The sequence below is a fragment of the Cololabis saira genome, chromosome 19 (assembly GCF_033807715.1).
Source record: "Cololabis saira isolate AMF1-May2022 chromosome 19, fColSai1.1, whole genome shotgun sequence".
Taxonomy (NCBI): Eukaryota; Metazoa; Chordata; class Actinopteri; order Beloniformes; family Belonidae; genus Cololabis; species Cololabis saira.
The window spans coordinates 37,564,703-37,636,791 of NC_084605.1; the positions used below are offsets into that span (position 1 = coordinate 37,564,703).

Genomic DNA, 72,089 nt, shown 5'->3' on the forward strand with positions numbered 1-72,089 from the left:
CCAATTTTATTACAACTAAAATTGATGATTACATCTCTATAAATCAAAATGATATGGAACCAATTTCATCTTCACTGCTGTGGGAATCATTAAAAGCATATTTGCGGGGACAAATTATCTCCTTCTCTGCTCACTTGAATAAGTCCCGGAAAGCCAAATTACAAGAACTCTCTATTAAGATCACAAAATTGGACCAACAACTTGCTACTTGCCCCTCTCCCAGTTTTCTTAAGCAACGTGTCGATTTACAGACTGAATTTGATCTCCTTACCACTAATGACGCAGAGCGACTTCTCTTACGATCACGCTCCGTATATTATGAACATGGAGACAAGGCAAGTCGGCTCATGGCTCATCAGCTACGTCGCCAGGCAGCCTCACGTATGATCCTTCAGATAAAAGATTCATCAGGCTCATTGCATCAGGATCCCACCGCCATTAATTCTGTCTTTCACTCATTTTATTCCTCTTTATATACGTCTGAATCTCCATCTGGCTCCACTGAATTGAATTCATTCTTAGATAGCCTCAACTTTCCTGTTATAGGCTCCGATGCTGCTAAAAATCTTGACTCGCCATTAACGGTAGAAGAAATTAATCTCGCTGTGAGAAGTATGCAAAATAACAAAGCTCCTGGCCCTGATGGATTTCCAGTGGAATTTTTTAAGAAATTTCAGGATAAATTGTCCCCTTTATTGCATGCTGTTTATAAGGAATCACTGGAACATGGCACTCTCCCTCCCACTTTAAGGCAAGCCTCCATAAGTCTCCTCTTAAAAAAAGATAAGGATCCAACTCTCTGCGGCTCATACAGACCTCTTTCGTTAATAAATGTAGATGCTAAGATCCTTGCTAAAGCCTTGGCTTATCGCTTGGAGAACATTGTGCCAACTATTGTCTCAAATGAACAGACAGGATTTGTTAAGGGGCGACAGTTATTCTTTAATGTGCGGACACTTTTAAATATTATTCACTCTAAAACTATCACCACAACACCTGAAGTCGTAATCTCAGTCGATGCTGAAAAGGCATTTGATAGGATTGAATGGGACTATTTATTTACTGTACTGAAGAAGTTTGGGCTGGGGAATGGGTTCATTTCTTTGATTCGTCTCCTTTACACGTCTCCACAAGCAAGCGTTTCCACTAATGGCATTCAGTCCAATTTTTTTACTCTAGCCCGTGGCACCAGACAGGGGTGTCCCCTCTCTCCCCTATTATTCGCACTAGCTATAGAGCCCCTGTCAATCTTTCTGAGGTCCTCCCCCACTTTTACTGGGATCTCCCGATTGGGAACAGAATATAAGCTGTCACTTTACGCTGATGACTTACTGTTATATGTCTCGGATCCTGTCCTCTCCATTCCTTCAATTTTATCTGCTTTCCAGAGATTCGGGTCTTTCTCAGGCTATAAAGTGAACGTATCTAAAAGTGAATGCTATCCCATTAATGACTCAGCAACACAGCTCGTACAGTCAGATATCCCTTTTAAGATTAGTCCTTCCGGCTTTAGGTATCTTGGGATCAACGTAACCAGAACGTTAAGCTCTCTTTTTTCTGCTAATCTCTCACCTTTAATGTCTACAATTAAATCTGACCTCCATAGATGGAAAAGCTTACCTCTTTCATTAATTGGAAGAATTAACGCAGTTAAAATGAATATTTTGCCCAAATTTCTATTTCTGTTCCATTGTCTTCCACTTTTCTTACCAAAACACTTTTTTAAAATAATTGATCAAACTATTTCTGACTTCTTATGGTGTGGGAAGGCTCCTAGAATCCGCAAATCCACACTTCAGAGATGTAAATTCAATGGCGGACTGGCACTTCCCAATTTCCAACTGTATTATTGGGCAGCACATATTCAAAAAATTTCATTTTGGTTCAAATCGGTGAATATGCCATGGTGTAAATTGGAGGCACAGTCATGCATTTCATCCTCTTTACCTGCTCTACTTACCTCATCTATTCCATCCAACCTCTCTGTCTTTACAAATAATCAAGTGGTTCACTCCACACTTAAAATTTGGTATCAATTTAGGAAACACTTCAAATTTAAGTCAGCATCTACTTTAGCTCCATTACTGAACAATCATTTATTTCGACCTCCGCTTACAGATTCAACCTTTCTCATATGGCATAATAAGGGCCTGAAAAGTTTTGGAGATCTTTACAAGGATGGTATCTTTCGCAGCTTTGCAGATCTCTCAGGTGAATTTAATCTCCCGCCTTCTCATCTCTTTCGATACTTTCAGATTAGACACTGCGCTAAAGCTTTGTTTCCAGTTTTTCCATCCTCTCCGCCGACTCTACAGTGGGAGGGGCTTTTAAACCATGATCCACTTCAAAAATCACTGATCTCTAAGGTTTACGATGACCTTCTGTCTTTCGATCTCTCTCCAGTTATTAAAGTTAGGGCTGCCTGGGAAGATGAACTGGATCTAAATTTGGAGGATGACTGGTGGGACGCTGCTCTTAAAAAAATTTACACAAGTTCATCCTGCGCTCGTCTTACACTTATACAGTTTAAAGTACTGTTTAGAGTCCACTTTTCTAAAGCTCGACTCTCACAGATCTATCCCAGTGTCACTGACAAATGCGACAAATGTCATGCCTCGTCCTGCAATTTAACCCATATGTTTTACTCTTGCCCACTACTTTCTCGCTTTTGGTCGAATTATTTTGACACCATGTCAAAAATACTCTCGGTGAATATAAAAGTCTCCCCCCATGTTGCCATATTCGGGCTCCCAGAGGACCATGGCCGGTTTACTTCAAACCAAAAAGACATTTTGGCTTTTACTTCCTTACTGGCAAGACGCCACCTTCTTCTCCACTGGAAGTCGACTAAGGCTCCTTCTAGTACCCAGTGGCTCAACGACACCATGTTTTTTCTGAAGCTGGAAAAGATTAAATATTCACTGAAGGGTAGTTGCAACAAATTTTATAATAAGTGGCTTCCCTTTCTTACATTCTTCCACTCTCTCCAGTCCCTGCCTCCTGATTGACGGATCCCCCCCCTCCCTCTCTTCTCTCATTCCTTTCTTTCTTCCTCCTTTTTATTTATCTTTTTATTTACTTTTCTTTTGTTTTTGGGTTTTTTTTTCTTTTTTTTCCCCCCCCTTTTTATTCTATTTTTTTAATTCATACTGTTTAGCTTAAATACTTAAATATTACTTGTATATAAGAATATAATAATTTTCGTGTATTTGTCATTGTTTTGTGTGGATTTTTTGTTCTGTTCCTAATTCCAAAAAAAAAAAAAAGGAGGTAGACTGTATATCTTTTTTTTGTTTATTCCTGTTCAACTGTGCCTTACCCCCTAATAAAAATATCAAAACAAAAAAAAAAGTAAATTTCTTTATAAATTTGGTGCTTGCAAATGTCTAACTTTTCTATGATCACATTTTTCAGATATGTGAATCATTTAAAAACTTGATGTGCACTTTTAGCAATCTCAGTGGGGAAATGAGGCTTTTCTTCACACGCAACACAATGTTCTACCGGAGTTTATGCTCTCAAAAATACTTTTACTGGGGGTAAACTACATACTGACCCTTGATGAGAATGGTGTATGTCAGGTTATGGACACTCAAAACTCCAACTTTATTTTAATTAACATTTATAGAATCATCTATCTCCAGTCCAGGAGTTCCCGGCCCCCCCTGGTCCCTGTAGACGGCCTGGCCAGGCCAAAGTACCCCGGGGGACCTGAGGTCTCTGTGGGTCCCCCTGGGGGTCTGGGTCCGCCTGGGGCACCTGGGGGGTCCGTTTCCCAGGCCGGGGTCCAGTCCAGGAGGTCCCGGCCCCCCCTGGTCCCTGTAGACGGCCTGGGCAAGCCCAAGTACCCCCAGGGACCTGAGGTCTCTGTGGGGGAACCAGGGGGACCCAGATCCCCCCTGGGGGATCTGGGTCCCCCTGGGGATCTGGGTCCCCCTGGGGATCTGGGTCCCCCTGGGGCAGAGGTGGAAAAAGTACAAAAATATTGTACTTAAGTAAAAGTACAAATTTTCTGCTTGAAAATTACTTAAGTAAAAGTAAAAAGTACCCATTAAAAACATTACTTAAGTAAAAGTATAAAAGTACCTCAACTTAAATATAATAATGTACCAAAAGTACATGGTGTAAAATGTACTTAAGTATAAAAGTACAAAGTACAAAGTACAAATTACAATGAAAAGGATTGCAAAGAAATGAAGAATCCAAGAATTAGCTTACAACTCTAAATAATGGTGATATTATTCTGACCCCTTTAGCGTTTGTTTCCATTACCCCATTTTAATTTCTCCCTTTGCTCATCACTGCTGCTGTTCCCCATTGGCCCCGCTGACAGGTCCACCCCCAGCCTGTAGTATGCAGTGACAACATTAAGCAACCCCAGCTGATGAGACTTTTGAACTTTTAAATGCCAAAACCACCTTAGAAGGGTGGAATCAAAGAATGGTGTGCATGGACACGCGTCGGCTGCCGCTCAAGGCTGATTTATGGTTCCGCGCAGTGCCGATCCTGGCTCCCAGGGGGCCCTAAGCAGGAATCGTGGCCGCCGGCTTCACCGGCGGCCACGGCGATTTGGGCCGATTTGGACTGATTTTGGCCAGTGTTTTTGCAGGGTTTCTCTCACCACATGCTCTGCCTCACCATCACTCACATCTGACTCACTTGTATCTGGCTGTGGCTGTTTTGTGGCTTTAGTCACAAACTTAAGCATAGCTCCTGGAAATTATAGATACAAAAAGAGAGCGACAAACAAACAATAAGATGAACTGTTATAAATCCACACACACACACACACACACACACACACACACACACACACACACACACACACACACACACACACACACACACACACACACGCACACACACACACACACACACACACACACACACACACACGGCATAGTAACAGAATGCAAGCTAATTTTATGCAAATTTGAAATTTATAATATAATATATAATAATATATAATATTATTATATATATATATATTATATTATTATATATTAGCTAGGTTAATCCAAGTATAAAAATATCCGCCTAGGATAAAAACTGTATATGGCCCACTGGGATAGGTACCCCGAGGCTCTGGTCATAGTCATACAGATACAACTAACAAAGTTACAGCAAAACGACAAAAAATCATGCTGTAGATTGTGCATGACTTTCTTGTGTACAACACTGGCAAGTTCACCACAACAATGGGGAATTCCACCCATTTTCATTCATACCTCCATGGTGTCCCCCCACAGATTGGAGGTATGTCACTGTTTTATTATTATTTCCACAATTCAACTTCCAAAGTTCCACACCACCACACAACATCATTCTCTAAGCCAATATCTACCGTATATTAATTACATGATGACATAGTAAAATATAAAAAAATTGTGGAATTCCTCTTTAAAAACAAAAACACGACATTGACGTTACTAGTCTGCAACACTGCAAGTTGCATGGAAGTCACGTTGGCTGGTTACCTGACTGTTGTTGACGCAGCTCATCATTCCGTTGCTTCTTTTTCTTTTTTTCGCACCCTGAAGGATATATCCTTTTCATTTTGCAGTCTGCAGTGTTGGTGTTACTGTTACTACTGTAACTCTGAACTAGGTTTTCTTTTTAGCGCCGGCTCGGTCGCCGGCTCGTAAACATAAACAAACAGCTGCTGGCTGCTGCACCGTGCACGCATGAGATTGAACGTCAAGTTACGTTTTTGGATTCACAACGCACCACTGCGCAAATACCGTAGCAGCAGCTGTGGCGAGGGGTCTGTCTGTAGTACTCAGATAGTGGGAGGACGTTCTTTGCCTAAACTCCGCAAATTCGCTCAGGCAATTGGGGGCCCCTGGCCGTCGGGGGCCTTACGCAATGTGCGTACTCTGCGTATAGGAAGGGGCGGGGCTGGTTCCGCGTTACACCAACGCAGGGCCCGTACCCTACGCGGAACCATAATTCAGGCTTCAGTCCTCATCGGCATAGACATCATATAGAACACTATGTGTATATATGTTCTATATGATGTCTATGCTCATCGGTACTCGACGCGACGGCGGTTCCTCCGGGCTTCCGGCCCGCCTCTGCGGCGCAACTCTCCCGGGAGCTGCGGCTCCTTCTCGGTATATTCACACGCCCCCCTTCCTTCCCGTCCGCCTTATGGTTCTGCGTTAAATCGACGCACACCTTACGCCGTAGGCTACGGCGTAGGGTGTGCGTCGCCGCGTACCCTACGCCGTAGCTCTGCGCCGGTGTAACGCGGAACCATAAATCAGACCCCGCTGTGCTGTTCTTTAATTTGTAGCGAGTAACGACGTGTCCAATTTTAAATATAGCGGATTAAAAGTACGATTTTTTCCTTGAAAATGTAATGAAGTAAAAGTAAAAGTACAGAAAAATGAAAGCATCAATAAAAGTACAAAGTCTCAAAAATCTTACTTAAGTACAATAACGAAGTACTTGTACTTCGTTACTTTACACCACTGGAAATTACTGTGTGCATATTACGGTTGTTTGTTCATTTGGTGGCGCCGTTTCGTCAGTTACTCACGTTTTTAAACACCGGGATCACCTTCCGGTCTAATTGCACATGGCTTAAAGAGGGTCCCGCCATCTTGAAATACCACAGAGGCCCCGCCATCTTTAAATACCACAGCCATCTTTGGCAGCCATGTTTGAACTGTAGATGTCCGTTGATATCATGGTATTGCTTTGACTTCTTTTTCATTCCATGCATTTAAGTTTCATTTTTATTGATTGTTGTTTTTCTTGTTAGTTAATGGTTTTTTGTTTATCGTAGTGTGCCATCAGGATTTATTTGGGTGTTGCGTTTACCATCTTTTTGATACCCATATGTAAATAAATTCTGATTGATTTTTAATGAGTGGTTTGTGTTGTTTCATACAATTTTGGTCACAATGATTGTTTTGACAGAGTCAGCGCTCGAACTGCACGCCTTCAATTGTTATTCTGTAAGTGATAGTAAGATTTACTGTTCTGCAGAATAATCCTAATCTCTGAGACTGATTTTCTGCTGTTAAAAGTTATCATTTCCCTGGATTAAGGCCCAGGGTGGTGCCCCATACGAGAATTATTATCATTTTGATAAATAGTCGACTTTATTAATTATTAATAATTCTTGAAAAAAATATTAATAACCTTCGATAACTGGACAGCCAAGCTAACCTGTGTTGCACAACACAAATTAATGTTATTTTTGGACAAATGCAAGAATCCACTGTGTTCATTCGTGCACCATGTAAGTTGAAAAACACATTTTGAATTTAATCTTGAAATGGGAAGTATGAACATATTTACATATTTAAAGCAGACACTAAGAGTTAAAAGAATGTGTAAATTTGTATTAGTTAAACTAGCTAAGGATAGTTCTAGTTTTGATTATGTTTGATATTTTTTTGTTTTAACATGTAGCATTAAGTTAAAACAATGAGTGATTGAAACTTTTATTGTGCTGATAATGTGTAATGACTTTTTGTTATAACTCACAGTATCAAGTTGAGACAGCAAGTGGTTAAAAGTTAAATCAACTTTGATAACTTAAAAAACAATGTTGAGACAACTAGAATGTTGTAGTACAATCAACTTCATTAACTTAAGTTACTGAGTTGAAACAAATGTAAAACTTAAGTTATGCTAACTTGCATTCTTAAGGCAGCAGGTGGACTTTCGGATTTCAAGTTTAACTGACTTGAAATGTTTTACGGTGTACTTCTGATCTATATCCGACCTTAGCAAAGCCGTTATGACAGTTTTCCTCAGTTTTAAAGTAGGAAGGCTGATCCAGCACAGCATTGTGATGAAAACATGCAAAGGATGAGTTTGACCTGAGGTTGAATGATTCAGGGCAAAATCATGAATCAGCCACCTTTCTTTGATGCTGGAGGAATACAAATAATTATTAAAAAAAGGAATAAAGAAACACTTCTGTTTTTATCTGCTGATGTTGTGGTCATCACTGACATTTCTGTTAAGTCACAGCTGCCCACAACAGCACACGTTTCATCATCTGATTCATTATCTGATAAGTCATGAAAAAAACACAACCCAACAACAGGTTTCCTTAGAAACATCCGTGTGTCAACATCAAAACACATTTGAACAAGGTAGGCTGTGACTGGAAACTCCCTTCCTAGAGTTTAACCCAGGGGTCGGCAACCCAAAATGTTTTAGAGCCATATTGGACCAAAAACACAAAAAACAAATATGTCTGGAGCCGCAAAAAATTAAAAGCCTATGCCTTAGAATGAAGGCTGCGTGCATGCTGCATGTTTCTATATTAGTTACTGGGGGAAGATTTTTTTTTTTCATTATGCACTTCGAGAAAAAAGTTGAAATGTTGAGAAAAAAGTTGAAATGTCGAGGAAATAGTCAAAATTTTGTGAACAAAATCAAAATGTTGAGAAAAAAGTGGAAATGTCGAGAGAAAAGTCAAAATTTAAAAAAAAAAAAAAATCGAAATGTTGAGATTAAAAAAGGAAAAAAGGAGAAAAAAAGGTGAAACATTTTTGAAAAAGCTCCAGGGAGCCACTAGGGCGGCTATATCTATCTATCTATCTATCTATCTGTCTATCTATCTATCTATCTATCTATCCATCCATATGTTTATATCATATATTAATTCATATATGTGAATTGTTTATTTTTACGTAGATATGGTTAAGTCTAAATACTTTACATTCATGCATATACTGTATATATATAGCTACCTATACTAGTGTGCCAACCATTAATTGTGATATAATACACAACACACAATATCTAAAGAGATGATATGTGGGACGATTATATATTCAAATAGATGTTTATGCACTGGTCTTTGAAAACAGCACAATTTTTTAGCTCTTCACATATTAATGTGTATATATACTAGTTGACTGCATGTATACCACTTTATATTGGTACTAAAATATGTATGGTGCAGTTAAAGATACATGTATTGTACAGTATATGTCATTTTTATGTAATTGATATAAATACTGGCCCTCCTTCTGTATCAATAACAGCGTTTTTTCCATGAGTGTGATTCAACACGGACAAGAACTACTATCCTTCCTGAAAAGGTTTCATTTCCCTGTGACACCAACTTAAACGACATGTTTACAATTCCATGGCCGACACTTTTAAGCGCTGGCCTTCTAACAAATGTAGAAACTATATTTAGGTATATCCTCTCTTAAAATATGCAGGAAATGTAACTTCCCTTTTGAGGCCCTGACTGACACCTGTGTGCGGAGTAAGCAGCCCGTCAGCTTTAGACAGCGGAGCTGCAGCAGACTCCAGGGGCCATGGATGAGTGGAGAACATGAACACAATTAGCTTTCCAGCCATTTCAGTTTCAAAGAAAAGAAAAGAAGTTCATTCCAGGTTACATTCTATCCTCTAAACTTACAGGGAATTTCTGCAGGAAACCAGACCAAATGTTGATATTAGCAAAGACAGCAGTTCGACCCATGAGCTGGGAATTAATATTATTTTCAGAACAAGCCCTTTCAATTCAAGCTGTAGGGGGTAAAAGAAATACATAAATACAGACACTGTAAAGCACAAAGACATGTTTTATTGTTCAAAAGGTCACAGGCTCTTGACTCACAAGGCAGCAGAGAAGTTTAACCGAGTCATACAGGAAACTGAGTGTTAGATATCAGGTCCTCTTCTTCTGTCGAGTTTAAAGACAGACCATCATGAACACACCGAGAGTCTTGTAAACAGTTTTACAAAAATGCACCTTGTGTTCCCAGAGACTGGATTTTTAAACAAGTTCTGAAACGTAAGTCTTCTTTACTGTGGTGCAAACTTCGGCTTATATAATCAAATGTTAGTTTCATTAACACAGCCAACATTCTTGACCAGCCAAGTCAGTACAATGAATTATTTCCTTTGTAAAAGTTCCTGTGGTATCCTTCTTGCAGCGTTGAGGACATCTGTGATGTTGACTTTATCTCCAAACTCCATCTCTCTGTGTTCCAGAAGTATTCCCTACAAAACAAAACAAACACTTTACATGTCCAAATCTGAGTTTTATTTATTGTTGGAGTTTATGCTTCCCAATTTGTAAATTGTTCCACCTGCTCTCCTCGGCCGATGACGAAGACACCGCCAAGAACGAATCCCTCTCCCAAAACGTTTCCCATGAAGCCTTTCCTGAAGGCCCTCAGGCCGCTCAGCCACACCCCGACGCGCAGGAACCCCAGAAACCCCATCCGTCGCTCACGAGGCCCATAAAAGCCCCTCTGCAAACACACCAAACTGAAGTCAGTCATGCAGACCCAGTACTGGAGTTGAGGGGGGATGAGGGGGGATGAGGGGGGATGAGGGGGGATGGCATCCCCCCCTGAAATAAAAACGGTCCAAATCATCCCCCCCTGAAATAAAAACGGTCCAAATCATCCCCCCTGAAATAAAAACGGTCCAAATAATCCCCCCTGAAATAAAAACGGTCCAAATCATCCCCCCTGTAAAACTGCCATCCCCCCTTTCCATCCCTTATGTCATTTCATCAATGAATGTGGTTTTACTGCTATTTCAACATTTAGAGTCATCACCAGAAAAATAACTTATTTGACAATTTTCACTTGAAATAAGTAGAAAAATCTGCCAGTGGGACAAGATTTCTCTTCTCATTACAATCAAAAAAAATCTTGTTCCACTGGCAGATTTCTGTACTTATTTCAAGTGAAAATCTACTTGAAACAGGTGAAAATTGTTGTTTTTTCCAGTGATGAGTCTTGTTTTAAGTGTAATGAGATTTTTTTTTACTAAAATGAGACATTTTAACTAGAAATAAGACAAATATTCTTGTTAAGATTGTGAGTTTTTGCAGTGATCCATGTTACTTATCCTGTGAAGGACAGAGTCATATTGATAAGTTCAGAAAAGTGTTTTTTATTGTTGTGTTTTGATGTATTTGATGTAAGCCCAGTGGATATTTAAAGCTTACAGAAGGCTGCATTTAACTGCTGCTATGTCATTCCTGCAGTATTTCTGCAGGTGTTTTGGTCACTGCTATTATTTGTAATATATTATATTATTTGTAATCAGCACAAATGATCTGTCCCCATATGATAAAATCCACCATCCCCCCTGATTTTGTTTTACAACTCCAGTACTGTGCAGACCTAAACTGATTCTTCACAGACACTGAATGACTTCAGTGTCTGAGACTGAAGCGTAAAATTTATTTTTTAACTTACTTTTGGGGCAACGTGGCCTAAGAAAGAGTCAATTCATTACAGGAAAATATGTTTTAAATAAAAGTTCACCTTTTCATCCAGGAAAATCTCCCCCTTGAAGTGTGGCCTGAAGTTGAGGACCTCGGTGCCGACGTCCTCCTTCACCACGGCGTACAGGGGGACGCCCAGCCGGTCCAGCTGGGGCTTCAGAGAGGACAGCTCTGCAGCCTCCTGCAGCAGGAAACCAAGGAAAGTCAAGTCTCCCACTTACTTCTTCAAGTGGGACGTTTTATATGCAATGCTGTTCTCAGTCCTTAAGGTTTTATGTTCTGGCCTATACAGTATTGTTACATTTGCCATTTCTGACATGTAAAGTTACATTTTAGATGGAGCACTGTCAGTTAGATACAGGACTGTCTCAGAAAATTAGAATATTGTGATAAAGTTCTTTATTTTCTGTAATGCAATTAAAAAAAACAAAAATGTCATACATTCTGGACTCATTACAAATCAACAGAAATATTGCAAGCCTTTTATTATTTTAACATTGCTGATTATGGTTTACAGTTTAAGATTAAGATTCCCAGAATATTCTAATTTTTTGAGATAGGATATTTGAGTTTTCTTAATCTGTAAGCCATGATCAGCAATATTAAAATAATAAAAGGCTTGCAATATTTCAGTTGATTTGTAATGAATCCAGAATGAATGACATTTTTGCATTACAGAAAATAAAGGACTTTATCACAATATTCATATTTTCTGAGACAGTCCTGTATATTAATTCTTACTCGAGCCACGTATAGTCTGCAGCTGAACACTGCTGAAGGTAGCATTTATCAGTCAAGAGTCCAGCTCAAAGGTGGATTTTGAGTCAAGGACTCATCATTATCAACAGGAGATGGAAAGTAGCCCACGATTTCAGGCTTGTGACACTATAGTGTTTGAGGAGATGCAACATTAATAAAGTGATCCATGTTCATTTGTAAGCACATCAAGACGGTCACTGTGAAGCACTCAAATCATGTCTGATATGCATCTGTGTGATCAAATAAGGGTTCTGACTAATTTACAACCTAATAGTTCACTTAAAAATACATATTACAGAATAAGACACCCCAAAGAGGTAGAAACAACCCTGACTTTATTTAGTGCTGCATCACTTTCCACTCAAAGTAAATTAGACTTTGACCTTATTTGGGGACCCTTTTTGGATTTTTTGCCTTTATTGGACTAATGATCTGAATCATCGACTATATTAATGAATGTGTTGACACAGGACTTGATTATTTAATTTATTATTAATTTTTGTTCCAGTATTGATAGACATATGTCAAATAATTTTGAATGATGTAATCTATTGACCATATGAGGGAGGGAAGGGGAGAGGGTGTGCTGTTGTTTTTTATTTTTATTATTATTATTATTATTATTATTATTATTATTATGGTTTAATTAATGTTATGAAAAGTTAAAAAAAGGGGGGAAAATATTGATAATTATATTGTTATTGTAAATCTTATTTCTTTCTTTTTTTTTTTTTAAGCCCTCAATAAAGACATCTATACAAAAAAAAAAAAGTAAATGATTCCATCAAAACGTCACCTCTCTGCACAGGAATCACCCAGGACGCCGCACTGCCATGATGACAGCTCCAGACCTTTCCCAGAGAGACTTGGCTTTAAAAGATTTCATTTCTGAGGAAAGAAACGGGGTGAGAGGGCGAGAGTTGCGCAAGAGATTAAATGCATCACAAGGTCCATTTGCACAATGGCTCTTTTCAACACTTGCTGTACGCACACACTCACTAATAAACACTTGTATTATTATGGGGCCAGCTGGGATTTACCTCCAGTCATCGTTTTGAGCTCCGTCTCCTCCAGGTGTGTCATCGTGGCTTTGAGCGGCTGCGTGAGAAACGGATCCGTGAAGAAGTTGAGCACGGCCGTGATCAGGCCGCCCAGGGCGGCCACGGCGTCCCCCGGGAGTCCCATCAGCACCTCTGGTTCCTCTGGTGTCTGACCCGCAACTCTCTGCTCAGCAGCTGCTCAGCAGCCCCCACCGCGCAGCCGCAGACCAGCCCTCTCCCGGACCAGACCATGTATGGAGCCAAATCAGGGCCAAAAGTTTTGCTAATTTGAAAATAAAATTTGAACCTGAAATTTTTTTTTTACAGTTTCAGTTTTATTTTTTTCAGTATCAGATCTTTTTTTCAGTTTCAAATCTTTTTATTTCAGTTTCAAATCTTTTTTTCAGTTTCAAATCTTTTTTTTTCAGTTTCACGTCTTTTTTTTTCAGTTTCACATCTTTTTTTTTCAGTTTCACTTCTTTTTTTTTCAGTTACAAATTTTTTTTTCAGGTTCAGACTTTTGGCCCGGATCTGGCGTGGGGGGCGTGGCATCAACTGAGAGGGGCGTGGCATCATGAGTGACAGCAGAACAGAGAAGGTTGGGGACGTTCCTCACTCATGTTGCCTTCAGGAAACGTAGGTTGCAGAAGTTATCAGTAGAAGTATGAATCAACACTGTATATACACCATATTCACGTGATTGGCAATGGAAATAACTGATATTAGTGACACATTTCTGTTTGAAAGGCTGTTTTAGACCGTACTTGGCACCAATCGCAGTATAAAAGCAATAAACTATGCCAGACTGTACAGTTCAACAGCCACACTTTAAAGTTTGACATTTCCCACTTCTACATACTACCAAGTACGGTCTAAAACAGCTTTTTAAACAGAAATGTGTCACTAGTATCCGTTTTTTCCACTGCAAATCACGTGAATACGGTGTATATACAGTGTTGATTCATTCTTCTACTGATAACTTCTGAAACCTACGATTCCTGAAGGCAACATGAGTGAGGAACGTCCCCCGCCTTCTCTGTTCTGCTGTCACTCATGATGCCACGCCCCTCTCAGTTGATGCCACGCCCCCCACGCCAGATCCGGGCCAAAAGTCTGAACCTGAAAAAAAAATTTGTAACTGAAAAAAAAAGAAGTGAAACTGAAAAAAAAAGATGTGAAACTGAAAAAAAAGACGTGAAACTGAAAAAAAAAGATTTGAAACTGAAAAAAAGATTTGAAACTGAAATAAAAAGATTTGAAACTGAAAAAAAGATCTGATACTGAAAAAAATAAAACTGAAACTGTAAAAAAAAAATTTCAGGTTCAAATTTTATTTTCAAATTAGCAAAACTTTTGGCCCTGATTTGGCTCCATAACCATGGACCAGACCCGCTGGTCTGAGAGAGAGAGAGAAAAGTTAAGATTTGATTTATGGCTCCGCGTTAAATCGACGGCGTACCCTACGGCGTAGGGTCTGCGTTGGTGTAACGCAGAACCATAAATCATCCTTCACGCAGCAAATCTGCTCTTCCAGTTCAAAGGTCTCCGTGACTGGAAAGTGCCGCGTCACAACAGGCCTGTTGCAGCCTTTCCTTACAAAACTATTCACACTCTTTGAATAACAATTCACAATGCCAGTCTTCTATCTCTTTCTCTTTTTTTAATATCGACTAAAACTCCTTTAATCTCACTCAGCTATGACTTTAACACACTTTAATGAGTAGCCTAGACTCCAGCACTAAGGGTTTTTAATTCAATTCAATTTTATTTTATTTATATAGCGTCTAATACAACAGATGTCTCTAGGTGCTTTCCAGAGACCCAGAACATGAACATGAACATAAACCCCCGAGCAATTATATAACCAATGGCAGGTAAAAACTCCCCTAGTGGGAGAAAAACCTTAAGCCAAACAGTGGCAAGAAAAACTCCTCTTTAGGAGGAAGAAACCTGGACCAGGACCTGGATCATAAGGAGAAACCTGGACCAGGACCTGGATCATAAGGGGGGAAGAAACCTGGACCTGGACCAGGACCATAAGGGGGGTAGAAACCTGGACCAGGACCAGGATCATAAGGGGGGTAGAAACCTGGGCCAGGACCAGGATCATAAGGGGGGTAGAAACCTGGGCCAGGACCAGGATCATAAGGGGAGACCCTTATGATTAGTAGAATTTTAGAGTAGGATGCCTTAGTTCATTTTAAATGAACCCTTGTTATTAGGCTCACTTGAGATTAGAAATAGCCAAAAGCAAAGACACAGACTGAAGTTGCAAACAAAGGATTTAATGAGTAACTCAATCCAGGTGTTGTGAATTGTTTTATTATTAGGGATTTAAACGGATAATTCCTGTTTACTTAGAGCTGTTAAATGTTAAAATGTTGTTAGAAGTTAAAATGTGTAAGATGCACTATTTACATTATTTACAGTTTATTTACATTTAGTATTTACAGTAAAGTGAACATGAACGTTAAATGGATTGTACTGAAAATACGCTATTTCCGGTTTTGCTTTTATGTTGAAGTCTACAGGAAATGGTCTACGTGTGTTAACCATGGATGTATTATAGAAACTGGATCGGAGACTAAAAATGGCCGCCCATTCATTTCAATGCATTCTGCTCAGGCCCCCAGTCTCGCGCTCAGCAGGCACGCCGATTTTTTCCAGTGGTCAGCCGCGGTACTGCAACAAAAAATCCCATGGGGCCCAGAAAGCTTTTTTCCCATAGACCGCAATAGTAAAAGAGAAGCCTCTAAAACTGTTCACAGGACACCTCCAGCTGTAATCACCGGCAATTACTAATCTTTGTATTCTATATTTTTAAGTCATGGACTTTATATCCGTCAAAAATGTTTTATAACGGCCAGAAAAGTCAAAGAAAAGTCTCTTTCTGGGCGTGACGTCACGGCTTTGTCCGTGCACTCGCAAAGCGCGGTCATGTGTGTGTCTCGGGAACGAGCATGGCTGAAACTAAGCCGTTCGGCGGAATAATCACTCAGAAAAGTGGAAAACACGGCTCAAAGGTGTGTTTTTGTTTGGTCACATCGATTTAGTTTAACTTTATGATAGTTAAAGTCTGTTATTAGTCTCTTGTCAGCTTTCGTTTTTAACCCTCTGATGCACAACATGGGTCAAAAGTGACCCGACTGAGATTTTATGTTCTTTATATTTGTAATGGATAAGTTTTATCTTTTGGTCTTCCAGGTATTCCTCTGCAGAGCATGCGTTTCATGCGCCGGCATAGGAAGGTCAACCTACATCTGGAGCTGCTGATCCAGTTTTACTCTGCACTTGCCTGATTGTCTGGTTTGGTTCAGCCACCAAACAGGACAGACACAGTGTATGTATGTGTATGTATATGTATATATATATATATATATATATATATATACACACACACATGTATGTATGTATGTATGTATATATATACACACACACACTTGTGTGACTTGTGTAATTTATTTGCTTTGTTTTTGTTTGTTCTTCCCCCCCAAGTTCTACGCTTACAGTGTTGGGGGTAACGCGTTACAAAAGTAACGCAATTACAGTAATGTATTACTATTTGCTGTAACGCAGTAATATAACGCATTACTAATAAATTTTCGGTAATATTTTACTCGTTACAATCTAAGTAACGCGCGTTACAACGCATTTTAACCCGTTTAGCTGTTGTTTTTTAAAGAATTCACCAACACCGCGTCCGCGAGTTGGGAACGCGGCGCGGCGGAACGTAGCGCCGCTGGACACTGTTTGTGTGGGGACTGTTCAGGGAGCAGAGCCGGCAGGGAAAAGTCAACAGTGCGGCGTGTCCGCGTGTAACTTAAATCTACCATGGTCTCAGCGTTAGGGCTTGGCCAAGTGAGGCTTTATGAATATATGGGCTTTATACATTTATTAAATATATATGAGCGCGGAGTCGGCGAGGAGCTGCACGAGCCGGGCTCACAGTCAGTCGCGCTGTGAGAGCGGATTTATGGTTCCGCGTTAAATCGACGCAGAGCTTTCGCCGTAGGGTACGCAGTAGTTCGCGTAACCCACGGCGTATGGCCTGCGTTGGTGTAACGCGGAACCATAAATCAGCCTTAAACCACACCTGCAGCCCATCAGGAGGAGAGGTTAAAACAGCTGCGAGTTGTTGATTTCTGGTTCGTTTTGTTAACTCTGAGAGCTTTATTGGTTTGTTTGTTAGCTTGCTGGTGTTTTTTTTCTCTCTGGGAGTTATTTATGAAGAAGTTCTGAGTTCCGTGTGAGCAGTATTCGAGTTGAGGGGGGATGAGGGGTGATGTGATGGCACCCCCCCCGAAATAAAAACGGTCCAAATTACCCCCCCCCCTGAAATAAAAACAGTCCAAATCATCTCTCCTGAAATAAAAACGGTCCAAATCATCCCCCCTGAAATAAAAACAGTCCAAATCATCTCCCCTGAAATAAAAACGGTCCAAATCATCCCCCCTAAAATAAAAACAGTCCAAATCATCCCCCCTAAAATAAAAACGGTCCAAATCATCCCCCCCTGAAATAAAAACGGTCCAAATCATCCCCCTAAAATAAAAACGGTCCAAATCATCCCCCCTAAAATAAAAACGGTCCAAATCATCCCCCCTAAAATAAAAACGGTCCAAATCATCTCCCCTGAAATAAAAACGGTCCAAATCATCCCCCCTGAAATAAAAACAGTCCAAATCATCCCCCCCCTGAAATAAAAACGGTCCAAATCATCCCCCCTGAAATAAAAACGGTCCAAATCATCCCTGAAATAAAAACGGTCCAAATCCCCCCCCCTGTAAAACTGCCATCCCTCCTTTCCATCCCTTATGTCATTTCATCAATGAATGTGGTTTTACTGCTATTTCAACATTTAGAGTCATCACCAGAAAAATAACACCAGAAAAATAACTTATTTGACAATTTTCACCTGTTTCACGTAAATTTTCACTTGAAATAAGTAGAAAAATCTGCCAGTGGGACAAGATTTATCTTTTTTTGCTATTTTGTTGAAAGTAACTCAAAAGTAATACACAAGTAGTGTAACGCATTACAATTCAGATATAGTAATATTGTAATGTAACTAATTACTTTCAAATGACAGTAACTAGTAATATATAATGTATTATATTTTGGATGTAACTTGCCCAACACTGTACGCTTAACCCATAACCCATTGTATTTGCTTAATACAAATCTGATATTTGCTGTATTTGTATCTGTATTTGCTTAATACAAATACAAAAATGTATTTAAATGAAAGAAATACTCATCAAGGAGTTGTTTGTGTTGATATTTAAAAGAATGACTAGATATGCTTTTAAGAAACACTTGCAAGCGGTCTCTTAATTTTTTTTTCCATGACAAAAGACATTGGGTTTATAATAAAACCTCAGTAAACGAGGGGGAGCTGCTCTGATCAGTGTTGAGCAGCAGCTGAGCAGGAGACCCTCTGTCATTCATAGAGCTGGAGCTGCGCGCTATGGCACAGAGCTCAGGTGGGACGCTCAGGTCACACTCGGTCTAAACGCCCTGACCAGGGGGATCACATACGGAGTGAAGGCAGCGGTGACCACTCTCAGAATCAGAATAAGAACTGTTTTTATTGCCAAGAGCAGTAAAGGTCAGTTTACAGCACAAGGAACTTGTCTTGATGTAAGGTGCAAACATAAAGGTACCGGTAAAAAAAATACTTTAAAGAGAAGTATAAAAATAGAATTAAGAATTAAAATAAAATACCTCCCCCCCGCATAAATACACATAAAATAATAGAACAAAGAGGCTAAGTTATCGTGAAAAATGTTGTAGTGCGGTGACTGCCAATAGATTTGGGGTTATTTAGGGGGAGCTGGGCCATTGTTCAACAGGCTGACTGCAGAGGGGAAGACAGACACTACTTGTGGCGTGAAGTCCTGGGCCCTCATTTATCAACCATGCGTATGCACAGATCTGTGCGTAAAGCGTGCGTACGAGCATTCCCACGCAAAGTATGGTATTTATCAACATGTATCTGTGCGCAGAAACACGTGTAAATATACGCACAGCTCCGACCATGCGTACACACAAAACCTAGTGGTAGAACAGTGAAACTACAAAAAGAACCCATTAAAAGAGTCTCAAACTTTACATGTGAAGTTTGAGATCGCTGAACTGTGACTGAACGGGGAACATGTGCACATGTTCCCCGTTTCCTCCAATTTCTCCATAAGTAATTCAGACATTTTGAATAATTGGTGTGAAAAGCTATAAAAGACAGCTTTGGCAGGACGACCTGAAAAGAAAATACAAGTACCATGGCTTATCTTGCACTGTTGGAGGATTTAGAGACCGTGCGCTCCGCAAAAACACGCTCCGCAGAGAGCGCTTTTTCAAAAAGCGCACTGATCTGTTGATCAGTGAGAGCACGGAGCGGCTTCTCAGCAGGTACCGCTTCCCCAAAAAAGTTCTGATGGATCTATGCTGTGATTTACAACTCCATCCCAGTCACATCCAGCTCCTGCGGGATGTTTGTCCACCGGAACATTTCAGAGAGAGATTGGAGACATGCGGCATTTCGCAGCAAAATCATGCCGGCAGTGTTGGATGCAATAATTTCTCTGGCCCTAATTTACACCCAGTTTCCATACACACATCACCAACAAGCCCAAATTAAACGAGGATTTCACGCCATCGCCGGATTCCCAAACATAATTGGAGCTATAGATTGCACCCACATTGCCATAAAAGCACCATCACACAATGAATTTAGTTACGTGAACATGAAAGGATTTCATTCAATCAATGCACAAATAATCTGCGATGCAACTATGTCTCTGTTGCCCGTCGTTGCCCGGTGGCCTGGAGGAACGCAACACTCCTTTTATTCTGCAGAACAGCTCGGTTGTTTGCACCTGTTTGCAGAGATGGGAGGCTACAGCCGATCACCCGCTCAGCAGAGTGAAAGCATGCTGCAGTTTGGTTTTGTCTCTGGCTGTAGCTGCAGCACACACACCACACTGTCAACACATTGCATTGCCAATTTGCACCAAACAGAAATGTTTAATAGCAAGAATAATAATGGTTTGTCATTCTTGTACTTAAACATTTCCGTTGTAGCCAACGGTGTATGGTTTGTGAAAATAAGATATCAGGCAGGAATAACACTTAATGTGAGCCCAGAAGCTGTAAAAGAATCAGAGAAAATGCAAAGTTAATTACGCCTAACATTCGGACTGCACGATCATTAATAGACAAAAAGATTTACCCAAAGGTATATAGATAAATAGCATATGACAGCTTGTGTTATTGTGGGGAATCCCATGTGTTTTTTTGTTTTTATAAAGATGACTCGTTTTATCCTTACTCAAAAAAAAATTAAACTCCACAAATTAACCACATTTAAACATAATATTTGACATATTTAAACATAATACTTGACAAAACTTGTAATACAAAATATATTTGTCTTAATGTAAGTAATAAACTTGGGAAGTTTCATGGTGATACCTGCTATTTACATTTTTACCCTATTTTAGCCTATTAACCTGGGGTGTCTCATCTTAAATAAAAATGACTCGTTTTATCTTTAATTAAAAAAAACACACAAATGAACCATGTATAGTCTATAACCATGACTTTGAGAACAGCATCGGTTGATTTGCCCTATAAATCCCTAATTTCATTGTGTACATACATCTATCATTACCGGTCTGAAGGACTCATGAGCGCGCAGCGCTTGTCCAGAGCGCGCAGCGCTCGTTCACATTGCCCCGGGGCATGATGGGAGGCCCCAGAGCATCATGGGAGGTGACTCAACTGCGCATGCTCTATGGGCCCGTGTACCAGGAAGTAAACCAGGAAGTCAGAAATTTTTTCGGCGGATGCGCTGGGTGAGCAAACTCCATTGAAATGAATGGGCGGCCATTTTCGATCCTGTATCCAGTTATATAATACATCCATGATTCTGCTCAGCCAGCGCATAAGCCGAAAAAATCTCTGACTTCCGGGTTTACTTCCGCATACAGCGGCCCATAGAGCATGCGCAGTTGAGTCACCTCCCATGATGCTCTGGGGCCTCCCATCATGCCCCGGGGCAATGACGCGAGTATTAATATAATATGTATTAATATAATATCTTAATTAATGTATATTATTACATGTATAGCATTACATATATTATTAATGTATTAATATAATATAATTATATAATATATATTAATATAAAACATCCGTGGAATGCACGGACACGGCTGTGACGTCAGCCGTGACGTCACGCCCAGAAAGAGACTTTTCTTTTACTTTTCTGGCCGTTATAAAACATTTTTGACGGATATAAAGTCCATGACTTAAAAATATAGAATACAAAGATTAGTAATTGCCGGGGATTACAGCTGGAGGTGTCCTGTGAACAGTTTTAGAGGCTTCTCTTTTACTATTGCGGTCTATGGGAAAAAAGCTTTCTGGGCCGCATGGGATTTTTGGTTGCAGTACCGCGGTTGGCCACTGGAAAAAATCGGCGCGCCTTCTGACTGCCAGACCCGGGGGCTGGTGTTAACCCTTAGCTTTAGACTCTGACAGCTGAGGATGTCGGAGAAAGATCGGTTTTCTCCCGTTTTTTTTGTAAGCAACTTGTTTTGAGGAGAATAAATGTCCGATTTTAAAGCCACACGTTCTGGTCATTTAGAAGAAGCTTCTGCTCCACAACACCAGGGGAGGTGGACGGAGCGGTGGAGCGGGGAGACACTGGCTTGACTGGAGGGAGCCTGGAACATAAGGAAAGAACAGTTAGGACCAAAAATAGCAGATCTACAAAACCTCACACCCCAGAGCCTAAACTTTCTGCTGCAGGTACTTGCCACAGTAGTCAACGTCTAAGCGCCGGGTGTCGTCTCTCAGCAGCTTATGTAGGCAGCCCTTGATTGTGATGGTGGAGCAGCTGTGGCTGATTGGAATCAGCCACAGCTGTGCTGGCTGCTGGCTGAGGGGCTCGTGGTGGCACAACACTTGTAGTGTCTGGATGACCTCACATTCACTGCTGAATCACATTTAATGTCTAACATGTGGATTTAAAACACTGTAAAAGCTTCAGAAGCCAGCAGGGCCCCAGTGTGAAACCTACATTTGTGAAAGAACTTTTTGAAGAAGAGTTTTTGAATATAAGTTTCTTGGAGTATTAATCGACCATAAATTAAACTGGAAATTCCACATTAATCATGTCAAAAAGAAAATGTCCAAAACAATTGCAATAGTTTATAGATCCAAAGAACTTTTAAATAAAAAAATCACATTGGCCCGGTTTCCCAGATCAGTTAAGTAGCTCTTAACAGCGAAAGACTTCTTTCACAGGCTCCTTAAGATGGTTTGAAAGAAGTCTTTCGCTGTTAAGAACTACTTAACTGATCTGGGAAACCGGGCCATTACCTGCTATATTGTTCCCTTATAGTCCCATACATGACATATTGTGTGGAAGTGTGGGGAAACACCTATAAAACCAATCTCATGCCCATATTTTTACTACAAAAAAGAGTAGTACGTATAATTATGGGAGCAGAGTACCTGGCGCCAACCAATGCTTTATTTATTCATTTAAATACATTAAAATTCTGGGATATAGTTAACCTTCAAACCTTATTGTTTATATATAAAGCACATCATAATCTCCTCCCAAGATGTTCTCAGAGGCCGTTCCAAATCCACAAGAGTAAATATGAACTAAGGAACACAGGTATGTTTAAGAAGGCATGGGGAAGAACCAAAAGTAAAGAAAACTGTGTTTCCGTGAAAGGTGTCAAATTGTGGAATTGCTGTGATAAGGTGGGATAGGCTCCAGCAGACCCCCGTGACCCCGCAAGGGATAAAGCGGGTAAGATAATGAATGAATGAATGAATGAATGCTGTGATAAGGATTTAAGAATGTGTACCTCAATTTCTGTTTTCAAAAAAATGTTTAAATATAAAACGATAAACAGTTATAAAGAAATCTGTTAATTATGTTGGTATAGCCTATTATAGATTAACATGAAAATAGCACCACTATATACCCCTTTTTGCATTATTGGTTTTACTATTTTTATATAATATAATGCAATGACAGTTTCTCTTTGTTTTCTTTTTATACATTTCTTTTCTTATTTGTGTATTATCATCCACCGAATGATAATACACTGCACAGGATAGGCTATAATAAGCCCTTGGCTTCAGCCTACTCCTTTTCGGACATTTCTATTTACCTTTTATTTTATTTGTGAAACGAACATGTAAATGTTTCAATGTATTCTGTCCGAAATAAACCATTCATTCATTCATTCATTCAAAGAAACACACAGAGCAGATTATTTTTTAGCAGATATTTAGACGTAAGAAATTAGTTTCACCATATTCTCTTATAATAAACAATATATATGTTTATTTGTTTCAAGTTTTCCTCACGCTAATAATATGGACAAGAATACTGAAACAGGACAAAGAGGGGGATCTTTTTTTTTCCCATCTGCTTCTTTTTAATCTTTCCTAAAATGCAAAACATAACTTTCTTTCAACGTTTTTGTAAATACAAACTACAAAAATACACTTGAGATCAAGGCCTTTACTCTTGGATAACATTTTTTTATGGGAATGTTATCAGTCCATCAGTTGGCCTTTAGGATCTGGTATCAGTCTTCCGGAGGCTTTTCCACTTCCCTTTGTCGGGTCTCTTGCTCTGCCCCCCCTCCCTCTGCAGCCGGGTCACTCTCGGCCGGAGATGAATCGTCAGAGGTTGCACTCTTCGACTCCTGAGATGAGGCGGGGGTTATATTCCTGCTAACTAAGAACTGAAAAGGAAAAGTCCAGTTTTTTAAAGAAAAATCCTCTGGACTTTAGTAAGTGAACCAAACAATGAGCCCCCTTTTAGACGGAGAGAAGTTGTGTTTTCTACCTGCTCTTGGGTGTCTGTCATGTTTTCTTCTCGTTCTTCATCAGGAAATGTCTTCTCTGGATTGTTGTCCTCACTCTGTGGAGCTGAGGCTAGTTCTTCTTGGGTCAAGTTTTCAGATTTATCGGTTTTATCTTCATCTGCCTGGTTGTGATGAGAAAAAAAGTGGTAGATTAGTAAGTGCACAGAAAAGGAGACAATGTTTTACAGACCTTCAGTCATGGACAACAGTTTTTTACGTGACTCTAAAGTAGGAACGAACTGTCGATGGTGTCACTTGTTTTGTGGCACATCTGTCTCCCGAAGGAAGAGGTCTTGTTGAGCTTGGAACAGTTGCATCTTAAACTCTGCCCATAGCTTTAGTTTCTGTGTGTAACATGCAGACTTTGTACCTTGATGAAACTTGTATGTATTTATTTTCAGATTTGAAGCCAAGCTCTTTATTATAACAATAAACAATTTTATAGTATTATAATAAAACACAAGTTGCGCTAGAAAATATCTCACCCCCTTTTCTTGGTCATCATCTGCAGCTTCTTTTTCATTGATGTTTTCGTCAGTGTGTGACAATTCCCCCAGTTTGTGTTTCTGTTTTGCCCCGCCTATCTTCCATCTGGCCTGATTGTTCACACCTGTGTCTCGTTACCCCCTGTGTATATCTGGTCTTGTCTTTCCCTTGCTCCTTGTGGTTCCGTCCTGTTTCTTTCCTCCATGTGTCCTGCCAAGTTTTTTGGATCCCTGTTTTGTGTTACTTTTGATCCTGCCAAGCAGCGCTTTTGGTTTTTGTTTTTTGTAAAATAAACCCTTTTTTTGCTGAACTCCTGCCTCTCGCTCTCCTGCATCTGGGTCCTCATCCAACCACCCCCTGACAGTTTTCTTCTTGCTCAAGCTTTTCTTCATCCTCTTTCACACTTGGATTTACTTGTCTCCTTTTGTTCCTTAAATCATTAAGTTCAGTTACCCTGTCATTTCCAACACCATAAATCATGCACATTATGTGTGAACTTGGCCCCAAAACCCAAATCAGCCTCTTCTGAGGTAATATCAGGGTAATATCAGGGTAATATCAGGGACCCCCCCCTCGCTCTAGCACATGCATATTTGTGATCTCCTTTCGTCACCTCCTGTTCACCGCCATTTCTCTGCACTTCCGGTTCCTGTCCATGTGTTTCGTCCTGGTTATCCGGATCAGGAGTGCTTGACTTCTCTTTTTCTATAGGTTTGTCATCCTCGCCAGCCTCTGCTGTGGTTGCAGGAGCTCCATCGGACTCATTGGGCTTCGTAGAGAGCTGTTGAGATGTTCATGCTTGTATGCTAAAAGACTTGTCATTTTTCAGTTTTGAGTAATTGTATTATATCGTTGCACCAATGGTAATTCATTTTAAAGACAAACATTTTCAGAAAACACAAACTGAAAACAACCAAACACATGGACTAAATAAATCAAATCATAATTGCTTTCAGCACGAGGGGTTGAAAATAAGTTTTACATGAAATACAGAAATGAGGATCCTGTTTGCACTCAAAGTTAGAGTTAAAGTACAAACTAGTAGTGGCAGAGGGATTTTCTGACACGTAATACTTGTATGAGCCTACCGAGGCCTCTCTGATCCTCTGCTCTTCCTCCTTCAGCTTCTCCTGGTTTAGAGCCTCTTCCCGGGCTTTTGCCTGCTCCTGCTCCTGCTCAGCCAATTTAGCCTTTTTCTGCAATTAAAAAGTGTTTGAAACAACAAAGTCTGAGTGTGACTGATATAGGGACATTTTTACTTTTCTTGATATTTGCATATTTAACAATTACAAATGAAACCATTTAAGGATGACCAGAGGTGTCTTCAGTATTCACATTCATTACTCAGGTAGAAGTATAGATACTAGAGTTTAAAAATACTCCTGTAGAAGTTGAAGTATCAACTCAAGTTTTTTACTCAAGTAAAAGTATAAAAGTACTGGTTTCAAAACTACTTAAAGTATAAAAGTAAAAGTAATGTAAGGGGAAAAAAAGCCATTAAGGACAAAAGCCATTGAAAATGAATGTATCTTAGTATAATGCAAATATATTAAAGAAGCATATATGTGTACTATTGAGCATTAACATGTGTTTCAGAGAGCAGGAGATATGATGACTAGTTGCCTATAAGTATTGTAATGGTGCAAAAAGTCAAACTTCAGAGGCATGTTATCATTTATCCTAACCTTTATTGGAATGTACATCCAAGTTTAGTTGCAGGAATCTGAGGGAACGGATGTAAGAACAAACAAGAACATCTGAAACAACCACAACCAAATTCACTCTATCCGGATGGAGCAATTTAACTGGATAGTTTTTATTAACCCAATTTGACTTAATGAGTAAAAAAAAAAACAACAAAAAAAAACTACAGAAACTCCTTATTAGTTACTACCAATTAGTGTGTGTTCGACGACATCCACTGCCAATCCAGGAAGCTGGAACACACAGAGACACACGTCAAGCACTGGAAATCTGCAACAAAAAACCACAAACAAAGCACGAAACCGGCACGGAGCCAACCAAAACACGAACAGCAATCGACCTAAATCTTGAGATCTGATCGCAGTCTGAGCTAAGCTATCGCTACCGCTACCTAAACCCAAAAACTAGAGAGCCAGCATGCAGGTGAACAAGCCAGTGTGTATGTCTATGTGTGTGTGTGTGTATGTATATGATCATGCGTGTGTGTGTGTGTGTGTGTGTGTGTATGCATGTGACTAAATGACTATATGTGTGTATGTGTGTGTGTGTGTGTGTGTGTGTGTGTGTGTGTGTGTGTGTGTGTGTGTGTAATAAACCAAACAAAGCTCCACCTGAAGTGTATCTATAGTGGGGGAGGGGGGGGAGCAACCCCGCCACCCGCGAGACCAGAGGCCGACAAGGAAGAGCCCGGAACCCAGGCCACCGGCAACCCCACAGAGGGGAGAAGTAGGAGGGAGGCAACCCACCGCCTGCGAGGCCCCCCCCCCCACCCGGCGGCGGCCGAGGGGGCCCGCGGGCGGGGCCCCCACGGCGCGGAAAGAAGCAGCCAGGGATCCCGCGGCGGCGGACCGCGACCCAGGCAATCCCCGGCCACCCGGTCCGGGCCGGACACGCGGCCAGGAGGCCCTCACCCTTCAGGCCAACGACCCCCACCCGGCAGGGGGCCAGCCTGCCCGGAGAGACAGAGCCGCCCCGGCCGCCGACGCGGGCAGGCGCACCCGTCCCCCACGAAAGTGGCCCTCCAAGACCAGAGGGGCGCCCCGCCGTAGAGGCAGCGGGGGGGACCGGAGACGGGCCCGGAGAGAGGGAACCCCCAACAAGGCGACACCCGCACAGGCCCGACAACGGAGGGCCCCAGACCCAGGCATCCCATTCATTCATCCATTCACCTATCCGATACCTATACTAATAATAATATAATAATAATACTAATAATAATAATAATAACAATAATAATAACCATCTTTGTATAATATAATATTGATAAATTATTAAGTTTTTGATGTCCTGCCAATGGAGGCTCAAATCCTCCATGGCAGGACCCTTCCATACCGCATTCTCACCGACACAGACATACAATCACGCACCGTTTCCCCCTCCCCGGGGGGGTCCAGCACCGCCAGAAGGCACCCCAGGCTGCACGGCGGGCCCCGCCAGGCCCGGGTAACCCGACCCACCTGTCCCAGGCCGGTGAGGGAACGCGGGTGATGTGGGACCCCCTCCCGCCCCTTGTGTTGAGTGCATGTGATTAATGCCATAAAAACAGGGAGGAGGGAGGGCCAAGTATCGATTGACACCGACCCCCCCCCCCTCCCGAACTACGTGTCCTTGTCAAGTGTATTTATAAAGTGTTGAATGTGCAGTGTCTATTTTGCTGTTAAAACCGTGAGGCGGGGAGTGCCGGGCCACGCGGGACGGTGCCCCCCACGACCCGGACCCCCCGCCTTTCGCCTATGTGCGTATGAATCGTGTAGGGGGGGCAAGAGGGGGAGCGGAGGCCGAAGCCAGGAAGCAGGACCAGCAAAGCCAGCCCTGATAAGACACCCGTGTCCCCCCACCGGCCATCCAGTAGACTGGGGCCGGCCCTCCGAGCCGGGCCAGGGCCCCACCGTACCTCCACGGGCGCCCCCGGCGCCGCCGGAGCCCCCAGACGGAGGGGGAAACGGTCCAACATCCTCCCATTCATACTGACATAAGACATAGATACCTGGGAATGGCGCCACCCCGCCGCCGCACCCGCCCGTGCACCCCCCGGTCAGGGGAGGCCCGATCCCCGGACCCGGCCCCACCCCCCCCCCGAGGCCACCCCGGCGGACACCCCAAGGGTCACGGAGTCCCCACATCCGCAGGGGCACTTGGCCCCCGCCCAGCGACGGAGGACCAAGGCAGCAATGCCCCCCCAGCGCAGACAGCCACCCCCCACCCAGGCAGGACCGGGCCCTCCGGGTGGGACCCCCACGTCCACGGCCCAGCCCCCCCCGGGAGGCCCGGAGACGCCCAAGCCACAGCCCCCCGCCCGAGCCCTCCCCAGCCACCCCCCCCACCGCCATGAGGCACCCCCCCCCACAGGCCCCCAAGGCCCCCACCGGCCAGGGACAGGACCCCGCGGCCCCACCCACCGCCCCCCAGGGGCCACCAGAGGCCCGCGCCCCAGACCCCCCAAGCCGACCCCCAACCCCAAGGGCTACGAGATCACCCCCCCCCCCCCGCCCCCACTAGGTAACGAAGCCAATAATCGGGGACCACAGAGAGTGCAATTCAGCCGAGTGTTGTTCAGTGGAGGCAGACATTATCTCACTACTAATATGATCTGATAAAAGATTCCTAAAATGGTTAATACATAAACTGGATTTTTGTTTCCAATTTACTAGAATGGTTTTCTTTGCGATACATAAAGCAGTGAGAACCCGGTGTGTCCAATTAGGTTCTATTTGAGTGTCTCCCAGGTGACCTAATATACATACCGTGGGGCACACTGGGATTCTGTGGTCGATCCATGTGGATAAATCCTCACAAATCTCCTTCCAGAACCTCTGTACCGGTGTACAGAACCATAAAGCATGCATATAATTATCTGGGGTGTTCTCTGTGCACTGTGAACAGATATTAGAGGTGACAAAGCCCATCTGGAACATCCTTTGTCCAGTATAATGTATTCTATGAAGAACTTTATACTGTATAAGTTGTAAGTTTGGGTTTTTAGTCATAGTAAACGTATTTAAGCATATTTGTGACCAAGAAAACTGGTCGGTATTCAGAGAGAGATCCGCCTCCCACTTGGAGATCGGGAGAGAGACTGACTCGTCCAGTTTAGACACTAACCTGTAAAGTTTTGATAACAACTTTAAATTGCTTAGATTTAATAAATCTATTATCTTAGCGGGAAGTTGTAAGTCTAATTGTCTAATTTTGTATGTTTTATTTATTATGGCCTTGAGTTGTTGATACTCTAAAAATTTACTCCTGCTAACTCCGTATTGAACCATAAGTGTATTGAAAGGTACAAACTGTCCTCCTACAATTACGTGCTGTAAATACCGTATTCCTTGATCTCTCCATTGAACGAAGTTAACCATCTTTTTATCATTTTTCACGATGTCTGGGTTGTTCCATATGGGTGTACGGTCACATGGAAAAAGTGAAATTTTAGCTACTTTAAGAAATTCCCACCAAGCTGATAAAGTTGTGCTAATATTAATGCTTTTGAAACATTGATGACGTTTGATACTTTGACTAATAAATGGTAACTCTGAGATTTCTAGTTCGTTGCAAAACACTTGCTCTGAGTCTAGCCATTGACTATCTAAAGGATGATCTTTTGACCATTTTACAATATACTGTAATTTATTGGCAAGGAAGTAATACTGAAAATTAGGTAGCTCTAAACCTCCATATTCTTTAGATTTCTGCAATGTCTTTAAACTAATGCGTGGAGTTTTATTTTTCCACAGAAATTTTGAAACACCTGAATCCAGCGATTTAAACCAGGAAATAGGGGGTTTGAATGGTATCATTGAGAAAAAATAATTTACTTTTGGTAAGACCATCATTTTAATGGTGGCTATTCTACCCATGAGTGAAATGGGGAGAGAGCTCCATCTAGCAAGATCATCTTCTATTTTCTTTATAAGCTGAACATAATTTAATTTTATTAACTCTGACAGCCTAGGGGAGATGTTTATGCCTAAATATCTAATGTTCCCTGATTGTAATTGAGTATTGGATATATTCCTAAAATTGCAGTTCACGCACAAAACGGTGGATTTAGACCAATTAATAGAATAATCAGACAGAGATGAAAATCCCTCTATAAGTGCGATTGTCTGTGATAGTGAAGATCGTGAGTTCTGGAGGAAGAGGAGTACGTCATCCGCATAAAGACTTATTTTGTGCTCAACTATTTTGCATTGTATACCTTTAATATTTTGATTTTGTCTAATAGCTGCTGCTAAAGGTTCGATAAATATTGCAAATAATGAGGGAGATAGAGGGCAACCCTGTCTAGTGCCTCTTTGCAAGGTAAAACTTGTAGAGATTTGATCATTTGTCCTTACACGTGCCTTGGGAGAGCTGTATAATATTTTTACCCAGTCAATGAAAGATTCACCAAATCCAAATTTATGTAAGGTTGCCAATAGAAACTTCCAATTTACCTTATCAAATGCTTTTTCCGCGTCTAAGGATATAATAGTAGTTTCCTGTTTATTGATACTGGAATAATCTATAATATTTAATAATCTGCGAATATTAGTAGACGAATGTCTACCTTTAATAAAGCCTGTTTGATCCGGATGTATAATAGAAGGGGTGACTCTTTTCAGACGTTCAGTAAGGGCCTTGCTAATTATTTTAAGGTCTACATTTATCAATGAAATTGGGCGGTAGCTCGATGGGAGCAAGGGATCTTTGTCCGGTTTTAATAAAAGACTAATATTAGCAGAGTTCATATTTAAGGGTAAGCTTTTATTTTCCCTAATATTTAGAATCATTTTATAAAATGTTGGTGCTAATATGCTCCAGAATTCCTTATAAAATTCAGCTGGGAAACCGTCTGGGCCCGGAGCTTTATTATTGGGCATATGTTGAAGAGCTTCATGGAGTTCTCCTATTGAGAGTGGTGAATCTAAATTCGTAACCTGTTCCTGATGTAACTTTGGCAGGTTAATTTCTCCAAGAAACTCATTAATGGATTGATCAGATGGTTCAATTTGTGACGAGTATAATTTATAGTAAAAGTCTCTAAAGATTGAATTTATTAAACAGGGATCATGTGTAACTTCATGTGGCCGCTACAGGCTTTATGTCATGAGCCTAGTCTGACTAACCCATGTTATCCTTCAATAACTCTCAAAACCCATTTGAAGATCAGGGCTTTGACGTGGTTGTAGCAACTCGGCTCAAGTACAACATAATCAAGAGAGCATATGATTATTGTCCTCATTGTTTGTCGCCTTGAATAAAAAAAATTTAAAACAAGACTTTTGGTCAGGTCTCCCTTGAAAAAGAGATCCTAGATCTCAATGGGACTAACCTGGTAAAATAAAGGTAAAATTAAATTTTTTTTTTTTAAAAAGATGTGAAAATATTCAAAATCTAATCTAACTGAAGCCCACTGCGTAAATCTTTCAAGTAGTCAAATACAACCAAATTCAACCATTGTACCACAGGAACATATCCAGTTTGCCAAAGAAATTACCCAATTTGACTTAATGAGTAAAAAAAAAAACAACAAAAAAAAACTACAGAAACTCCTTATTAGTTACTACCAATTAGTGTGTGTTCGACGACATCCACTGCCAATCCAGGAAGCAGGAACACACGGAGACACACGTCAAGCACTGGAAATCTGCAACAAAAAACCACAAACAAAACACGAAACTGGCACGGAGCCAACCAAAACACGAACAGCAATCGACCTAAATCTTGAGATCTGATCACAGTCTGCGCTAAGCTACCGCTAACTAACCCCAAAAACTACAGAGCAAGCATGCAGGTGAACAAACCAGTATATATGTCTATGTGTGTGTGTGCGTGTGTGTATATGATCATGCGTGTGTGTGTGTGTGTGTGTGTGTGTGTGTGTGTGTGTGTGTCTATATGAGTACGTGTGTGTACATGTCTTTGTAGCTATGTGTGTGTGTATGTATATGTTTGTGTGGCTGTGTATGTTTGTGTATATGTGTGTGACTAAGTGGCTATATGTGTGTGTGTGTGTGTGTGTGTGTGTGTGTGTGTGTGACTAAGTGACTGTGTGTGTGTGTGTGTGTGTGTGTGTGTGTGTGTGTGTGTGTGTGTGTGTATATGCATGTGACTAAGTGTGTGTGTGTGTGTGTGTGTGTGTGTGTGTATGTGTATGTGTGTATGTGTGTGTGTCTATATGTGTACGTGTGTGTACATGTCTTTGTAGCTATGTGCGTGTGTATGTATATGTTTGTGTGGCTGTGTATGTTTGTGTATATGTATGTGACTAAGTGGCTATATGTGTGTGTGTGTGTGTGTGTGTGTGTGTGTGTGTGTGTGTGTATGTGTATGTGTATGTGTGTGTGTGTGTGTGTGTGTGTGTGTGTGTGTGTATGCATGTGACTAAGTGACTGTGTGTGTGTGTGTGTGTGTGTGTGTGTATGTGTGTGTGTGTGTGTGTGTGTGTGTGTGTGTGTATATGCATGTGACTAAGTGTGTGTGTGTGTGTGTGTATGTGTGTATGTGTGTATGTATGTGTATGTGTGTATGTGTGTGTGTGTGTGTGTGTGTCTATATGTGTATGTGTGTGTGTGTGTGTGTGTGTGTGTGTGTGTATATGCATGTGACTAAGTGACTGTGTGTGTGTGTATGTGTGTGTGTGTGTGTGTGTGTATATGCATGTGACTAAGTGACTGTGTGTGTATGTGTGTGTGTGTGTGTGTGTGTGTGTGTGTGTATGCATGTGACTAAGTGACTGTGTGTGTATGTGTGTGTGTGTGTGTGTGTGTGTGTGTGTGTGTGTGTGTGTATGTGTGTGTAATAAACCAAACAAAGCTCCACCTGAAGTGTATCTATAGTGGGGGAGGGGGGGGAGCAACCCCGCCACCCGCGAGACCAGAGGCCGACACGGAAGAACCCGGAACCCAGGCCACCAGCAACCCCACAGAGGGGAGAAGTAGGAGGGAAGCAACCCACCGCCTGCGGCGCCCACGGCGCGGGAAGAAGCAGCCAGGGATCCCGCGGCGGCGGACCGCGACCCAGGCTATCCCCGGCCACCGGGTCCGGGCCGGACACGTGGCCAGGAGGCCCTCACCCTCCAGGCCAACGACCCCCACCCGGCAGGGGGCCAGCCTGCCCGGAGAGACAGAGCCGCCCCGGCCGCCGACGCCATTCACCTATCCGATACCTATACTAATAATAAGATATACTATACATAATAATAATAATAACAATAATACTAATAATACTAATAATAATAATAATAATAATAATAATAATAATAATAATAATAACCATCTTTGCAAGACAATGGATTTTTTTAGTAGAGAAATAAACTAGAAAAACTGCATTTCCTTTGACAATACAGGTGTAAATGCTGAGAGCTGAATGCTTTAAAGGAATTGCTGAATTGTGTTGGAAAATGGAGGCATTGGTGTGACGCTCAGCAGATTCCCAGTTCAAGTGTAGACAGGGTTCTCCCTGTGTGTGGGTTCTTTATAGCTCCCACTCCCACTCTCAAATGGTTGATTAGTGGTTTTTGTGATAGACTGCAGACATGTCCAAGAGTACCCTATTGGTGATATATAAGCTCCAACTTTGAAGACATTGTAATCAATATAATCAATATATTTCAGTTAGCTGTGCTGGAGTTCTTCTCCAGCACCGGAGAATCAGAGGAAAGACAGTGAAGACATTGTTATTAAACTATGCATCAGTAGTTCATGAAATATTGTCATGTGTGAGATATAGCGTCCCTCAGGCATGTCAAAATAGTTATAGTTCTCAGATGTTTTGATAATTCTTTATACTCCAGTTCCAGAGGTGGGTAGTAACATTTACTCCGTTACATTTACTTGAGTAAGTTTTGGGAAATGTTGTACTTTTAGGAGTAGTTTTGAATCACTATACTTTTTACTTTTACTTGAGTAGATTTGTGAAGAAGAAACTGTTCTTCTTACTCCGCTACATTAGGCTACGTTGAGCTGTTACTTTTCTTTTATCCCTTTTATCCACGTACGCGTCAATCTCATGACATCACTGAGTGATTCTTTGGGAAAAATGTTTTTTTTTGCATGTTTTGTCACATTTACACAGACTCAAACACACACAGAGTTTCTATGAGTTCATGGGCTTGTTCTAGTTCTGCCTGGTTAAAAAAGAAAAGTACAAAGGCTTGAAATTTTGTGCTACTTGTGCTTAATTTATTTTTTTATTCTGTTATTTTATTTATTTTATTGTTTATTAAAGTACTTGAATTTATTTTCAGATTATTTTAATTGAAGCTATTTTTTATTCATTTTATTATTTTATTGATTTAATTTGCCTGAAGATGATTATTTTGTACTTTTGTCTGTTTGAATGGTTGTGTTAAAAAAATAAATCAGATGTTACTCAACAGTTACTCAGTACTTGAGTAGTTTTTTCACCAAGTACTTTTTTACTTTTACTCAAGTAATTATTTGGATGACTACTTTTTACTTCTACTTGAGTCATATTATTCTGAAGTAACAGTACTTTTACTTGAGTACAGTTTTTGGCTACTCTCCCAGCTCTGTCCAGTTCAGAATCAGACTATCAGAAGCAGCAGTTTGTCAGTGCTGGTGTTCTGTGTGGTGCTGCCCCCTGCTGGCAGCAACACGCAACAACAACCCACCTCAGACTCGTATTCAACCCCAGAGTTGTACTTGTAAAGCCAGTGAGACAGGTATTGGACGGGGTTCGCCGGTCGCCGCTCAGCCACTTCAGCCAGTCCTTCCGCCAGGCATTTACCCAGATGTTTCTTTATATACTCCGAGTCCATGTCCTCACTTTCCTGCAGCTGCAGCACAAACAACGAACAACCTGAGAGACAGAAACGCTCATCTGGGGAGAACCGGCGGCTTTACCGCAGGGTTTTAGGGCTTCGTGCTACTATTTTGACTTTTAACCGTTTTATTTCCACTACAATTAACTTACAACTCAATAACAATGTAACAAGTAAAAAGACAAACCTTTTTCCACCGTAACGTATTGCTGTTTCGTCTCTATGGTAACGGTGCCACATCATTAATGCTCCCCTGATCTTGTCAAATGGGTCCGACCTGATCACGTTTTTTTTTTTTATTTACTCATTGCATTTACAAAAAAACAAGGCACATTGTACATTCCAAAAAAAATTTTCATCAAAATGCAACCAATGAGTAAAAAAAAACAAAGAAGATACACAGCGAAAAGAAAAAAGGAATAAACAAACAAACAAACCAAAAGAAAGAAAAAACGCAAGTGATCAGTCAGGAATTAGGGAACAAAGATAGCCTACTTCTGAAGATGCTGGGCTTTTTGAATTGTGTAAGATCTTAAATATTTTTTGTTTCGTTTAAATATGCAATAAAGATTGGATTAACTTTCAAAAAGCAACATTTATGAATTAAAAATTTAGTTCATATAATTAAATTATTAATCCCAAAGGCAATTTTTTTGTCCTCCACTTGTAAACCAACTTTAATGCTTTCAAATGTAAAAATGGGAATGGTTATTATAAGTTATCCAGTATTGGAAAGCTTCCCAAAAGGTCCTGGTTAAGCTACAAGAAAAAAAAGATGCTCTAAGGTTTTGATGTCTGTTTTACAAAAAGTACAATTATTCAAATCTAAATTAAACCTTTTATGTAAAAAATCATTACATGGATAAACCTCATTCATTATTTTAAAATGAACTTCTTTAGCCTTGGGTGGAAGTGGAAAGGAGAGGTAACTGGTTCTCATCTTAAATATAAAACTAGTAGAATAACATTGAAACATATGTTTCCTCTTCAAAGGTGAAGAGAAACACACTAAAGTAAAATTAGTTCTCAAGAATGTATTATTACATTTTTTATCTATAAAAATACAACCATCTATAACCAGAGAAGTCCTACCTGATCACGTTCACGTCTGCTACTAAAGTTCCTATCTGTAATACAAACAATAAAGTATTAAAAACAGATATTATATTAATCTTCATTTTTGGTATTTATGTTCTAATTTAGTTATTATTGTGTTAAGTGTACTTTTATTTATCCAAAATTCCCACTCCCCCTTTCCAGCTCAATAACCACATATCTAATATGGAGATTAAATAAAAACAAATAAACAAAAAAAGAGGGAAAAGTTTGAATTTTAATTTCTGAAAGTTAGTTAAAAATGCATTTTTTTTATTTCCCTTCACTAAAATCATTTAAATATATTTTTTCCCTCGAAAAAATATTACAAAAAAAAGTTTCATAGAAAACCATGCCTAATTCAAAATAATATGTTGTGCATATTATAAGAGTGTGATACAGTTGTATGGGAAGTGTACACTCTCAGTTATAGGGTGACATATCAGAATATATTGGAAAAAATGTAAAAAAAAATTAGATCCTTTCAATGCTTAGGGTTAAGTTGTAAAATTTGACAAACACAATTGTCTGTTTAACAAAAACTAATTCAGAAGCAGAGCATGAAAGATTAAGTACTGCTTTCATAGGAATAAACAAGGCAAGTAGCAGTCACTTCCTGTTAATGAAATACAGTGTACTGTATCTAGCTGGTCATCAGCTGGAGTGACTGCCTCTAGAAAAGCAAAAGAAGCAGTTTCCTTTTCTGGAGCTTTCAAGAATGTCTTACCACAAGTCAAAGGAGGGAAGACATCAGGACTGCTCCAAGAATAATCATTGTTGATGCCCATCAATGACCTTCATGAGTGATTGGGGCCTGGTTGGAAGTGTTTTCAGAGAAAGCTTGTCTTCTCTTAAAAAAGAAAATACACACACACAGCTCAGTTTATGTGTAAAAAATGACCTCAGATGGCTTCTGGAAAGACCAAGGTGGAGATATAAACGAGTGTTTGTCTACAACTGTCAGGTCTACAAAAGGATGTTGCAGTGGCTCAGTCAGAATCAAGACGTAGAAACCTCTGAAATGATGTGATGATGATCTTAGGAGGAGAGCCGTGTATTAAAAGTGTCCTCGTCCCATACTGATGTGACGTTATAAAGAGTAGTGGTCCAATGTTCCTCCTCATCTATATGAAGATTGATAACATCATAGATGAAACAATTATTCAAAGTTATTGCTGACACAGTTGGCTCTACAAGCTAATCATGGATGTCGTTAGTGTTTCCACTCACTGCTTATGCAGTTTATCTTAACTTACTTTAAATAAATTACAACATGTTTAATTCACATCTTCTTTCACCTGTACTGTACTGCAAAACTGGAATGATTCAGATCCTCCATGTTTGTTACACAAACACCTCATAAACGGGAATTTATCCTTCTTTCTTTCTTTCTTTCTTTCTTTCTTTCTTTCTTTCTTTCTTTCTTTCTTTCTTTCTTTCTTTCTTTCTTTCTTTCTTTCTTTCTTTCTTTCTTTCTTTCTTTCTTTCTTTCTTTCTTTCTTTCTTTCTTTCTTTCCTTCTTTCTTTCTTTCGTTCTTTCTTTCTTTCTTTCTTTCTTTCTTTCTTTCTTTCTTTCTTTCTTTCGTGATCTCGTGATCTCGAATCTGTCATCACTTTTTCTTTCATTTGTTGGTTTCAATCCTTGAAGGTCAAAGACAGAAATTTGCTCAATAAGGTTGTCAGTCTAAGCAGTAAAATCATCGGGTCGGCTCAACAAACTTTACAAGAACTTTATAAAAAACAGCTGATCAAGAAGGCAAACTCCATATTGTCTGATTCTCACATCCCTTAATAAACAGTTTCAGTTTCTACCATCAGTTACTGCTTACACTCCCTTTTGCAAAGACAAACCGATATAAACACTCCTTTGTTCCTCCGCTCTTTTAAATGCCGGAAGGAAAAGGTAGTGGGTGAAAAAGCCTTCACTCTCAAGCTTAGGTCTATACTACTATTGTAATTTATTATGTATATTTTATGTATATTTAACATTGTGCGCTTCTCCTGTCCCGAAACTCATCGCCCCCTTGGGGACAAATAAAGTAATTGATTCTTTCTTTCTTTCTTTCTTTCTTTCTTTCTTTCTTTCTTTCTTTCTTTCTTTCTTTCTTTCTTTCTTTCTTTCTTTCTTTCTTTCTTTCTTTCTTTCTTTCTTTCTTTCTTTCTTTCTTTCTTTCTTTCCCATACTGCATTCCAATGTATATGCTGTTTATATTTTGTAATTATATATGTTTTACTGTTTTTACCCCTCCCTGCATGTGTGTGTTGAGTGTAACTGCTGCTGCACAAAGTGAATTTCCCCATTGAGGGAGAAATAAAGGACAATCTTATCTTATCTTATGTTGTTGTTCACTTGAGGTTTGTTTTATGCAAGCTTAAGTCATTCTAGATAATGCTACATCTGTGTTGTTAAATCTGCCCACCAGTTATCTGGTATCAGGCCACATACATGTCTGTGCACCATGTCTTGAAACCATTTGCTCATATGGGAAATGAGAAGGTGGGAAAATTGCCATAGGCTCCGTTTCCAAGAAACAGATGGCACTCATTTAACGTTTGCAATCACATCATTTTCCTGGTATAACCATACTGCACACCTTTAAGCCAAGTATAACCTTCACATAAGCCAGACTCCCTATTACACAGTATTACATGTTCTCCATGAATGCACAGCATTTTTCATATTAAATGTAATCAAAATCAGACTCCTTTACGTCTTAAGTAAGGTGTCTCACTGCCATCTGGAGGCTGAATTTTATAAGCAAGGACATTTTGGGAAACAGCAAGACACTTCCTTCAAATTTTCATTAGTTTCAAGAGCTGGACAGGAGCACAGGCAGGAATACCAGTGCATAAAGAACTTTATTAGAAATCTCAATAAATGTAATTATCAGACAGGTTTAAACATTCAATTATCTTTTTTATTTTTTCTTGTCCTCCAAATATTTCTAACACGTCATTAGACAGTTGGCAAAAATATTAAAACCCAGATAGGTGGCTGGAGCTGGAGGAATGTCTGTGTAATTTTTCTTTTGTTGGCTCTTAATTACTTTATTTTGTAATCACAACATATAAGCTAGGTCTACTTTTCTGGAAAGCTTCTTTTAGGAAACTGTGTATTCAAACAGCACAGTTCAAATTAGAAATAAATAAACAAACACAAAGTTGAAACAGATATAAACAAGATAATGTGCACAGGGTTTTCAATGTGCAATACAATCATAAAAATGTCAACACAATATGTGCATGCGATATGCAAATAATGGTACGTTTTAATGTTTTTAAATTATGAGAAGAACCAATGAATTATTACATAAACGATTGGCAAATATGAGTATAATGCAGGAGTAACAGCCAACATCTAAGGAAGGTCTGGAGGTGCATCATCTGATTCTGAACACTTCCAGAGGTGAGAGAAGCTCACGGATACTGTACACTTCTGCAGCCGGTGGTGTCCTGCAGGATCTTCTGCTTCATACTGGTTGTACTCAGTACTCGAGTTGTAAAAAAGAATCAGGGGGGATGGTGGATTCTATCATATGGGGACAGATCATTTGTGCTGATTACAAATAACATAATATATTACAAATAATAGCAGTGACCCAAACACCTGCAGAAATACTGCAGGAATGACATAGCAGCAGTTAAATGCAGCCTTCTGTAAGCTTTAAATATCCACTGGGCTTACATCAAATACATCAAAACACAACAATAAAAAACACTTTTCTGAACTTATCAATATGACTCTGTCCTTCACAGGATAAGTAACATGGATCACTGCAAAAACTCACAATCTTAACAAGAATATTTGTCTTATTTCTAGTTAAAATGTCTCATTTTAGTAAAAAAATCTCATTACACTTAAAACAAGACTCATCACTGGAAAAAACAACATTTTTCACCTGTTTCAAGTAGATTTTCACTTGAAATAAGTAGAAAAATCTGCCAGTGGAACAAGATTTTTTTGCTTGTAATAAGAAGATAAATCTTTTTCCACTGGCAGATTTTTCTACTTATTTCAAGTGAAAATTTACTTGAAACAGGTGAAAATTGTCAAATAAGTTATTTTTCTGGTGATGACTCTAAATAGCAGTAAAACCACATTCATTGATGAAATGACATAAAGGATGGAAAGGGCGGATGGCAGTTTTACAGGGGGGATGATTTGGACCGTTTTTATTTCAGGGGGGATGATTTGGACCGTTTTTATTTCAGGGGGGGATAATTTGGACCGTTTTTATTTCAGGGGGGGATGCCGTCCCACCTCATCCCCCCTCACCTCCCCTCACCCCCCTCAACTCCAGTACTGTCTGTACTGTTGCAAAAGCTCTTGGGCGAGGGAGACGCGTGCGTGCGTGCGTCCACCAGCTGTGTGGGAACTGCAGAGCGTTAAGGTCTGCAGTTAAAGGTCTGATGTGATCCTACCTGCAGCGGCTCCTGCAGCGGCTCCTCCAGTTTCACTGCAGACGCGTCGCCGCGTCAGCAACAGCTGTCCTGCAGCCCCGGGCCGGCCGCCACAGGGGGACAATTACGTCCACGGTGTGGACCTTAAAACAAGACTTGCTTTTCCCTTTTTTTTTAACCCCTCCCGTTTTGGTCTTTTCCAAGTTTCGAGGATCGAGTGGAACTACTTTTCTCACCGTGCAAGGTAACGCGCCACCTGCCTGCGCTGCGAGCCATGATGGCGCATGAATCTGAACAGAGAAACGTTTCTGTCGGCCGCTCCACACTCTCTGTAACTTTGCTTATTTGCCTTTTATTGCTCAGGTGGGAGGTTTATCTTTACAAAATGCAACATTTTTCCTTATTTTTTCCGATTGCAAGGTTGCAGGGTTGTGGTTTCTTAAAAGACAGTTTGCTCTCATTTGTTTTTGTCGAGTGACACGCAATATTTGACAAAAATTTAATTTTAAAGTAAAGAAAACGACAAAAACTGCGGTTACGAGTAGTAAATGAACCTTATTTACTGGACAATTGTCCTTGCTAAAAGACATATTAGGCGTTTTCTTTTCTTTTTCTTAATACCAGTCTTTGTTAGAATAACAGAGACTGATTAATGACGTTTCAGGTTACTGCCTAATTACAACGCACAATCAGATAAAAGTTGAGACAATACAAAAAAAGAAGCTAATCAATACAAAAAAGTCTAAAGTTAATTTCTAAGAAAATACTTAGAAGTTGGTAAAAGTATTTTTTGAATTTCAAACCTGCAACACATACAAAAGGATTAAAAAACCCGGGCCAGCAGACATTCTAGTGTTTGGGATCTAGCAGTCACCTCTAGCATCACCTCAAAGCTGCTGGGACACTGGGGACACCAAACATGATGCATTTCACTTTTATTTTGTCCCATTTCTTCCCCCTGATAGCATTTTGAAGATGTGCAAAAGTACATCTTTGTTGCATTTTGAGTTTAGATTTCTCCCAAAATGCTTTGCTGGGAACAGGTTAGGATCGAAGGCAGGCCAGTCCAGTACCCGTAGTTACCCTCCTCTTCCTCAGCCATGTCTTTGTAATGTGTGCAGAGTAAAAATGCATGGTTGTCCCCTGAAAATGCATCAGACGTTAATCTGAAATCTCACTGGACCTTTCTGCATCTTTGAATCATCACAGAAGTTTAGAGCTGCTCTGATAAACCCACACCATCACAGCGTCCGTCTCTGCTCATGGTGATAACACTCAGCTTGGTCTTTTTTTTGTTTTTGGTCTGGTCTGCCCATTTCTTCTCCAACAAAAGATCTGAACTACTAATATTTCTGACAACAATACCCTTGTCCACTGTGTGATTGTGTGATGGCCCATCTGACGTGCCTGAGCTCAGAGACTTCCACGCCACCTCTGGACAAGGTTAAGGCAAAGCTTATTTTTGCAGTAAAGTTTCAAGTGAAATCTGTGAATGTAGCTCCACACTGTAGTGCTTGAAGGTCATTTGTTCATGTGGTCACATCAGCTGTTCCTAATGCAGTATCGTCCATGGTATCGTAGCTCACAGGAGCAACTAGGGCTGTGCGTTTAATCGATTTTAAATCTAAATCGGATTTATTAATCACAATCGATGTTAAAGAAGGAAAATCGGAAAATGGATTTTCCTTTTTTGCAGCTGGCTGCATTACAGACAGAGCTCGTCTAGTCATCTTTGTTTGGTCAAGAAAATTGTAAATGTTGTCACTTTACTAAACTCAAGGAGGATTTACAGTATCTTTCAATTGCACTTCATTCCCAATAGGGAAATTTGTTGCTATTTTTCTTTAAAAATAAAGATAAAATATTTGAAACAATTTATTCCATTGTCTTTTGTAGTTTTACAAAAAAAAAAACGAAATCGAAATCGAAAATCGGGTTTTCAGAGAAAAAAAATCGGGATTTTATTTTTGTCCAAAATCGCCCAGCCCTAGGAGCACAAATGCAAAGGAGCCAAAGTAAACGTAAAAATCAGTGTGCTATTTTTACATTTTTTTGTATCATCCCAACTTATTTTGATTTGGATTGTAAAACGTTCACAGCTGTTTTGTATGTGTGAGTATGTTTAAGCTTGTGGATGAACGTGTTATGTGTCCACGCCCTCACCTGCCAGGTGAATACTTTCAGCTTTGAGAATAGCGTGGACATTTTGCAAAAACTTTTTTCCACAGATGAAAAGTTGAGTTTTTCGGCCCATATTTCACAGCGGATGAGCAAGATACTATGATGCTTACTGTATATGAACGATTTCTCTGTCACTGTTTCATGGTGGTGACATCAGGACTGGGGGGGAAACGCAGATCTTTGGACACGGTGGAAGACGTGGAGGCTGGTGCTCACTTTACTTTAGATCCGCTCAGCAGTTCATCTGAAGCTGTTGTATAGCAGGAAAAACTGTATAACTGTAAAACTAATACACATTTTAATGGAGATCCTATAAATAGTGATTTTTATGTTTTAATGTGAGTTAAATATAAATGATCATGAATATTTTTGCATCTATACATGAAGTAGGATCCTTTCTTCTTTTTCCATGAGCAGGCTTAAGCATACCCTCATAGCGTCATTAGATGGATTACATGGAGGATGTGAGGAGACGTCAGCGTTACTGTTGTCTTCCTGCCTGAAAGTGTTTGTGTGCCTTGCATCACATGTTCCTGGACGCAGAAGGTGTTGGTTTTGAGTTTCTTTCACCAAGTGAGCCCATGTGACTCCTTGGCCGGGTCTCTGTATTTTCCAGAGTATTTAAAAGGTGAAGTAAGGTGAAAGAGTATCTATCACAACTTTTTTTTTTTTCAAAATCTACCACTCCATTTGTCCATGTACCAAGTACATAGCAGAAAATGCTACGTAAAAAAAAACCAATACTTATTCTGAAGAGCTTTTGATTGACTTTTCGGGCAACTCTTTGCAGAGGTCTGTGTTTTTAAGGACTTGGTGTTATGAATATGATAATAGCTCCCTCATTCCCTCACGAGCTGCATGGAATATCCTCCATATCGATTCCACATGTAATGTACTCGCATTTCTCTGCAGTGTGGCAAAGGCCGAATGGGTCAATTTGAGACAGAAGAAATCTGCCTAAATCTGCTAAGTGAAATCCCAAACTCTGTGGCCTAGTACAGCAAGTAATGGCTCGTAATGTGTTACATTGTCATGTCTTTATGCTTTGCCTAACCCGGAACACTATTATAGTCACACAATTGTATTGACTTTGGAAGCAGCGCGGTGGCTTAGTGCTGGTTAGCCTCACAAGAATGTTCCTGGTTCCACTCCCGAGCTGAGGCTTCCTGCGTGGAGATATTCCTGCGTGGAGATTGCATTTTCTCCTCGCGCTTGCATGCTTTCTCTTCGGCCGCTCACTAGGAATGGGTGATATTTTACCGTTCACGATATACCGTCAAAAAAATTCCCCACGGTAAGAATTTGTATCTCACGGTAAAAATGATAAATTCCCGTTGATGATGTTTTTGACAGAAAGAAAGAAAGAAAGAAAGAAAGAAAGAAAGAAAGAAAGAAAGAAAGAAAGAAAGAAAGAAAGAAAGAAAGAAAGAAAGAAAGAAAGAAAGAAAGAAAGAAAGAAAGAAATGAGCCTGAAATAAAGAAAGAAAGAAAGAAAGAAAGAAAGAAAGAAAGAAAGAAAGAAAGAAAGAAAGAAAGAAAGAAAGAAAGAAAGAAAGAAAGAAATTAGCCTGAAAGAAAGAAAGAAAGAAAGAAAGAAAGAAAGAAAGAAAGAAAGAAATTAGCCTGAAAGAAAGAAAGAAAGAAAGAAAGAAAGAAAGAAAGAAAGAAAGAAAGAAAGAAAGAAAGAAAGAAAGATAAATTCCCGTTGATGAGGTTTTTGTGTAACAAACATGGAGGATCTGAGTCATTCCAGTTTTGCAGTACAGGTGTAACTCATTTAATTGGTTTTTAACAATTCAATTTAATTGGTGTAGTTTAGTAGTATTTAGTATCTTTTAGAGCAGTGATTTGGCTCCAAAGACTGAATGTGGTGATAGATTTATAGTTACAAAGGTGGAGTTGAAATGGTATTTTTTTATCGTCATTTTTATCATTATCGGGATAAATGCCAGAAATGATCGTGATACATTTTTTAGTCCATACCGCCCATCCCTAGCGCTCACAGTATCTTCCTATATATTTTCAGTAGATGTAATTGGCTGTATTTGTGCGTGTATAAGGTTGTGTGTCTGTATCCGTGGGCCTGTGATGGCCGGCGACCTGTCCTGGGCGTCCCCCCCCCCCCTCTGTGACGAGGTGGGATAGGCTCCTGCTGGGCTACGCTCCCCGCCAGGCTCTGCAGGATTAGGCGGGTATAGATAACGGAAGGATGGATAGTGACCTGACCGTGTATATTTGCACCAGAGAGACTGAGGTAAGCACCGAGCATCGACTTGAGGCGGCCGTTACTAGTCTGTTGTGACTGAGCGTGCAACACTGATTGGGTCTGGCTGCAGCAACACCGACACGGGAAGAGTCGTTACTAGTCTGTTGTGACGGAGCGTGCAACACTGATTGGGTCTGGCTGCAGCAACACCGACACGGGAAGAGTCGTTACTAGTCTGTTGTGACTGAGCGTGCAACACTGATTGGGTCTGGCTGCAACACTGATTGGGTCTGGCTGCAGCAACACCGACACGGGAAGAGGCTGCAGCAGGTGGAGAGTCTGCTTTCATGCTCTCGCCGGGAGGTTTGTGACCTGGGGTTCACAGGGTGTGGGAGCAAACAACAGCGCTGGGACTTGACCCCCGTGAGAAAACAAGCAACAGGAGCAGCGAAAATGCCACATGCATAAAAGCCCTTGTTTGCTCCGTCTGTCTGTCATTTACAACTCAGCAACAGTCCAACCGTGGTGTTTAATGAGGGGACAGACATGTCTGCCATAAGTGGCCTCTGAACTTGTGGGTTGACAACTATCCAGGGCTATATAGTTGGGTTGACAAGTCGTTATTAAAATAACTTTGAATTCTTGTATAAATCTCCGTGTCAGCTATGGAATTTGAATGTGTTTACGGTCTAAAATGCCCCCCCAAAGTGACTTTTATGGGGATTTTGTATTATGCTAACTAATTTTAATTAAATGTGTCAACATTTTCTGAACTAGTCCAAAGGTCTGATGGCTGGAGACCAGTGAAATGTCCTTGAGGAGGTGTGACACTCTCTCTTTCTGTATGAACTCACGCTGCCCTTGTGACAACAGCCAAACGTTGCTTGCACTTGTTTCTGGAGGTGAATATTGGCATTCACATTCCGTGCTTGGCTAATGTAACGAGGAGGTGTCTACATTACCCCGTCTATACCCTCAGCACGAATGTGGCGGGGCACATGGCCTCCGCTGACATGCAAAGTGATATATATATTACTGTCGGAGAAGCTTTCTGGGATCTAACAATCCCTCCCTCGTCCTCCGTTTGCCACCGACCTGCAGGGTTGGGATCTGAAAGTAAAGCCAGGAATACTGGTGAAGTCCTTTGATTGTACCAGTTTTATACTTAGATGTCAGTGAGTATTAAGTAAAAATAAATAAATAGATAACACAGACATTATGTTCAGGGCTGCACATAATTATTTTGGTCTGGTGCTCAGAGGAGCCCCTGGATATGTGACTTGGGGCTCCAAAAACGCGGTGACCCGTCTCGCCGGATCGATAAAAGAGGGATGCAGGAAAACGATATTTATTCACTTATAAAGATGAATGGCTCAATATGGTCCTTTACAAAGTTAATTTATTTCAATAATTCAACTAGAATATGGTGTAAAAGTTAATTTATTTCAATAATTCAACTAGAATATGGTGTAAAAGTTAATTTATTTCAATAATTCAACTAGAATATGGTGTAAAAGTTAATTTATTTCAATAATTCAACTAGAATATGGTGTAAAAGTTAATTTATTTCAATAATTCAACTTAAAAGGTGAAACTAATATTACCTAGTCTTATTACTGTACATGCAAAGCAAGATATGTTGAACCTTTATTTGTTATAATTTTGATGATGGAATTGTTTATTGATTTCATAAAATATTCTCAAATTTATTTTTTATTTGGGGTTTTCATAAACTGTGAGCCATAATCAGAGAGCAGCGTCTTGCTGGTGCAGGAAACTGCTGACGGACACTGGCTGATTTATGGTTCCGCGTTGCACCAACGCAGAGCTTACGGGGTATGATACGCGGGAAAGCGAACGTACGGTACGCGTCGCCGCGTAACATCATGCAGCCACTTCTCGGCGAACACACGTTTTCTGTTCGATTCCGGTAGTGGTTCAGTTTGGCGTCTCTTTGTAGTTGGTGGTGGTGGAACGCCAAAATAATTACTTAATGGCGCTTGCTTCTTGGACATTTTGACGAGACGTGTCGGGGTTTGTTCAGTAAAGCTGATCCTTACCTCTCTTCCTCACCGCCGCAACGAGCATGGAGGGGGAGTAAGGACGCGCTGTGATTGGCCAGTACCAACTTTGAGTGGCAGTTCTGGGGAAAAGCTCTTGCAATAGATTTTTTAATATTAGTATTCTGGTCTGGCCACAACCAATAATATGAGCCCCAGCTGTTGGTACGCAAAAGCGCTTCGCAGCACAAGATTGACAGCTCACTGTGGATTTTGACGGCGCATGCGCTCTGGCGGCCCACTTATGTGCAGCCCTGATTACTGTATGTTAGTGGTTTCAATGAAACTAGTTCACTCCAGATGTCGGTATGTTTAACATCAGCTCCACCAAAGAGACATTTCACCCTCTAAATTTCACAAATGATGTAAATCAAAGCACCTGTTGAGGCTCAAGGAGGGAAATATTCCATTATTTCACAAAAAGGTTGTGCTGTAAGTCAAAGTATATTAAACGTTATGAGGCAACGCTGGCTATTTTTCTTTCTTTTTCATAAATCTTCTCAAGAACCTTGAAATATATATTGTGACCTTTGGAAAGGACTTTACCTCTGGACTTTAAACTACAAACCTGAGCACATCAGAAGTCATTAAAACTTCCATCAAATCGCTGCTACAATGTCAGTTTTTTACTATTTGGCCTCCTCTTTAGATACCGAGACCAACGGTGATGTGTGCTTTAAACTGGTTACTTCTTTATTTTTGCGCTCTAAAAACTCAGAAACACATTTACTGGGAGGTTAACACGTGATAGCCTTGCCTTTATTCTTGGGTCTTGGAGAAACTCGCAGATAGACGTGGCAGGAAAAGTTAACATGGTGTAAAACATCATATCGTTTACCTAGCTGACATGCGAGACAAGGCTACAACCTGCTGGAAGGGTGTTTTTATTTTATTTTTGAGACTGGCAGGCTTTCAGCTGAAGGACCAAGCTTCTTTAAAAATGGATCCTTGATGGTTTCAGCAGGACCGGCGTGAGGTAATGCTATCAGGAAATGTTCCCCGTATGCCACAGAGAAACACATCCATTCTCAGGATGTGTATTTTAAGGTTGGCTAATGGTCGATAGCAGCGGGGCCCATTGCTCCCAGAGAGGGGGTTTTGAAACGGGATGATGAGCGGAGTGCTTGGAGGGCACGGTGGAGGAGAAGTGAGGCCAGGTGGAGCTTCACTTTGGAAACGTACAACTCTGTTGTAACAAGTAATTGCTTAAAGGATGTGCAAACCAGCGTCGGTACTTGCTTCAATGTAACTGAGATGCAGCGTCTGATGCGTGCAATCAGGAACGTGAGCTTTGATGAGTGCTAGGGTTAAGATGAAGTGATTGCATGAAAGAGAGGTTGAGAGCCTGGAGTGTCACGTAGCAGGAGGGCAGGGGGTCTGCGACGTGTGGGTGAGGGTGTAGAGGCGGAAGCTTAGTGTGTTTGGGGCCCGATGTAAGATAGAGGGTAATGGAGAGAGGAGTCAGCTCGCTGGGATAAGTTGGCATGCTGTCCTGTTTATTGGAGGGATGTGAGGTGCGGAGCGACGACTGAGCCAGGAAGGAATGAGCAGAGTCATCGGGCTTCTGTAACTCGACGCCCGGGCTTGATTGCCCGCAGCAGCTGGGCGGCCACCGTATCTCTGCAAGTCTCGCCTGGCGTGCAGCCGCATCATTTTATGTTCAACTGAGGCCGTTTGAGCAAATATCATCCTGAATTTATGTCTGTGATTGTTATCTGTCTATCTATCTCGGTTTATAGGCGTAAGCTCAAGAACTCTTCTTTTTTTTTTTTTTTTTTAGTTTAGTTTAGTTTAGTTTATTTTCGGTCATGACACACAAAAAAAAAAAAAACAAAGAATAAAAATGACAACAAGAAAACGAATACACTGTTCAGAGAAAATATTACAAAAAAGTTTCCAATATACAAATTAACAAATAACATCTAGACCGAAAAAGGTGTAGGCTGAAGCAAAGCTTATTATTTGCCTACCCTTAAAAAGATTAATTAAATTAATGAAATAAAAGCAAGAAGTAAGAGAAAGACTGCCAGTAAAACAAATTGCCTCCATGGGGATAACAAAAATTCCTCAAGAAATAAAAAATATTTTTAAAATAAAGGTGCAGTCTACATGTTTCCTTCATCCTTAAAAAATCAAAGCAAATCACCAATTAAATAAATACCCAACTCAACATAGCAAGCATCACCACTCATTAATTTAATATAAAGAAATCATCCTTCTTTTCAATTTTTTTTTAAATAAGGTTAAGGTTCTACATAATTTCAAATCCCTATCTAATTTATTCCATCATCCACCGCTGCCACTGTAGCATCTCAGATTGGTGTTGGTTCTGATTTTTGATTTCCTGTATCTCTCTCCCCTCTGAGGTTGGAATGGCTTTGTCTTAAATTGAACATATTTTGAACACAGTCTGGCAGCATGTTATTGTTGATTTTGACCATAATCTGTGCAGTTTTGAAGTCCACCAGTTCATTGAATTTAAGCTCATTTGATCTATAAATAATTGGTTGTTTGGGTGCTTGTATCCAACTTTGCTCTTCTCCTAAGTTAAGTCATTTATCATTTTAGATCCTGAATTTGTATTTCATTCTGTCTATCAGGTACCTCAGATTGCCTTTCTTTAAAATTCAAAAATAAAACCTCACTGAGTACTTTCTGTTATTGTATTTTACTCCTCAAAATAGGTTTAAGAGCAACACTTTGTACATTTGTTTTCAACTGCAAATGACACAACATTTGCAAAAATGTATTTCAGTGTTGGTACCAGCAAATACGTCTATCCAAGGAACCTTTATTTACAGATGATTTACTGCTTTAGGACACCCAGCAGAGTATTGCAGTAGGACGGTAAACAGAAACTAAATGCAAGCACACTCAGTGCTGATATAAGTGCAGAAATCTTGTGTGTCATGTGACATCTGTGCATTATATATTGGCCACAAGCCTCCTCTAAATAAGGTGTTATTGCTGTAAAAATACCCGTATATTATGTCTGTAATCATAGAAGGCTAACCTTAGCTGCTCCAGACAAAAGTGAACTCAATCTCATTGCCAAACACATCAAATGATGTAATCAAATGCTACTTGGACCTGTCTTGCAGCGTCTGCTAAGGTAATAAGTAATCTGATGTACAGGAGTAATGTCATGATCTCTTCAGACTGGTGGCTGATTCTGAACGCTCCTCCTGCCCCGTCACTTTGTTCCTGTCTTGTTACTTTCATGAGCCGCCGTGAGGTCTCCAGGGTCACAGAGGGGGTCAAGGGTGGAGGAGAGGAATGAGACGGGTTCAGGGGTCTGGACTCACTTCAAAGGTTCAAAGGCCCACGTTAATTACCAACTTGCAGGAAACATGTGGACACATACATTTTTAGCGCAGCATGTGTACTCGGGGCCCTTCATCACGTCAGTGTAAGTTTAGACTGTTTTCAGCAGCTTCAACAGAGCTCAGTTTCCCTCTTAAGTTTTTTTAAAATGCTACTGGAATATAATATAATATAATATAAAAATAATTATTATATTGTAATATAATATAATATAATATAATATAATTATTATGATGTAATATAATATAATATAATATAATATGATATAATATAATATATATTAATTATAATATAATACGATATAATATAATATAATATATATTTATTATAAAATAATATAATATAATATATTACAATATAATATAATATAATATAATACGATATAATATAATATAATATACTGTAATATAATATAATATAATATAATATACTGGAATATAATATAATATAATTTAATATACTGTAATATAATATAATATAATATAATTATTATAATGTAATGTAATATAATATAATATATATTTATTATAAAATAATATAATATAATATAATATAATATAATATAATATACTGGAATATAATATAATATAATATAATATAATATAATATAATATACTGGAATATAATATAATATAATTATTATAATGTAATATAATACAATATAACATAATATAATATATATTTATTATAAAATAATATATAATATAATAATATAATATATGCCAAATACTATAAATGTTCAGTAAGTTTTGTGAAAAAGACCAAAAGAAACTAACTGTTTCTTAAAAAAGGGGATCGATTGTAGAGTCTAGATTAGCTGCTCTTTGCTAAATGGTGTTGCAGATTCTGGAGCCTTTTGCAAGAGGTAAATCTATTGCACACAGACTTTTACGTGGCTTCTGCAGGTAATTTGATGCCAGGAACATACGTATTTCAGGGCCTCAAAGCAAAGGTTATGTTATTCTTTGGAAAGAACTGTTAATCTTGTTTGCATGTTATAGTCTGATCCATCACAAAATAATGGATAATATTCTATTATACTCTGTATTTACTCATCAACCATCCTGCAGCTCTTTCTAGGGAAACCCTGGTGTGGTGGTATCCCTTCGAGATGCAAAGATGGCAACCCTGCTCCCTCCCCCTGGCACCGCTCTCTTCCGCCCTTTCACCCAGGATTCATTGGAGGAGATCAAGAGGCTTGCGGAGGAAGGAGAAAAGGCGGCAAAAGTAGACGCCCATGGGGACGAAGAACCACCTACCCCACATGCTGATCTGGAGGCTGGCAAGAGTCTGCCCATGATCTTTGGTGACCCTCCACCAGAGATGCTCAACACTCCTCTGGAGGACCTGGATGCCTTCTACAAAGCACAGAAAGTCAGCCTGAGCCCATCTAAGCCGAGCAACCAGCCTCTCTGCACACATAATACTAAAGCTTGACTTTCACAATCTTATATGAGGCACAATCCCAATACTCCCCCTACTTTCTACCACCAGCCCTCCCTCACTATCACTACAGATTTTAGGGCACTTGAAATCTTCCCAGGTCTGTCCCAATACTCCCACTACCCCTACTTTCAGCACCACCCCTAAAATCAGGAAGCTGAGAGCCAAAAGCTGTTTTAATTTCAGCTGTAGCGCTGTTAATATGCCACTTTATTAAGTTTTAATATTTTTTCAGGCGTAAAAGTAACCGTTAAGATCCCCAACCTGGGCTCAGTTTATCCAAATAACGCGCCCGTCGTCCCGGGGAGAAACCTGCAGCTCTGTGGAGAATTACTGCTGGCTGAAATAAATCATTTAGGAAGATAAATGTTGGTTTAATAGATGAAATCTATCAGTTGTAGCTACGCCTGTTAAGAAATTTGCTCAGAAGATTTCGAGATTTCTGCCTGCCGGCTCGGGAGCTGATTTATGGTTCCGCATTAAATCGACGCAGAGCCTACGGTGTAGGGTACGTAACCTACGCCGTAGGCTCTGCGTCGATGTAACGCGGAACCATAAATCAGCCTTTATTCTGGGGTGATCTTTGCAACAACGGGCAAACGAGTGATTATGTACATTCACTGAGTGAATATTATGAAAGTAAAATATATATTTCTCGCTAGAAATGTAATCAAAACGCATTTTTATGCAGAAACTAACTCAAAATATTGATTTTATTCACTAAAAAATAAGAAATGTCCGCCATGTTTTTTTTTTTTATTCAGTCTGGAAATGACGACGAAAAGCATTCTGGGAAATTTTTCTGGCCCTAGTTCAGCTAGTGTGCATCGGAAATCCCTCGATCCGTAGGGACAGATTCATAACCACTACACTAGTTTTCTCCACTCCCCCTAGGTGGAAAGAGGAATTGGGACACCACTACCCTCACGGGAACACGCAAAATTTAGGGGTAGGGCTGAAAACGAGGGGTAGGGGGAGTATTGGGACAGGGCCTTAATGTCTGTTTCTGTAATTCCCACAGCAGAATACGACATAATGTTTGCCATCACAAAGCATTTTTATTTGTTGCTTTGGACTACTGCTTACATTTTTAGAGCTAATCTGTTTGTTTTTCAGACATTTGTTGTGATCACCAAGGGAAATACTATCTACAGGTTCAACGCTGAGCCGGCTTGTTACATTCTGAGCCCCTTCAGCGTGGTCCGAAGGGGAGCCATCAAAATTCTCATCCATTCATATCCTTTCGATTTATGCTCACGGTCTTACCTTTTTTAAATCTTATTTACAGGGTTATTTATGTTTGCCTCCTTAATCCTGGTTTAAATTATTTAGCATGTTCATCATGCTTACAATTCTATCCAACTGTGTATTTATGACGATGAGTAACCCACCAGCTTGGAGTAAAACCGTTGAGTGAGTAAACCATCATTGTGTTTTGTTCCTGTGTGTTACAGTTGATGCTGCTGTAACTAATTAATGATTGATCTTTCTTTCTAGGTATGTTTTCACTGGTATTTATACCTTTGAGGCAACAATCAAGGTGTTGTCTAGAGGTTTCTGTGTTGGATCTTTTACATTCCTTCGAGATCCGTGGAATTGGCTGGATTTCATGGTGATCAGCATGGCGTAAGTACCTGAGCTTTCTGGAGACTTTAATAGGGTACAGCTTATTTCAATGCTAGAAGCTTCCAAATCAAAACATGATAAATGTCTAAAAACGATGAACAACACACCATTATTCGTCTGAAAAAAGGTGCACAATCAGCCCATGAAAAACTAAGAACTACATGGATGCTTTAATTTAGTACCAATTGGTATTTAATACCTTTTTTTTTTGGTATTTAATACCTTTTTTTTTTTAGCAATAACTTGAATTAATTTTCAGTATTTTACATTTTTATAAAGGATTCTTGGCTCAGTCTTCTTTGCTTCACTTCATTGAGCAATGCATTTGTTTAAGCACAGCTCTTTTTTTTAAGTCCTGCCACTGCATTTGGTGCATTTTGCTGGCGTGTTACGGATTTTTGTCCTGTTAAATGAATGTAATATTTAGCCGTTGCGCAGGTAGCCTCAAGTTTGACTTAAGAATATTTAAGATACTCTGTACACCTATGGTACACAGGGGAGTTCATGGCTGATTGCATGGTGCCCCTACCATCACTCCTCCACCACCATGCGGCACAGTTGTGATATGTTGGGCTTGTTCTGCACCAAGCCTTGCTCACTGTATTAGAGCCAAAGCTTTCCAATTTTGTCTTGTCAATCTAAAAATTGTTGCAGAAGTAATTTTTTAACCCTTGTGCTGTCTACGGGTCAAGGAAGGAGGAAGGGAGGAAGGGAGGAAGGAAGGAAGGAAGGAAGGAAGGAAGGAAGGAAGGAAGGAAGGAAGGAAGGAAGGAAGGAAGGAAGGAAGGAAGGAAGGAAGGAAGGAAGGGAGAAAAGAAGGATGGAAGGAAGGGAGAAAAGAAGGAAGGAAGGGAGAAGGAAGGAAGGAAGGGAGGAAGGAAGGAAGGAAGGAAGGAAGGAAGGAAGGAAGGAAGGAAGGGAGAAAAGAAGGATGGAAGGAAGGGAGAAAAGAAGGAAGGAGGGAAGGAAGGAAAGAAGGAAGGAAGGAAGGAAGGAAGGAAGGAAGGAAGGAAGGAAGGAAGGAAGGAAGGAAGGAAGGAAGGAAGGAAGGAAGGGAGAAAACAAGGAAGGAAGGAAGGGAGAAAAGAGGAAGGGAAGAAGGAAGGAAGGAAGGAAGGAAGGAAGGAAGGAAGGAAGGAAGGAAGGAAGGAAGGAAGGAAGGAAGGGAGAGAGAAAACAAGGAAGGAAGGAAGGGAGAAAGAAAGAAAGAAAGAAAGAAAGAAAGAAAGAAAGAAAGAAAGAAAGAAAGAAAGAAAGAAAGAAAGAAAGAAAGAAAGAAAGAAAGAAAGAAAGAAAGAAAGAAAGAAAGAAAGAAAGAAAGAAAGAAAGAAAGAAAGAAAGAAAGGGAGGAAGGAAGGAAATAAGGAAGGGAGGATGGGAGAAAAGAAAGGGAGAAAAGAAGGAAGGAAGGAAGGAAGGAAGGAAGGAAGGAAGGAAGGGAGAAAGGAAGGAAGGAAGGAAGGAAGGAAGGAAGGAAGGAAGGAAGGAAGGGAGAAAAGAAGGATGGAAGGAAGGGAGAAAAGAAGGAAGGAAGGGAGAAGGAAGGAAGGAAGGGAGGAAGGAAGGAAGGAAGGAAGGAAGGAAGGAAGGAAGGGAGAAAAGAAGGATGGAAGGAAGGGAGAAAAGAAGGAAGGAGGGAAGGAAGGAAAGAAGGAAGGAAGGAAGGAAGGAAGGAAGGAAGGAAGGAAGGAAGGAAGGAAGGAAGGAAGGAAGGAAGGGAGAAAACAAGGAAGGAAGGAAGGGAGAAAAGAGGAAGGGAAGAAGGAAGGAAGGAAGGAAGGAAGGAAGGAAGGAAGGAAGGAAGGAAGGAAGGAAGGAAGGAAGGAAGGAAGGAAGGAAGGAAGGGAGAAAACAAGGAAGGAAGGAAGGGAGAAAAGAGGAAGGGAAGAAGGAAGGAGAGAGCAGGATGAAAGAAGGGAGGGAAAAAAGAAGGAAGGAAGGAAGGGAGAAAAGAAGGAAGGGAGGATGGGAGAAAAGGAAGGAAGGAAAGAAGGGAGAAAGGAAGGGGGGAAACAAGGAAAGAAGGAAGGGAGGGAGAAAAGAGGGAAGGAAGGAAGGGAGAAAAGAAGGAAGGGAGGATGGGAGAAAAGGAAGGAAGGAAAGAAGGAAGGAAGGGAGAAAACAAGGAAAGGAAGGAAGGGAGAAAAGAGGGAGGGAAGGAAGGAAGGAAGGAAGGAAGGAAGGAAGGAAGGGAAAAAAGAGGGAAGGAAGGAAGGAAGGAAGGAAGGAAGGAAGGAAGGAAGGGAGAAAAGAGGAAGGGAAGAAGGAAGGAGAGAGCATGAGGAAAGAAGGAACAGGAGAATGAGGTCATTTTGACCCAAAGACAGTACCAGGGTTAAGAGAATGCTCCTTCAACGTGTTTAAATAAGCAATGATGTTTAGTTTATACCTCCCTCCCATTTTTTTAAGTGAAAGCCAACATAGCTGTAGGGTAGATTCACCTTATCTGGGGAAGTTACACTGTACCAAGCCAGCTTTTATGACATGCACGTCACGTCTAAGGTAGGGGACAGTGTAAGCTTAGCATTGACGGCTACAGCGCTGCACAAAAGGACCTGCACCATCGTTACCATTTCGCATTGTAATTACACTGTGATGTAAAAACAACATCGCACAAGTTTACTTCTGACCCCTACCTATAAATCAAGCTTTAGCAGTAGCTCTTGGGTGTTTCCAGTTTACCTTAGAAGTATGAGGGACCAGGAGTGCCATGCAAATGTTAATAAGGCATTTGTGACGCGTGGGAGGAACTGAACCCAAAAGCAGCCAGACAGGGAAACGATTAACAAGGTTTATTGTAATAAATGCAGGGACGAAGGAAATCCAGAGTAAACCAAATGTTGAGAGAAAGTGCTGATCTGTGGCTGGTGTGAGGCACGGAGGGAGACACTGGATAAAACAGGCAAACCAGAGGATTAGAACCAAGGAAGTTTTACAACCAATCGTTCTTTCAAAAATCCTTCTTTCACTGGAGATATACAGTATAGCGGTGTACCACTGCGTTGAGGCGATAATCGTCTGGCACTGAGGCTGAAGTCTGCAGCGTCTTATAGGCCAGGAGGTGCTGATTGGCAGCAGGTGGAAGGGGAGCAGCCAAACAGGAAAGGGAACTTCGGCAACAATCTTTCAAAATAAAACCATGATCACCACAGCATTTTCATTACTAGCTATTAATTGGCAAATAAATATACTATATATATATTAGTAAACAGAATTGGGTATCAGTTAATAAATTCATAAATAAACAATGTAATTTCTAAATTGTTTTCTTATTTAATATACAGGGCTGTCTCAGAAAATTAGAATATTGTGATAAAATCCTTTATTTTCTGTAATGCAATTAAAAAAACAAAAATGTCATCCATTCTGGATTCATTACAAATCAACTGAAATATTGCAAGCCTTTTATTATTTTAATATTGCTGATCATGGCTTACAGCTTAAGAAAACTCAAATATCCTATCTCAAAAAATTAGAATATTCTGGGAATGTTAATCTTAAACTGTAAACCATAATCAGCAATATTAAAATAATAAAAGGCTTGCAATATTTCAGTTGATTTGTAATGAATCCAGAATGTATGACATTTTTAGTTTTTTTAATTGCATTACAGAAAATAAAGAACTTTATCACAATATTCTAATTTTCTGAGACAGTCCTGTATTATTAAGCTTTTTTAAAATTGGAATTATGTAATTAATTATAAGTGAATTATTGGCATGACACTCCTGGTCCTCCATGGAGAAGTACATGGACTGACTTTATGGTGAACTTGCTTGGACATCACCTTTTGGAAAGATCATCAATTGTCTTTAATGTTTTGCACTTGAGAATAATCAGAGAATAATCTTCGTCACTGAGGACTGACGGCTCCACGTTGTCAGGTTGGTGGCAGCAACATTTGTGTCTCTAAGATGACCTCTGGGGTCGTTCCTCCTTGGCATTATGTTAACACACCCCAGAATACTTCAGATCACTGAACTGCCAACGGGTCTTCATTCCTATGGCAGGACTGCAGTAAGGGCGCGGGTTACTGCGTGTGTGTTTTGGCTTAATTTGCTAGACAATTAAGGAAGCCGTGTAATACACCATGTGTTGTTCTTTATCGAAAGTTCTGTTTAGCAAATTTTGAAGCCTGCTCAGGTCAAGATTTTTTCCTTATGTCCTGAAGCTGAAAACACTAAACTCAAGGGAGATTGTATTCTCTTTACACCTGATGGGAGCTCCGTCTGCTGAATTATTGATGAGTGAATGAACTGTTTCTAATCGCTGTGATTATCAGCTGTTAAGAACGCTGAGACTATGCAGATTTGATTAGATTTTTTTGTGACTTTAAATGGATCCTTTTCATGCTGCAGCTAATGCAAATAACCCAGCACTTGGATATGATGTTGAGTCAAATCTGGCAGTTGTTTTTTAATTATTATTCTTTTCACAGATACGTCACTGAATTTGTCGACCTTGGAAATGTGTCAGCCCTCAGAACATTTCGTGTACTTCGAGCCCTGAAAACAATTACTGTGATCCCTGGTACTTATTCTACTTTGTAATATTTCTAAAGTTGGGCGTGTTCACGACTGAATATACAGTATTACTGCTGTTTTAAATGCTGCAATTACAGTTTTGTAATGATGTAAAGTGGGTAAAAATATCTTCTTTAAAAACTCTATAAAATGAATTTAATGTCTTGCTTTGGCGCTGTTTAACTTTTACAATCTGAATTTTGTTTTGTCAGGTCTGAAAACGATCGTGGGCGCTTTGATCCAGTCAGTAAAGAAAATGGTGGACGTCATGGTTCTGACCGTCTTTGCACTTGCAGTTTTTGCCCTCGTTGGCCTTCAGCTTTTTATGGGAAACCTGCGTCAAAAATGTGTGCGATGGCCCATCCTGACAAATGAAAGTTCATTTGAATTTCCCAACACCACCTCTACATTTAATGACACATTCTTCTTCAATGACACCATGGCTGGCAATGATACCATATATTCCAACAGTACTTTCAATTTTATTGAATATATTGAAAACGCAGGTATATCTACCATACACATCATCTGTTATATTATGGCCATCATTTTCCACGGCACGGTAAATCTTACTAAATTCTTTTTTTGGTTATAGAGAATCAATATTTTGTAGAGGGCAGCAAAGATGCTCTACTTTGTGGTAACAGCTCCGATGCTGGGTATGTATTATCCACTAAAGCTAAGGCACCACTTTAATTATACCTTCATACATACATCAAATGTTGCATAGTATTGTATCAAATCGGAAAGAGTTAACACGAGGTGGAAAATGTAAAGAAATAAAGAGAAAAAAATAGATAGATGCATTCAATTTAACTTTTATTTCATTGCAGATTGTATGAACCCAAGATATGTGATCATTTTTCTCAACTACTTCATTGCATTCATTAAAATACACCCATTTCAGGCCTGCAAAACATTACAATAAAAACGCAGCCTAGAGAAAATGTTACCAACTGGTAAAGTTGCTAATTCTTCTCAGAACACGTAAAGGCATTCTGGCAGGCAGGATGCCACAGCAGGGAAAGCTTTCAGTTGTTATTTTGACCCATTTATTTTTCTGCACACGCATCTTAAAGTGTCTGACACTCAAGGGCTGTTATTGATTATGTATTATTTTTAATCATGTGCAGTGTACGTATAAAGTATCATTCAGGGATGCAGAAAAGCTGATCTGGAGTAAGAACCCTCTTCTTTGTTGATGTCTTTGTTGATGTCGATGTCATTTCGACTTTTTTCTCGACATTTCGACTTTTTTCTCGACATTTCGACTTTTTTCTTGACTTTTTTCTCGACATTTCGACTTTTTTCTTGACTTTTTTCTCAACATTTCGACTTTTTTCTCGAAGTGCATAATGAAAAAAAAAAATCTTCCCCAGTTATAACTAATTATGCAGAATGCACGCAGTCTTCATTCTAAGGCATAGACTTTTCATTTTTTGCGGCTCCAGAAAATATTTGTTTTTTATGTTTTTGGTCCAATATGGCTCTTTAACATTTTGGGTTGCCCACCCCTGGTCTAGTGTAATGATTTGTCGGCACACAATACACATTTCCATTGTGTGGCCCGTCCCATATGCCTTCACGCCCAAATATATCTAGTAGGGTTAGTTCGGGGTGCCAGACTTAGCTACAGTTTTTTGCTTTTTCACCACCGACTGCGAGGAAAGCACAGACTTAGTGCCATAAAAATGGTGCTATGTTGGGCCCCCAAATCTTGCTGGCCAGATGCAAAAAGCGCTCCGTCACAGAGGGGGCTGTGACGACGCTAACCAACCAAAACAATGCAACTGACAGTTTTAAACAAAACCTAAATGGCCGCAACTTCAAACAATGTTTTTTAAGGGCCAGGATCAGTGTCTGCACATACCAAAATTAATTTTCATTGTTGTTAGTTTGTGGGATTTTGCACTCATTTTACAGGACTGTCTCAGAAAATTAGAATATTGTCATTTTCTGTAATGCAATTACACAAACAAAAATGTCATACATTCTGGATTCATTACAAATCAACTGAAATATTGCAAGCCTTTTATTATTTTAATATTGCTGATCATGGCTTACAGCTTAAGAAAACTCAAATATCCTATCTCAAAAAATTTTAATATTCTGGGAATCTGAATCTTAAACTGTTTGCTGCTGGCTTGCAATATTTCAGTTGATTTGTAATGAATCCATAATGTATGACATTTTTGTTTTTTAAATTGCATTACAGAAAATAAAGAACTTTATCACAATATTCTAATTTTCTGAGACAGTCCTGTATCCTGCTTACGCTTTGGTGACGTAATAAATACCACAGTGTCCTGGCTATCGGGTGCAGTGGAAAAGCAAGCTAGTTCTTTGTAGAACTTATTTGGAACTGGCTCCAGCACCGGTCTCGCACCAGGACCAATTTTGAGTTAAGCCCTAAAGTAACTATGGAGAAGGTTAACATAAAGTCAATGAGAAAAAAAACACATGAACATTGCTTTATAATGTGTGCAAAGAAATAAAAGTCAAAATAAACATAAAATGACATTTGTTTCTCTTTTTTTTGGTGCATTTTCCACATTCAGCCTTTTCCAATTTGAGTCTGAAAAAAAACATTGGCCACATTAATTCAAAAAGCCTTGAAACAGTCTGAGATGAGGAAAGAACAATTGTGGTTTATTGTCTCATTTTTCTGTTGACAGAAAGTGTCCGGAAGGATTCACATGCATGAAGGCCGGGAGGAATCCCGACTATGGCTACACCAGTTTTGACTCTTTTGGTTGGGCTTTCCTTGCTCTCTTCAGACTCATGACCCAGGACTTCTGGGAGAATCTTTTCCAGCTGGTTGGTATTTCTTATATTTGTGACAATTTATGGCTTCTAACTGAACATTTCAATGTTAAAATCAAAATGAAGAGAAATTTGTCCTAAGTTCTCGTAGCTTCTTTTTTGTTCCTAACACAGATCTTACGAGCAGCGGGAAAGACATACATGCTGTTCTTTGTGGTGATTATCTTCCTGGGCTCCTTCTACCTCATCAACCTCATCCTGGCGGTGGTGGCCATGGCCTACGAGGAGCAGAACCAAGCATCTCAGCGAGAGGCCATCGAGAAAGAGGAAGAGTTTCAGCGGCTGTTAGAGCAACTCAAAAATCAGGAACAGGTAACAGAGCGAGTTCACTGGATCGCTGCCATTACTAACCCCTACTTATTCAGTGACCATAGCCCTATGATTGATATTTTAGTGTTTCAAAAATCCACAAAATGACCTAATTCTCCTATCCTTCTTTGATCCTTCCTTCCTTCCTTCCTTCCTTCCTTCCTTCCTTCCTTCCTTCCTTCCTTCCTTCCTTCCTTCCTTCCTTCCTTCCTTCCTTCCTTCCTTCCTTCCTTCCTTCCTTCCTTCCTTCCTTCCTTCCTTCCTTCCTTCCTCACTTCCTTCCTTCCTTCCTTCCTTCTTTTCTCCCATGCTCCCTTCCTTATTTCCTTCCTTCCTTCCTTCTTTTCTCCCATGCTCCCTTCCTTATTTCCTTCCTTCCTTCCTTCCTTCCTTCCTTCCTTCCTTCCTTCCTTCCTTCCTTCCTTCCTTCCTTCCTTCCTTCCTTCCTTCCTTCCTTCCTTCCTTCCTTCCTTCCTTCCTTCCTTCCTTCCTTCCTTCCTTCCTTCCTTCCTTCTTTTTTCCCTTCCTTCCTTCTTCCCTTCCTTCCTTCCTTCCTTCCTTCCTTCCTTCCTTCCTTCCTTCCTTCCTTCCTTCCTTCCTTCCTTCCTTCCTTCCTTTCTTTTCTCCCATCTTCCCTTCCTTATTTCCTTCCTCTTTCTTTCTTTCTTTCTTTCTTTCTTTCTTCTTTCTTTCTTTCTTTCTTTCTTTCTTTCTTTCTTTCTTTCTTTCTTTCTTTCTTTCTTTCTTTCCTTCCTTCCTTCCTCCCTCCCTTCCTTCCTTCCTTCCTTCCTTCCTTCCTTCCTTCCTTCCTTCCTTCCTTCCTTCCTTCCTTCCTTCCTTCCTTCCTTCCTTCCTTCCTTCCTTCCTTCCTTCCTTCCTCACTTCCTTCTTTCTTTTCTTCCTTCCTTCCTTCCTTCCTTCCTTCTTTCCTCCCTTCTTCTCTTCCTCCTTCCTTGACCCAAAGACAGCACAAGAGTTAAGACCATATACTGATAATAAGAGGATTCCCCCAGACCCTGACATACAGCCTCTAACCAGAGTTCATAGTTTACACAATGCAGTCAGAGAGGGAACATTCTCTCAGAATGGGCCAAACCCAGACTGGCTCATCTAAGTGCCAAACAGAGAAGAGTGAATCATCACTCCAGAGTCCAGCGTGGGTGTGCTTTACATCACTCCATCTGACACCTGGCATGGGACTTGGTGAAGTGAGACTTGCATGCAGCTGTTCATCCATGGAAACCCATTCCACAAAGCTCCTGCCACACGGTTTTTGTGTTTAGATTAATGCCAGTGGAATTTGTTGACTCCGCTCTGTGATATGAGGTCTTCCGCTTTGTGGCTGAGCTCTTGTTGTTCCTGAGCACTTCCACCTTCTAATTATATCTATTACGACTGACTGTGGAATATCCAGTCCAGATGACAGTTCACAAACCGTATTATTTCAAGGGTGCCATCCTAACATAGTTGAAATCATTAAGCACTTCATAACGACCTGTTTCGTGTCACAAATGTTTGCAAATGGGAACGTTAGATGCTTAATTTTGTCACATAGGGAGAGGAAGGTCTACTTCTCCCATCACATACTACCACTGTCATTGAGCAGACGCTTTTATCCAAAGCGACTTACATCTGAGAAAACAACCCAAGCAAGAAATCACATAGTTCAGGTCCTGCTGGATCAGTGCTGGTCAGACTGGTGAGAGTCCAGTTGGACACACGTGCTGCCATACCAGTGCTAGAGGATTTCTTTCCCCCACCCAACATAACAATCCATTTATTCAGCAAAACTAGGTCTTAAATTTACCACCATAATATCGTCTTGGCATAAGTGCATGCAGCTTTCTCAGTCATATAAAGAGCTGGACAATTCTTCATTCTGATGAGCCAAGAAGTCAAACTAAATGCCGAAATACTCCTTTAAGAGCTGAGTCTTTAGCTTGCTCTTCAAAGTCGGTACGGACCCTGCGGATCAGGATCGGACAGGATTGGACAGAGTTTGGTAGGTCATTCCATCCACCTGTCGAGAGGGAGTGTAGCTCTGGATGAAAGAGTGAAGGTAGGCCAGAGCCCTTTGGGTAAGTGTTTGGTAAGCCAGAAGCAGAGCTTTGAACTCGATGCGCGTTGCAACTGGAACCCAGTGCAGAGATTAGCAGCGGAGTGACATGAGCTCTCTTGGGTTGGTTGAAGACCAGACGTGCCGCTGCATTCTGGGTCATCTGCAGAGGTTTAACTGAGCACGCAACAAGGAATTACAGTAGTCAATGTGTGACATGATCAAAGCCTGAAGCAAGAGCTTTGCCGTATGTTCTGTCCGGTAGGGTCTGATTTTCCTGATGTTGTAAAGAGCCAATCGGCAAAACCGAGGCAACATGGTCCTTAAAGGTCAGCTGGTTGTCTAATATGACACCAAGATTCCTAGCAGAAGACACATGGACTTGAATTTGGATGGATGGATGGATAAATAAACAAGGTCAAAATGGAAAATTGCTGTGTGATTAGATAGGTCCACCCTTAGCAGATGTAACTTCAGTGTTTCTTTGTGACATTATTAGGCCTTGTCCCAATCCCCCCCTAGTCCTACTTTCCAGTCCTACCCCTAAATTTTGCACGTTCCCGTGAGGGTAGTGGTGTCCCAATTCCTCTTCTCACCTAGTGGTAGTGTGCTTATTTAGGGGTAGTGCTTGTGAATCTGGCCCTACACAGCGAGGGATTTCAGACGCTGACTCGCTGACCGAGGGCCAGAGAAAATTTCCCAGAATGCTTTTCGTCGTCATTTGCGGACTGAATCCAAAAAAAAACTTGGCGGACATTTCTTATTTTTTAGTGAATAAAATCAATATTTTGAGTTAGTTACTGCATAAAAATGCATTTTGATTACATTTCTAGCAAGAAATATATATTTTACTTTCATAATATTCACTTAGTGAATGTACATAATCACTCGTTTGCCCGTTGTTGCGAAGTGTTTTTCAAACCTCGCCAGAATAAAGGCTGATTTATGGTTCCGCGTTACACGAATGCAGAGCCTACGGCGTAGGTTACGCGGCGGCGCGTGCCGTACGCCGTACCCTACACCGTACCCTACGCCGTACCCTACGCCGTAGGCTCTGCGTCGATTTAACGCGGAACCATAAATCAGCTCCGGAGCCGGCAGGCAGAAATCCCGACATTTTTGGAGCAAATTTCTTAACAGGCGTAGCTACAACTGTTAGATTTCATCTATTAAACCAACATTTATCTTCCTAAATGATTTATTTCAGCCAGCGGTAATTCTCCACAGAGCTGCAGGTTTCTCCCCGGGACGACGGCGCAGGTTGACCCGGCGAGCACGTCTGTACTCCGGCTGCTGCTGCTCCGAGCCGGCGGCTCTTATCATCTCCGAAAACATCGGATCAAATTTCTTTTTTTTTTTTTTCTTTAATATATTTTTATCCCGGTTTTTTTTCCCATTTTTATCACCCAGTGCTCCTACCTAACAGTCCTGTGCATTGCCATCCTCTACCAACCCCGGGAGGGCCCTGCACTGAGCTCAGGTCTCCTCCTTAACCTGAGGAGTGAGCAGGCCGCATCTTTTCACCAGACAGGGTGGGGATCAAATTTCTTAACAGGCGTTATTTGGATAAACTGAGCCCAGGTTGGGGATCTTAACGGTTACTTTTACGCCTGAAAAAATATTAAAACTTAATAAAGTGGCATATTAACAGCGCTACAGCTGAAATTAAAACAGCTTTTGTCTCTCAGCTTCCTGATTAGTGGTGGTGCTGAAAGTTGGAGTAGGGGGAGTATTGGGACAGACCTGGGAAGATTTCAAGTGCCCTAAAATCTGTGGCTTCTTTTTTAGGGGTAGTGGTAGAAAGTAGGGGGTGTATTGGGATTGGCCCTTAGTCTGTCATATTGCCGTAGTCATGTCCCTGCCCTGCTCATGCATTTAGTCGGGTTGAGGACCAGACTTAGTCAGGGCCTATAACAACACCTTAATTATGTTTTTCTTTTTCAATTGCTCCGTTGGAAGATTTACTGCTGTGCTTGGAACAATTTTTTAAATGAAATAACACAATTCAGGACGGGCTTTAGCTGCTGAACAAATAACTTCACATTTAACTCTACAATAGATCATTTAAGGGTTGACTCAATGGCTGCTAGTTATAGAAACCTTATACTTTGTTAAGATGCAACTTTGTAAACCTGGTTCATGCTGTCATGTTCTTTTAAAACAGCTTTCTTTTTACTTTGTTTTTATTCTACCAAACAAACCTTAATTGTTTAGTGACTTTACATGCTACCTTAGGCCTGTAGTGTTTTTTTTCCAAGAGTTGTACATCCCTACTGTCAAAAAATAAAAAAATACAAACTAACATAGAGTCTTAAACTGGAAATGTTATCTTTTTGATAAACAGGCTCAAGTCCATGGAAGCCAAAGCACTCTGACTAGTAAGAAGTCAATAAGTCATCACACGGTATCCGAGTTAGACAACGACGAGCAGCATCTCAAACACGATGAGATTGTCAAGGACTGTAATGGGAGAATTATCCCCCATCTCTTGATCAGAGCACCCACCATGGAACAGGTTGGTTAGTCAAAACTTACACTTCAACTCCAACACACCTGGTTAGTTGAGGCTCTCAAAATGTACTATCATCCTCTAAAACTGACATTATAATTGTTTTTATTAATATGCATTCATAGACTTTCTAATCATATTCTATAGTCTGCTGCAGATTATGAACTCAAAGCCCAGTCGTTGGACTCTGTGCACAGCATGCTTTACCTGGACGAACCTGGCCTGACACAGAGATCAGCCAGTGCTACGACTGTGCTTACAAGCATCGCACGTGAAGGTACGTCCCAGTGGAGACACACACATACAACTGTTACTGAAACAAACATCATCACACACAACCCCATTAAAGGATGCTTTTTATTTTCTAGCATTGATTCAAATAAAACAACTGACACAACAGCATAAAGTCCATTTCCTGGGGCTGTACTCGAGTTGTAAAAGAAAATCAGGGGGGATGGTGGATTTGATCATATGGGGACAGATCATTTGTGCTGATTACAAATAATATAATAAATAACAAATAATAGCAGTGACCAAAACACCTGCAGAAATACTGCAGGAATGACATAGCAGCAGTTAAATGCAGCCTTCTGTAAGCTTTAAATATCCACTGGGCTTACATCAAATACATCAAAACACAACAATAAAAAACACTTTTCTGAACTTATCAATATGACTCTGTCCTTCACAGGATAAGTAACATGGATCACTGCAAAAACTCACAATCTTAACAAGAATATTTGTCTTACTTCTAGTTAAAATGTCTCATTTTAGTAAAAAAATCTCATTACACTTAATATTTTTATTTTTATTTTTATTTTTACTGTATTGAAACCAATCACCACAACAAATTCCTTGTGTGTGTTAACAAACTTGGCAATAAACCTCCTTTCTGATTCTGATTCTGATTCTGAAACAAGACTCATCACTGGAAAAAACAACAATTTTCACCTGTTTCAAGTAGATTTTCAATTAAAATAAGTACAAAAATCTGCCAGTGGAACAAGATTTTATTGCTTGTAATGAGAAGATAAATATTGTCCCACTGGCAGATTTTTCTACTTATTTCAAGTGAAAATGTACTTGAAACAGGTGAAAATTGTCAAATAAGTTATTTTTCTGGTGTTATTTTTCTGGTGATGACTCTAAATGTTGAAATAGCAGTAAAACCACATTCATTGATGAAATGACATAAGGGATGGAAAGGAGGGATGGCAGTTTTACAGGGGGGGATGATTCGGACCGTTTTTATTTCAGGGGGGATGCCATCCCCCCTCATCCCCCCTCATCCCCCCTCAACTCCAGTACTGCATGTAGATGTCTAGAAGTGTGAAGGCCCTTCATGGCTTGGAGGAATACAGAGGGATTAGCATTGGACTCTCTAATGTGAGCAATAATTGCTTAGATTATCAAGCAGTCATTCATTTTAAACACTAGTTTATCTTAAGGCCAGTACAGTTGCATTGTCTTGCGTTTGCCAAAGTCACATTAATCACATTGTGTGGAGCAGAGATCCCCGTCTCCCTTCAGTGTGACACCCTGGTGGTGTTAAGCTAGAGCTACTGTATGTCAGCTAAGTGTAACCTGGAACACCAAAGTTTTGCATTTTAATTGTATATATGAGCTGCTATATCAAACTGATGAATACAACCATGTTAGGCCAACAATAAATATAATACCCCAATCTATTTCCTGTATGTGATCTTTTTTTCTCTTTGTGTTGGTCTAGAGTTGGAGGAGGCCCAGAGGCCATGCCCACCTTGCTGGTACAAATTTGCAGACACGTTCTTGAAGTGGAACTGTTGTGAATCTTGGATCGTCTTTAAAAAGTGGGTTAACTTTGTGGTGATGGACCCCTTCGTTGACCTGGCTATTACCATCTGCATTGTGCTCAATACCCTCTTCATGGCCATGGAGCACTACCCCATGACCGCGGAGTTTGACAACATGCTCTCAGTTGGGAATCTGGTGAATATTGGCCACATTTAGCTCTACATTACACCAAAGACCTGTTCCAACACCCAGTACTCGAGTTGTAAAAAAAGAATCAGGGGGGATGGTGGATTTTATCATAAGGGGACAGATAATTTGTGCTGATTACAAATAATATAATATATTACAAATAATAGCAGTGACCAAAACACCTGCAGAAATACTGCAGGAATGACATAGCAGCAGTTAAATGCAGCCTTCTGTAAGCTTTAAATATCCACTGGGCTTACATCAAATACATCAAAACACAACAATAAAAAACACTTTTCTGAACTTATCAATATGACTCTGTCCTTCACAGGATAAGTACAATGGATCACTGCAAAAACTCACAATCTTAACAATAATATTTGTCTTATTTCTAGTTAAAATGTCTCATTTTAGTAAAAAAAATCTCATTACACTTAATATTTTTATTTTTATTTTTATTTTTACTGTATTGCACCAATCACCACAACAAATTCCTTGTGTGTGTTAACAAACTTGGCAATAAACCCCCTTTCTGATTCTGATTCTGATTCTGATTCTGAAACTAGACTCATCACTGGAAAAAACAACAATTTTCACCTGTTTCAAGTAGATTTTCACTTAAAATAAGTAGAAAAATCTGCCAGTGGAACAAGATTTTTTTGCTCGTAATAAGAAGATAAATCTTGTCCCACTGGCAGATTTTCCTACTTATTTCAAGTGAAAATTTACTTGAAACTGGTGAAAATTGTCAAATAAGTTATTTTTCTGGTGTTATTTTTCTGGTGATGACTCTAAATGTTGAAATAGCAGTAAAACCACATTCATTGATGAAATGACATAAGGGATGGAAAGGGGAGATGGCAGTTTTACAGGGGGGATGATTTGGACTGTTTTTATTTCAGGGGGGGATGCCATCCCCTCATCCCCCCCTCATCCCCCCTCATCCCCCCTCAACTCCTGTACTGCCAACACCTGAAACGTGATACTGCATACTCTTGTTGAGTAAAATATATTCACTCTTGTAGGTTTTCACTGGGATCTTCACTGCAGAAATGGTTTTCAAGCTTATTGCCATGGATCCTTACTACTACTTCCAAGTTGGCTGGAACATTTTCGATAGCATCATTGTCTCTCTCAGTCTGGTGGAGTTGGGACTAGCAAATGTCCAGGGTCTGTCAGTGCTGAGGTCCTTCCGTCTGGTGAGACACATTGATTTCATATATTTCTATTCATTTAGCATGATTGTATTTACTTGGTTGTTATTCACCACTTCTGTCTGTACTGTATGTTGGAGGCAGCTTCGTGTCTTCAAACTGGCAAAGTCCTGGCCCACACTCAGTATGCTGATCAAGATCATTGGTAACTCGGTGGGAGCTCTAGGAAACCTCACCCTTGTCCTGGCCATCATTGTCTTCATCTTTGCCGTTGTGGGGATGCAACTCTTCGGAAAGAGCTACAAGGACTGCGTGTGCAAGATCTCCGAAGACTGCGAGCTGCCACGCTGGCACATGCATGACTTCTTCCACTCATTTCTCATCGTGTTCCGCATTCTCTGCGGGGAGTGGATTGAGACGATGTGGGACTGCATGGAGGTGGCTGGACCTGCCATGTGCTTAGTGGTCTTCATGATGGTCATGGTCATTGGAAATCTAGTCGTGAGTGCAGCAGTTATTCATCTACTGTTATACTATCTTTCATCTAAGCATGCAAATGACTGAGAGCCGGCATTCATAGCTGGTATGCTGGAAGGTGAATCAGTGTGACAAATAGACCCTTTTTCAGCCTACGTCACATAATGTTGCGCGCGCATGTTGGCAACAGAAGCGGCGTTGTTCTCCAGCAGTTCTGACTGAAAGCAAGCATTTAACAAACTGTTCCCAGCATCAACATGTCTGGTTGTTGCGTATACGGTTGTACGAATCGCTATTCCACCGGCGGACTAAAGTTTTATAGGATTCCGACAGGAATCACGACCATTTCAGAGTAACCGGTGCTCCTGCGGCGGCTCGTACCTTCAGGGACAGCGGGACATCCAAGTCTCTGGCCCGCAGGAACTTGAGGAGGAAGCGGTCGGAGAAGCCGGCGGGGTCCCCGGACCCGGGTGGGTTCCCGGGGACCCCTCCGGCCCCCGGAGGGGTCCCCGGAAGTCGGACACCATTTGTCAAAGTCAACTTGTTAAGGTATCATTCGCGATCTTTAGTTGATAATCCCCTTGCAGAGCTTGACACGCTGTTCATCTCCGCCATCTTCTGTTGCCAAAATGCGCGCGCATACGTTCTACGTCATCATTGTTTAGAAACAGAAAAAGGGTCTATAGATCACTTATCAGATGACAAAAAATTGCTCCTGAAAGTTATTCTGGCAGCAGTATGATTGTTGAGGAGAAATTTGAGCAGAGTTTATCATTTTTTTGCGTGAATCTTTTTTGCTATGTGCCATTCGTGTCAGTAACAACGCTAACACCCATAGTCAATGCCTATGTTTGATTAAACTACACCAGTAGTGTTCATTTTAACAAGATAATGCCACCAGGGACTGGGCTGAAGAATAATGTGATATGGTCCCACCTCATGAAGATAAATATAATTTATTCTCAGTTTTTGTATCGGATCATGTTAAAAAAAAACCCCACATGGATCAACTACAGAATCCCAGTGTGCCCCACGGTATGTATATTAGGTCACCTGGGAGACATTCAAATAGAATCTAATTTGACACACCGGGTTCTCACTGCCTTATGTATCGCAAAGAAAACCATTTTAGTAAATTGGAAACAAAATCCAGTTTATGTATCAACCATTTTAGGAATCTTTTATCAGATCATATTAGTAGTGAGATAATGTCTGCCTCCATTGAACAACATTCGGCTGAATTGCACTCTCTCTGGTCCCCGATTATTGGCTTCGTTACCTAGTGGGGGCGGGGGGGTGGTGATCTCGTAGAAAAAAAAAACAAAAAACCCACCACAATATACTCATATCTGTTGGGTTTGTTGTCAATTTTAAAACGGATACATAAAATAACCCAACCTTGATACTTTGTTTGGAGTCATCAAATTAAAAAATATATTGTTCACTGAGGGCAGCACGGGTAAAAAAAATGGATGGATGCATTGATGGATTGTTCACTGAAAGGTTCAGATTTGCAGAGTACTGTGACTCACAAAGCCAGATCAGAGTAGAATTATCCAGAGTCTCCACCAGACTTTATTTTGCTGAATTTATTGTACTAGGCAAGGGAAGTTTATTTGTGTAGCACATTTCAGCCACAAGGCAATCGAAGGTGCCTTACATGATAAAAACATGAAAAGTAAAGAGAAGATGAAAAAAAAAGATTATGAGTTACAGTGAAAGTAAAATGAATATTGTTTAAATCTAAATTTAGATGGATAATTCAGTCAAGGGCAGCTGTGAACAAATGAGTGTTTAACTGATTTAACTTTGATTTAAAGGAACTGATGGTTTCAGCCTTCCTGCAGTTTTCTGGAAGTTTGATCCAGATCTGTGGAGCGTAGAAGCTGAATGCTGCTTCTCCATGTTTGGTTCTGGTTCTGGGGACACGGAGCAGACCTAAACCAGAAGACCTGAGATTTCTGGATGGTTGATACGGAAACAAGTTCCTGATGTATTTTGGTCCTAAACCATTCAGTGATTTATAAACCAACACAAATATTTTAATTTTTATTCTCTGAGGTACAGGGAGCCAGAATAAAGACCACAGAACCAGAGTCATGTGGTCAACTTTCTTAGTTTTAGTGAGAACTCTTGCAGCAGCATTCTGGATCTGGTCTTTTTAGGCCGACCTGTGAAGACACTGTTGCAATAATCAAGTCCACTGAAGATAAATGCATGGATGAGTTTTCCAAGGTCCTGCTGAGACTTTAGTCCTTTGATCCCGGATAACTTCTTCAGGTGATAAAAGGTTGACGTAGTAATAGTGTTAATGTGTCTCTGAAGGTTGGGGTCTGAGTCCATGACCACACCATGGCTTGTAGCTGTAAGAACTGAAGCTGTGTGCTGATTCTTAAACGCTCTTCTTTTGGTCCAAAGACAACTACTTCAGTTTTGTTTTTGTTCAGCTGAAGAAAATGATGTCACATCCACTCACTGATTTGATCTATGCATCTACTCAACGCTTGTTTGGGCTCATTCTCACCCGGTGGCATTGTGACGTAAAATTGTGTGTTATCTGCATAGGTATGGTAACTTATCATGTTGTTTATTATCAGCTGATCAACCAGAAGCATGTAGATGTTAAATAGGAGGGGTCCTAGGATGGAACCTTGGGGAACGCCACATCTTATTTCTGTCGATTCTGATGTAAAGTTACCTATTGACACAAAGTAGTCCCTGTCCTTTAAGTAAGACTGAAACCAGTCAGGTACTGTACCAGAAACTCCGACCCAATTCCCCAGTCGCTCCAGTAATATACCATGGTCAGAAGTGTCAAATGCTGCGCTGAGATCCAATACTACATGTACTGCTACTACTAAAAATAGGATGTTGGTACTGAAAAGCTACTACTTTCAAAGAATGATGATGGTACCCCTTAACACTGTCTACTGTGAACAACACCTTAAGACATGTGTGAAAAGGCTGTTTTCATAGTGTATCAGTGTGGGGTTTTCACTAGAGTGATTTTCAGCTGGGGGGTTGGGGCCCAAAAGTGGGCTGTGGACCTGCTTTCAGTG

General features: G+C 40.4%; 2 protein-coding genes and 1 pseudogene across 2 annotated transcripts in view; 1 reads left to right on the top strand and 2 right to left on the bottom strand.

The window, feature by feature from the left end:
* Positions 1-9,548: 9,548 nt before the first annotated feature.
* LOC133419129 (peroxiredoxin-like 2A) lies at positions 9,549-22,445 on the bottom strand (annotated as a pseudogene).
* Positions 22,446-23,604: 1,159 nt separating this feature from the next.
* dydc2 (DPY30 domain containing 2) lies at positions 23,605-35,112 on the bottom strand. Its single transcript, XM_061708761.1, has 6 exons — positions 35,069-35,112; positions 34,732-34,896; positions 25,502-25,609; positions 25,027-25,194; positions 23,909-24,049; positions 23,605-23,804 (listed from the first exon to the last, which is right to left on the bottom strand). Exons 2-6 carry the CDS (start codon positions 34,876-34,878, stop codon positions 23,646-23,648), a joined length of 723 nt encoding a protein of 240 aa, XP_061564745.1. The 5' UTR covers positions 34,879-34,896; positions 35,069-35,112; the 3' UTR covers positions 23,605-23,645.
* Positions 35,113-40,440: 5,328 nt separating this feature from the next.
* Positions 40,441-72,089, top strand: part of scn4aa (sodium channel, voltage-gated, type IV, alpha, a) — a 58,827-nt gene continuing 27,178 nt past the window's right edge. Inside the window, exons 1-15 of the mRNA XM_061708660.1 lie at positions 40,441-40,621; positions 51,219-51,522; positions 52,708-52,826; positions 52,915-53,004; positions 53,089-53,217; positions 57,656-57,747; positions 57,953-58,246; positions 58,336-58,399; positions 60,416-60,557; positions 60,678-60,875; positions 65,273-65,443; positions 65,585-65,714; positions 67,167-67,405; positions 68,425-68,598; positions 68,698-69,054. Of these exons, the coding sequence (XP_061564644.1) occupies positions 51,268-51,522; positions 52,708-52,826; positions 52,915-53,004; positions 53,089-53,217; positions 57,656-57,747; positions 57,953-58,246; positions 58,336-58,399; positions 60,416-60,557; positions 60,678-60,875; positions 65,273-65,443; positions 65,585-65,714; positions 67,167-67,405; positions 68,425-68,598; positions 68,698-69,054 (2,454 nt within the window). The 5' untranslated portion in view covers positions 40,441-40,621; positions 51,219-51,267. The remainder of the gene's footprint in view (positions 40,622-51,218; positions 51,523-52,707; positions 52,827-52,914; positions 53,005-53,088; positions 53,218-57,655; positions 57,748-57,952; positions 58,247-58,335; positions 58,400-60,415; positions 60,558-60,677; positions 60,876-65,272; positions 65,444-65,584; positions 65,715-67,166; positions 67,406-68,424; positions 68,599-68,697; positions 69,055-72,089) is intronic.

Bases quoted from the DNA above. Each gene is read 5' to 3' on its own strand.
- dydc2 (XM_061708761.1), bottom strand. From the start codon at position 34,878: ATGGACTCGGAGTATATAAAGAAACATCTGGGTAAATGCCTGGCGGAA. The intron at 24,050-25,026 runs GTGACGAAAGGA...CATCACAACCAG, and splicing joins GAAATGGCGGTGAACAGGAG to GCAGATGAAGATAAAACCGA. The intron at 23,805-23,908 runs GTAGAAAACACA...TTTCCTTTTCAG, and splicing joins TGACAGACACCCAAGAGCAG to TTCTTAGTTAGCAGGAATAT.